The following is a 72,089-nucleotide window of genomic DNA, read 5'->3' as shown; positions in this document are numbered from 1 at the left end:
AGTCATTCCATCAATCTCCCTTTACAAGCTCACAGGTGCTCTGCAAAAATAATTTCTTCTGCTTTTCCAGGATCTTTAACATGTCCCTATCAGACCCAAACTTCACTGGGCATTTACTCTTGTTTTCTAAACTGCCTCAACCAAGTTTATGCTACCACTAAAATGGAATGAAGTAGCATGTTCATTATTGATATGTCAACTGCTTTTCTGTTCCTCTCCTGTCTACTTTTAGGAGAAAACCAGCACACTCTGCACAATGTTTCCCACTGCTCCTGCAAGAGGAATTTATCATTTATGGTGTGCTGCAAAACTTTTAGGAATTGCAATCTACCTGCTAGTAAGTTCACTTCTGTCAGGGGCCATGAAGAAAAGCAAAGCAAAGCAAGGCAGCAGCAGCAACATTAATTTTTCGGGAATGGAAAAAGAAATTGTGGCATGAGTGAATAACTGCTTCATTTGTTGTTATCATGTGTTTGTACTGAGAAAGAATCTTGCAGCAAGTTTTTAAAAGACAATCTGACCCAAATTAGCTGATATTAATAGGAATGGGGAGGAGAATGGCTCTCAGATGCTCCCATGCTGTGGATGCTGCACACTGACTAAGGAGCCCAATGCAATTCTCAAACAAGAGTTATGAACCTCCTTAACATGCAATAGTAAAATTACCAGATGCTATACTTGCATATATGTATAAATCATTGCTAAACACATAAATAAATGAAGCAATTTACAACACTAGATGAAGAATTTATGGACTTAATTTTTTTATGAGATTGCAGAGAAAAGAAATGAATATTATGAACAAAAGATGTGGCTAAGCAGTAAAAGCTATAATACTAATATGTACAAGGAACCAGCCAATCTAAATAATTTACTAAACTAATGAGAATCATCCATATCTTATGTAAAATTTCCAACCACTTTCCCAGCAATTTTATCACAATTAATAGGTCCAAAAACCGTGTCTTCAACAGTGTTCATAGTACATTATATATGTATTATGACATAGTATGTTAATTCAATTGCTCCAAAGTTAAATTAAAAGCTTTTGTTTTTGTTTTTTTTTACTTTCTAACAGAATATTTTACTGGGCAATATTTTATTATTATTAAACAAAAATACATGATTGTCAGGTTTTATGTTTTTGTTGTATGTGTAGTACTGTAGCTACAATATGCTAAGTAGAAAGCTATGGCTAAAAATGAATTTTCTGCATATATGGAACTCTGCTTAGAAAAATAAAAAGCAATTGCAAGTGTCAGAAATTTATGCACTGTGTAATTACAAGGTGCTAGAAGTACAATTATAGACTTGCTAATAAGCTTTTCATTTCCTTCCCTTTTATTTTAAATATTGCTTCATCTTAGATGATTTATTTCTTTCTTTCATAAGAGAAGGTTTTCCAAAATGAGGATTTTTTATAGAATTTCTCTATTTGTTTTGCAAGGGAATAAGTTTCCAGAAACTGTTTATATTCAGCAATAAGCTCTTACATAACAACTTTATGTTAAATAAAGTAAGTTTATGAAAATCTAGAGCACCTCGGTTCAATGAAAATTAAATCAGAGATGTTCAGTATATTCAACTGTTTCAAATCAAATGTAGTTTGGATGGGAAGAAAATCACAACTAAACAAAATAACCCCCCAGGTCTTTGAAATTATACATGCAAACCTCGGCAATATTTATCTGTAAGCAGCTTCTTCACCACAGCCAGAATAAGGATGATTGCTCTTTCCATCACTAACCTTAAGATCAGGGGGAAAAAAATCAACTCTTCAGAGAAACAGAGAGCAATAGGAAAGTTTGCTGTAGGAAGGATGATGAGCATAGGCAAAAAGCAAGGACAAAACCCAAAACAGTAGTCCTTGGTTCTGTCCTTTCATGCTCACTTTGTACCTTTCAGTGAACAAATGATGCATTGTTTAGAAAGTCTTAACTGCAGGGAGAGGCGTGCAGTTGAGGGGCTCTTTGCATTCTCATTCAGTTACCTGTCCAAAGGCTGCCTAATTCTACCTCTGTGCCAGTTTAAAGCAGAGGGGGTCTGCAGCAGGGAAGTGCTAAAAAAAATCCTCCCTGAGCATCCTCAGCACCAAAGATTGTGTTTGTGTACCACAAAACTAATGATTTCCTGGGTTGCATATGGATGTTTTCCAATCTAACCAGAGTTTGATCTGTATCCAGGACCTTCCTTATTTTCACTGCAGCTGCCATATCTGAATGCAGAAACCCATTCTCAACAAATCTGCACTTTTTAGGAAGTTCTTTAACAAAAGTATTTCCAACTGCCTCTGACAAGGACTTTGTAAAAGTAACTTAATTTATTCTGATTGTTTGCCTACATGGTAACAGAGATAAAAGAGCCATGTAGCACATCATACCTCATGTATTGTTTGCTAATACCTCTTAATTAACATGAGCACGACAGGCAGCACCTGGTCTGAGCAACAAGCTTGAACCACTAATGGATACAAGGACACATTGCAGGGACGGAATAATTTCTTTGTGGAAAAATACAAGAATGAGCACGTTATTTTCTCTACTTTGCAAATGCTCTCATGAAATAACAGCAGAAGCCAGGTCTTTTCAGAAGTCATATGGTAATCAAGGGCAACATAGGCTTTGAAAAAGATTTACCTTAGTAAACTCCTGAGACTGCAACACTCTCAGGTCAGCTCATGCTGGGATCACACAAATATTCCTTTCCTCTTCAAGAGTATATATATTTAACAACTTACTGAGACATCTGTATCCAAAATAAACAAATTGTAATAAACAGGAATTTTCATAAAAGTGAGGCATGTGTTGGTATTGTGTAGATATATATACACACACACACACATTTCTGCTTCTGTCTCCAAAGCAATGTCTGCTCAAAAGCCCTTTCAGGATGCAATAATGTGGCGCAGCTGGGAACACCTTAATAACTTTCTGCAAAGAGCAGCTGAACTCTCTATAGTAAAAAAACCTTCTCCATCTGAACCTGTCTTACACACCTTTCCATTTTCCATTAAAATCCTAGTCAAACAGTGAAGGATTTTTTTTTCCTTCTGCACAGATCAGGAACTTTTAAAATATGTTAAACTGGAGAAATAACACAAACAAAAAATAATTCTGAGCATGTGATCTAAGAAGTCATTTTTATTATCCCTCTCCTCCTATGAGAGATACCTACTCAAAATTCATTGAGGTCAGAATGGAGACATGCATGCCAAAAATCAAATGCAGAATATGTTGTAAAATTATAAGTACTGTTAAGTATATTTCAAACCAGAAGTGTTGTTCAGGGTTGGCAAAGTGGGAATCAATAAATAGAAAAGGTCTGCTAACATGCATTGATTGAGGTCTGTCCAAATTTTGAGGTTGCTTTTGCTGTCCTCTGTGAACCAGCTCCTTAAGGGGGAATTCTGCCTAACTGAAAATACAATGACCAGATTCTGGCAACCTGCTTTATCTGAGCTGAAGATGGAAATATCTTTAACTGTACTTTCTTGAAGTACAAGCTGAGGTGCCATCTAGTTATCAAAACCCCTAAGAAGGAAAAATAATCTTTGCACTGAAAGGCATTTCAGGTCACCTTATGACTGCTACAGTCAGATAAATCACAATTTATATCAAGATGTTCACCCTCAAGAAGAAATATTTTCTCATTGAAATTTCCAAGAGACAGAATTTTATCCAAGCAGATGGGTTCTGGAAAGAGTTTGTCTTTAGGAAAAAATGAATTCTACCTTATTCAAAGTAAATACTATTGACACTCTAATAATGATATGTAGGATACAGGCATTACATATATTTCATTTCAGCCAGGTATGCCATCTCAGTTATGCAGGCCTATAAATTACACCAGTAATCCTATCAATAGTTCTGTAATAGCACAGTATCTCAGTGAAATAGAGGATACTATCTAAACACAAAAAATAATGCCCTTATTTTAAATGGAAATAGTTTGCCAGGAGTCAAACCATCATATCTATTACATTGATCTATAACTTCAGCTAATGAATTTCACATGTCCACTCTGACATTTCACATGTACACTCTCATATTCTTAAAAGAAAAAAAAACTTCCTTTGAGCTGCTCTTCTACCTTTTAGAATTTTCATCTTTTTGTCCTACCTCAGTCCTTTGCAATATCTCAGTTAGAAGAAGTGTAAAATAATCTCTCCATGCAGGTACATCAGTATGAGGCTCTGAGACAAAATTTGTTCAACTGTGAATAGAAACACTGAAGAGTTAATGGGGAATGCCATTTACTCAGTTCCTCAATAGTGTTAAGTTCACAGCAGTTTCAAGAGGACAGTATAATTTTTAAAGGATTTTTTATGACTTGAGATTCAGGCCATACATTTATCTAGTCACAGATCCTCAAATCCATTTTACTCCACAAAAGCTGATTCTAACTTTTTCTTGTAGCACAGGCAGTGCCACTGATGAGTTTTAAGACTGTGATATAATGATTAGTCTCTAGTTAAAACTTTTAACATCAACAAGGGTGCAGGCTACTTTATATTTTGTTGCCTACCCTGAAACATCAGTCTGGCAAACAAGGCAAATGGATAAAGACACAGTCACTGTCTCCACTCACATGAGTATTTCCAACTTGTCTATTGCACTGAGCAGATCATGTTCTGCAAGATACGGATATAACATTCCAAAGCTCATTTCTTTTTTTTTGAAAAGTACTAGGTGATGATCAGCAACAGCTTCTTCATGGCATAAAGAAATTGCTATTTCTCAAATTACCCCCAGGGAGGATTTTTTTCTTTTTCTCTAGTTTGGTTTTCCAAGTTAGAAAATCTCCCACTTTTGAAAGTTTCAGTACTGAATTTGCTTGGCAGTTTCCACCTAAAAACAAAAATTAAAATCCATCATATTTCAGTTCAAAATGAACAGTATTGAAACCCAGCTAGTATGAGCAGGAGGGAAAAAAAGCCTTCTTAATTAAATTTTATAGAGAGAGGAAAGCCTGTGTATCAGAACTGCCAGGTGATCACTGTTTGGAACCAGTGCTCTTTCCTAAAAAAGGATGGGAACTTCAGCAGGTGATAAGTTATTTAGTTAGCATGGCGGTGTTGTCTCCTCTTCTTTAGGGGACCATGTTTTTGAACTCCGGCTTTTAACATGTACTTTTTTCTTCAGTGACTAATCAGTATGGATAAAGTCAGACCAAAGAATTAAAATCATCTTGTTATCTGGCAAATATTTTCTGCCATCTTGCTTGTGTACACTTGCACTTGTGTACACTTGCACTCGTGCACACTTCTCAAACCTTGCCCTTCTTTCCCCTCCACTGTGCCGTTCACTCCTCCCTTTACCCAGCTTGTTATTAAGTACAGATGAACCCCCAAATATTGGTGCTTTGGTGCCAGCAGCTGCCAAATTATTTGGACACGCTGGTGGCTGGAGTTCCACCTCTTGAAAGCTTTCAGAGCTTGTTCAGGAATGGGACAGGAAGGGGCACCAGCACTCCCTGGTGACAGTGGAGTGTCCACAGCCTAACCCAAGTGACAATGATACAGGACTAAGACATTTTCATGCACTACAGACTAGAGGGAAAAGGGAAGAATTAGGAGTCTGAGGACAGTCAGCAGTATTCCCCTTGCTGTATTTCAGGTGATGGAGATGACCAAAACAGTGAAAAAATGTGGAAAAATAAAAAGTACAAGCCACATCACCTTTCTGCCTTCTCCCTCCTGCAGGCAGTGCACCTCCTTCCAAATTCTAGACAAGTTGCTATGGAAACTATCAGCATGGCTACAAAAATAGGGAGGAATTATAGATCTCATCCATATATACATTATTTAATTTCATCAAAGAAAGATAAATAGTACGAGTCTGCCTTGTTAGTAAGACAGTTTCACCCTGAGGAAGGAAGGACCTTCTGCAGAAGGGATTTTAGCTGACAATCAGCCCTTTGGCCCAGGTCACCCAGAGGAGAAGAACATCAGCACACTCTGCCCCTCTTCAGCTGAGAACAGCTAGTGGAAGATGCCCATCAACAACTTTAATTTGTTTGTTTTGTTGAACTTGTGTAATCTGACAATAGAAGAGCCACATCACTCCTTTCCTCCTGTTTTGCACCTTGACATAGCATTAGAAATTTATTCCCATGTGCAAACAAAGATATTTGGGGACCATTTCAAGCTCTCTAAGAAGGCACTGGGCATAGATTTCTCTGCCTCAAACTTAGCTATTTGGAAAGAAACAATGCAGAAAAGGAAATTAGAGAGGAAATATAGCAACAAGGGGGCTTATCCAGCCTTTACATTTCTCCCATCCCTCTGAGAGTTCAAAATATTCCTAAATTTGAAGAAAATCAAATATAATACTGTTTATATAAGGAAGGCTGTAAAAGGAAGAAAATACGAAGTAAGGGACTCTATTAATTGTTCCTTGTTATCTTACTTTCTTAAAACTAAAATACACTTAACACTTGATGAACAACTGCTTCAGAAATCCTTTGGAACTCAAAGATTTTAATGGCAGTGTACAGATGGATGAACTGGAAGACTCAAGATGTGTTACACTGCAGTTGTCCAAGTTGGATGAACAGTCCAATACAGGGATGTTGGCAGAATCTGACCAGAACCTATGACTTCTTCTTTGTCTTCTTTTCCCCTTCAAACTGATAAAAATGTTTTCTAACCAACAAAAAGGATATGTTTTTTGTAATTATTTTACCTTCCTCTTAATTCTCTCTGCCATGCTAGTTCTTTTACCACTCTCACTGTCCTGCTTCACTGAAAAGAAAAAAGAAGAAATTACAAGGTAAATTACATTTCATGACAAAACTTTCACAGCTATAAAAACTAGGGAAGCATTGTAAGTTTAGGACTGGAAAAAGAAAGACTTGTCTTCTTAGGCCCCAAACCACTAAACAGTCATAAGCACATGAGTAATTTAAGTGATCTCTTGGATTTAAGCCAATAGATAAATGTTAAATATGTGCCTGTCCCAGCCAATGCACACAATCTGGTTTTAAATGTGACATTTACATATGTATACATATAGATAGATATATCTTTTGCAGTTGGGGAGATTAGAAAAGCTGTTTATAAACCAGAACATAAGGCTAAAATCGTAATTAAAATTGTCCTGAAAGTCTCTCTGGTGATATTGTGAAGCATTGTATCATTTTGTTTATAAAAGCTTGAAAAAAAACAAATTTTAATGCAATTTACATTTAGTTCACTTTCCACTAAATAAGACATGTAGACAAGCTATGAAGAGTAAAACAGATTCTATGCATAATAAAAAATTTAAAAACAACTAAAATCCATGAGGAGTATTTGAGTGTTACCTATTTCAGTGGCACTGAAAGACAGCTGTGAGTTAAAATTACAGTTTAATTTGCATTAATGCATTTACACAAAAATCACAGAAAGAGGAGAGCATCTCATCTTTTTTTAACTGAAATTCAAGGGAGGGATAAAAGAGGATGTTTTACTCTGCAAGAAAAATAATTGTTCGAGTTTGACAGGCAAATTGAACTAACTGCATTGAAGATGAGTGAATTTAATGTTTCCAGACTCAAAGTTTTTACAGGCTTAACTGTCAGATAATAAAATACCTTTTAGCTTTTTGTGGCTTAGATAACATATTCATATTTTCATTAGTATGTTTTCTGAAATCCAGGCAAAGATAGAGATTAATAAACAGAGATGCTTCAGTGTTGCCACAGCATTAAAAGAGAATCAACTAATCCTGCATCCTTTGCATATACCAATTACCTGATCTTGTGATAAATTTTTCTCAGTGGGACTTAGTTGTTCCACCACACTCATAAATTTGAAGAGGCTCCTCAATAGCTTTTTAGCAAATCTTACCGATGTCTTTTCAGAGAACTTGAGCAGACCTTAAACTGGGTCTTTAAGGGACTTTATTATTGCTTCAGTTGGCCCTTACCTATCTCATCCTACAGGAAGTCTGCTGACACATTCACCATCAGATCAGGCAACACAAAGGAGTGGGATGGGGGATGCTGGCATAAGCCTTTGAGAAGGGAATGCTTAATCTGTCCCACTGGTAGGGAGCTTCCACCCTTTACAGCACACAAATCAGCAATCTCTGCTAATGCTACCTACATCTTTCATATTTTTCAAAATCAGCGTGGAGGCAGATGCTTTCTTCCAAAGATGACTGTGACACCCATTTGCCCCCAGTCCAGCAGCCTATTGGAAAGAGTTTAAGGAGGAAGCAGATGAAGTGCAACCAGTCAAGTTCAATGATCAAATGCTCCAGGATTCTCTTGTCATCACAACAGTGTTACAAGTCTGAGAACTTCATGAAACACATGACCAATGCATAGGTGCTAAATGTTACATGAAAGATTTTCCAGTTTATGTTTCCAGCATGCAGTGCAATTAATTCAAGGTGCAAGCTGGGACATCATATTTCTTCATCTTTGTGGGACATTAAGATACTCTCACAAGATCAAAAAAAAAAAAGAGATAATGGAGCCAGAAGAGTAAGAGTATGTGCTGCAAGCACTACTTGGGAGTTGTCCAAAAGACTGCCACACACACATGGCCTACAAAAATGGTGTGCAGGACTGGAGCTGAGGACAGAAAGGATCACAGATCACAAGCTCAGGCAGAAGGTCTGCCATGTTCACATGTTGGCTGGGTGAAGGTTAGCTCTTGTGGGTGGGAATTGTTGCACAGACTTGAGGAATACCTTGCTTGTGTAGTAAAATGGACAAGATTGGGTCATGCCTTGCACTGCATAAGTGAAGTTGGGATCAACTTTGCCTGTGAGTTGTAGGAGTCTACAATTTCAGCAGAGCACAAGACAGGTGGAGATCCACTTCACCAGTGGTCAGGAGGTGTGCAGCAGGGCATCTGCTAGAATATTTGCTCAGTTTGGAGCTAAAAGAGTCATGGTTTCTCCTAAAAACACTAAGGTCTCTGCAAAAGACTGGAATCTAAGAGGTACCTCTGGGGAAACTCCTCAAATCAAAGAATATGCCAGTCACATCACTTCCCTGTGGAGTGATAAAAGATGGCACTTTCCAGGATGTTCCATGTGAGACTGCCAGCCCTAGCCAAATGAACAACCTGTTAGTTCAGCTCAGTGAGAAATAACAACCTAAGTTCCCAACAAAGGAGGCACATGGTTGTGACAAAATAGGGCAGGCTAGGCAAAGGACAAACCTGTATGTGACTCATCAAAGGCCTGCACAGGTCACACCTTCACTAATTACACTTCCAGCAGCACAGAGGGCATGGAACATCCAGGTAAGTCAAGATCCAAACCAAGCACCCGCACGGAATCCATGAAACACCTGTTATCCATCTTGGCATGTTTCTTCCCTAGTAAAAGGACTAGTGGCAGAAAGCTCCTCTATGTTGGGTGGAAAAGGCCACAAATCAGGAAAACTATTTTTAGAGACACTCCATCACAGAAATTCCTACGTCTGATCTGAGAGAATTATGTTCCCAGTGTTAGTGTTCAGAAACACACATAATCACGGGATATGATTATATGCAGGTTCTTTTATTAAGAGCTCTGGGAATCAGGGGTACAGACCCAAATCTGACTCTGACATGGCTTTCGAGTTGAGCATATTTTATATTCTATAGTTATATAACTTACATATTAATTATTAAACTTATATTTTTCTATTGTATACATTGACTTTATTCAAGCATGAGTTTCTCGTGATCTTTTTTAGGCCCCTGACCAGAGTTTCTCATGATTACTCTTACGATTAAACAGTAATTATATTTAATTACTAAACAATCATCACATCTAACAATTATATAATTTATCATGTACTAGCTATACAGGTTCAGTTCTAGCAAGGTACAAAACCTACATGTACCCAGGGTATTTTTTTCAGGGCCTACTAAGCTTAATTTTCCTTATAATCCTAAATCCCCATGACTTTAAAACCCTTTTACTATCACCAGCACATACACATTCTTCAGCAGGATGCCATTTCCTGCAATATTATAATTTCCTCTGAGGATCAATATTGAGTGCCAATTCATCAGTTTGGGAAAATTTCTCTCCTTTAATGAAAGAATGTCCTCCTGCAGAAGAGCGGAAGAACTAATTAAAACAGCATCAGAGTCCAGGGCCCACACATGTCAGAATTCACAGTAAAATTGCATAATCAGCTTGTCAATGCCCTAGGGCTTTTTATTAGGTATTTAGCAAACAAGCCTCAAATAAATATAGGAGTTCAATTGTCTTAATTCTTCATACTGACCATTTTAAAACTATATAAAATCTACCAAGGACTACGATGAATGAAATATAAAAAGATGGGGTACACATGACCTCCAGATCTCTAGAAGTACTGCTGTCTTTTCCTGGGCACAGGTGATATTTTTCTTTGCAGTTCTCTTTTACTTCCAGGCATTGGATGCATGTCATTGCTCATAAGACACATATCCCAATAAATATGGACATGCAGCTGGACAAAGGCACCCCAAGCTTGATGCACTTCCAGAGTCTAGACCTCATGCTACTTCTGATATTTGCTGCATGAATTGCCAGGGAAGACTAGAGAGGTACCTCTGAGAGAGATACCCTAATACCACATCTCACCATTGGGTGATCCTGTACATAGTCATTCCAAAAGGATCTATTCCCTGTGTTTTTTCTCCATATCCTTCCCTCTTTGTTCTAGGGCAAAAGCAAACCTTCCCTCACACAGGAAAAAAAAAAAAAAAACTCCCAGAAAATCACTATAAAGCCCAAAATCTTGATATCATCCTTGCTGGAAAGCTAGTAGGTCAGTCTCACTGTAGAGTAGGGAGAGACACTTGTCAGAGACAGGAGGTTGGAGAATTTTTGATTGCTTATTTTCAAGCCTCCATTTCATGAAAGATGGTTTTAGAATTGCTGGATATTGCCAGTGCAATCCCTTTCTATGACAGATATATGTAAATTCATTGTTATACATGAGCACATGTGTCATTCAAAGTCAAGCTTCTCCTCTAACATCCATTTGCACAACTCTTTTCTGAAGGAGCAAAGAAATGAGACACATGTTGTCAGATTAAAATGGGTTCTAGGAAAATGTTTCTCCCTCTAGTTTTTCACACATTTCCAAAACAAGAAGCCCCCCAGCTGCCAGGAACTCCACATTTTCCCAGGTTCCTCCTAGGAACGCCACACACATTGAAACCATTCTGCTGTGGAGTTAGATAGCATCATGTTAGCTCCAAAAAAACCCCCAATATTTGCTCACCTTAAGGTTTTGTTCTGCACAAGTTACCCACGGGAGTCTTTATGCCATTCTGTAGACAACCTGTGTCCCACACTGTGGCCCCTTATACCCTGGATGTGCTCCATATATGCTGGCAACTTTCATCCCAGCTCATACAAGTTCTGAGTTCTCCAGCTGTGAGAAAAGGGAGAAAAGGTGAAAACATTTACAATGATTATTGATGACTGCTTTGATATTGATTCCAAGCTGTTCAGCTGGAAAGCTGCTGTCCCCCTTTATAGTGTAGATGGCCACTCCTGAGCTTCATGTCCATTAGTGGGATACACGGTATGATGCACAGTTCAGCTGTATGTTAGATTTATCCCTTTCTGAAAGTCTAAGACTGGTAGTGCCACCACATCAGGGTGTATGTCCTGGAAGCTTGATTCCACACCTCCTCATCACCAGGGAAATCCATAAGGCTGGCCTCAACTGCCTTCTGTGGCAAGCAGCAAGGACTTCTGTCACAATGTGCAATGCAAGAACTGTGAACCTGATATGAGAGCAACCAGGAATTCTGCCTTCACAGGAGTGCCTCATAGACTACCAAGAATTACGATGTGAAGTGTTGGAAATTTAATACTTTAAAGCTAATTTAATTCTTTAAAGCTTCACATTTTAAATCTTTCTCTGCAAGCACCTCAAAGTCACCTCTCTTTTAATCCCAAATAAAAACTCATTTGCTGCATTGATACCACAAAGTATAATCACAGAAGCAATACGACAGAGTTACAGACAGCTAGCATTTCTACTCACTGATCTGTTTTCAAGTATGAACTACCTATAGGCATCAGTAAAGATAAAAAATTAAATTTAACAGAGAAAAATATGTAACTGTAAGGCCTTTTTCACAGCAACAAAGTTTGTCAGCAACATGAGACAGCAGAAGTAATAGATTATCATATGGTGAACTGCTACACTCTTTTGGAAAAATATCCCTGACATTGCCAAGAAAAAAAACACCTAACCACAAAACCTCCACAATTTTGCATGCTTGCTGAAATTTCACAATAAATATAAGTGCTTCTATTGGTCACCTGTACAGAAAATTCAGGATCAAAAGTCTCATCCATGACTTACAAGTTTCACTGAGCTTTAAAGGAAATTTTCCACAGCTTCAGCATTTTTTGCAAGTTTATGGCAATGAACAACAGATTTTCTGTGACTAAAATAGCAAAGCTATCCACTACTGTATATTCAGTTTATGACATGTCATAAAAACTTGACAGGTTTCAACACTGCCCACAGTACTCAACAAGTGAGTCTTTTGCCTACAAATTCTGAGCACCCTTCCATGAGATTTTCAATTTCAGCTGGGGGTTTGTCCAAAGGACTGCAGAATTTGAACTATAAAGAAACATTAGGCATATGAAGGCTTCCTTCCCTGCATAAAGGTTTAATTAATCATTAATGAATAATTTTTGTTCTCTCTCTAATTTTTGTTCCAAATCTATGTAACTTTTATAACTTCTTAAATCGAATAACAGGTTGGGCTCCCAAAATTTCATTTTACCTCAGTATATTTAATATACTGTGAATCCATGTATTTACAAGTAGTCCCCTCTGGAAAAGGTCTTTTCTCTGCATAATTAGTGGCCAAACACTTCAAAACCCATCAGGCATCATGAGTGCCTTTGAGATATTTTCTCATGCCAAAGGGAGAACTACACACCTGTTTTCATGTAGGTGACATGAGAATTTTGCACCTGAAATAGCAACCAGATGGACCAGACCTCCCAGTCTGGGGATTGAAAGTTGTTCTTGACAAAGCTTTTGGTTTTATTTTGATTTAATAATAGGACTTAGCCATACACTTCAGGAATGCCTAAAATAGTTAAAAATTTAATTCAAATTGTTTCAAGTTTTTGTAGTTTGTTTTTTAACCAGGAAAACATTTGTCTGTCAACTCCTTATAAGAGAAGGAATAATTGTTCCCTTTCACAAAGAATGAACACGTTATGAAAGTACAAGTGATCTTGTCTTGAAGAAGTGAACATGATCTTGTCTCATGTTGTTTTTACACATATTTTTCTTCTTTGTACGGCAGTAATAGGAAAGTGGATCCCAAATAAAGCAGATGCCATGCAAAAGTCTATTCCCTCATGAGTGACTGGGAAGAGAGTTCTTGGTAGTGAAAGCAACATTTACCAGCTGGTGCAGTCTAAAACAAATTGCATCATTTTACATCTAATCCTCAAAGCACAGTGAAAAATATCTCAGGGTAAATCGTTCCTCATTTGGCCAATAACAAACTTAATGCAATTAATAGCTATAGACAGGAGTAAAAGAAAATTGTTAAGGCTTGTTAAGGTTGTGGTATGGGAGAGGAAGATGGGAAAAGGAAGAAGGAATAAAGTTTATTTCCCCACCATATGCATATTTCTACCTGGTTAGCCCCTATGGCCCTGATCATGCAACTGTACCTAGACCAAAAAGAAATAGGCCTTCCAGCATACTAGAAAGATACTTGATGAATTTTTAAGTAAAGCTTAGTAAAAACCCCTAAATCATTAATGAGCTCCAAGATTAGACATAAAACCAGGAGCAGAAGTTCTTTCTTCTATTTACTGTCTTCTAATTTAAGGAAGAGTCTTGAAAAGTATTGTCTAATGTAATCTAATTTTTGATTTAGAAACAATATAGTTACCTCAACAAAAACACTAAATTTATTTGCTTCCTATTAAGAGTGTTAATATTCAGATTAATTTAATTTCAATAAATATTGATTTAATTAAAACTGAAGTTCACTGCAATTTTACCCATATTTCAATTACATCATTGTTTTACAGTGTCCTAATGTAAAATTAATTCTATTAATGTAGATGAAAATACAGCTTTCATCTCTTCTGGAGAAAAAATATCATTAAAATCAGTCTAAATCCTTTTGGGATAAAATTCTCAGTAATCCACATAGTGGATACCATAATCTCTCCATTCAAAACTCAGTTATACTTTATCTCCTAGACAGATATTTGTCAGTAGTTAATGTTAGCACTCAGAGTTTATGAGGAGATGTCCTGAACAGACTGTATTTCCTGGCTCAATGCTGATAGATTGATATGTTCCTATCTATATAAAAGCCCATCAGTGCTTCTTTAATTCTACTTGTTTTCTCACTCAACTTTTTGAACTCCACTTCAGTGAAAAAAAAGTTTTAGAAACTCATCTTTCTATATAATTCTTCACATATTCTGGCCTACTGTTAAAGCATCTGTTGAAAGTGCTGGCCAATGGTAAAACACACTTTTTTCTTTCATCTCTGCCACAGCTTTATTCCAAAATTGACTATAATTTGGCAGAAAAACTCTTATTCCCTGTTCTTGGGCAAGAGCATCTCTTCTTTCCCCATGCCTAGAAACTCCTGCTACCTGTGAAATCCCTGCTTTGGAGCAGTAGCTGGCTCTGCCATGCGACAGCAGGGACTCAGAGAAGCATCACTGGTGACTGAAGGAAGGTGCAATGACAATTTTATCCTTCTGTGCTCTCTTGCCTCTGCTGCACGTTGTTTCTCTCCAACCTTCTCAGCATTCACACACTTTTCCTACTGAGTTTTTCAATGTTCATATTTTCCATGCTGTGAGGGCATAGCTTGTACTTTTAAGCCAGGATATGTCACACACCTCTATATCTATGTTGAGAATCTGCAGTACACTGTGGTAAGTTCACATCTCAGGTTTTCTCCATTGATTTTTTTTTGTTTGTTTGTTTAACTCTATCAGGAACACACAGAATTGTTCAGGTTTTTCCATCCTCCTTCTCCAGCTGAAAAATTACATTTGAAAAACTACTCTGTCAAATTACTTTTGCACTGTTTTTGAGGATATTCAACCCTTCTGGTAACAGACAGTTTCAATTTTCCTTTAACATTTTATATAATGGGTATTTTACTGGTATAAAATTATTGCTAAGAAAAAACAATCACCAACAGTATTTATTCTAATTACTAGAAATTATAAAAAATTCACTCTGCCTTAATCAAAGAAATTCAGAGAATTTTTAATGAAGGAGAGGACTTCTAAGATCACCAAGTCCAACCCTCAAACCAACATCACCACCATGCTCACCACTAAACCCTGCCCTCAAGTGCTGTATCCACATATTATTTGAACATTTCCAGGGACAGTGGCTCCACCACCCCTCTGGTCAGCTCAAAAACCCTTTCATGAAGAATTTTTTTTTAATGTTTTTTTACAGCTATGGCTAGATTAAATTCCATCTGGGCTTTGACCTTTCTCATTTTCTCCCTGCAGGAGGATCTCACAACATCCTTGTAGCCCTCCTAAGTTATCTGACTATTTTTCTAAAGATAAAAATCTCTCTTTTTCTCCCTGACTTCCAGACAAAGCTCTCTGTTCAGTCAGGCTGCCCTTCAAGCCCACCAGCTCATCTTTTGGCACATGGTGACAATCTGTTTCTGTGCCTTTAAGATTTCCCTTCTTAAAGGGCATCCAGCATTCCTGGACTATTTTGGTCTTCAAGACTGCCTCATAAGGGACTTTCTCAGCCAGTCTCCTAAAATTTCAGCTGATAGAAAACAGAAAAAATATCTAAATTCCAAAGAGTGTTGACATAAACATAAATACCAACAGGGTTTTTTTAAAACTGTCAGCATCTATTCAATCAGAATTTAATCATAGTATTTATTTTAATTTAGGGCAATATATTTAGCCCATTTATTTTTTCTCCTCTTCAACTATGAAATACCACAAAATTTGACATTTTTATATAATTCCAATCAGAAAATATTTTATAAGGGAAATAAAAAAGCAAAAAAATCATTGGGATCACCAGATAAATCAGCTTGTTAACAAATAAGCTATATTCTCCCTTTTCTGTTATTTTTCTAAGAAGAATCATTGTTAGGGGTGATAATAAACTATAACTCAACTGAAATTATTACATTCACAATTCACAGTTCATTGCAGACTGAATTCAGTTTTTGACAATATGAATCTTGAATAACACTGTTGGCTTTTCCCTGCTTTAAATAAATAATCCTTTGTGATGCTTCCTTTCCACTAATTTTTACTTTTAAGCTGATTCATTATCTCAAACTGATAGGTTTAGAAGACAAAAATTTAACAATTATTTTAACTTATTTAGATGGAAGAAGCTCTCTCCTTTAACAAAACCCTATCTTCCTTCTCAGAGGAAGATGCTGTTTTTACCTGAGTGCGAGAAAAATGGTTTTTGGGGCTAGTGACAAGGCATGGCCACACCTGCTAACTGGCAGAGAAGCCTAAAGGCCTTAATTTAACTTCTCCCCAGGTAAATCCATCCATTCCTCTTATTTTTCTTTTGAGGCTGGAGACTGCTGAAGTCTATTAGCAAAACTGCTGGAATCATTTCTTCTTATTATTGAATCAGGAACCACTGCAAAACTGAGCCCTTGGGTAATTTTTTTTTTCTATTTTAAACTACACGACAGAAACAAGCAGCCTTGCTGTGGCTTGGGACTTTCTGTTCTCTGACCTCTGCCATCATTACCATTCCTGCATAAATGCAGCCTGAGCGTGTTGCTGCCCTGCCTTCTCACTGTTGCTTGTTCACAGAGAGTTAGGGAGAAACAAGGCAAGGACTTTGATCTTTTGGAAAGGTTTATTTATTCAGTGAATAGCGGTTTCTAATTGGAAGCCACTGACTCAGCCACCCCTGCTGATGTTTCAAAGTCCCTCATCATAAATAGATGCTCATAACAGTAATCTGAAGTGCATTAAAATTCCTTACTTCTTCCACCTTGGCAGCAGAAGCTGCAAATATCCCTTACAGAGCAGTTCTGTTACCTGGGTGATATTGCCAGGGGGGAAAGCAAGACCAGCACAAGGTACCTTGCTGGCAGGGAAGGTGAGACAGCTCCTGAGCCATGGCCACTGCAGGAAGTGGAGACCCTCCACAAGCACAGGAGCTCAGGGCAGGTGACAGACTTCAGCTCAGTTACTACATCAGCCAGATGCTCCAACCCAGTAACACACACAGATAGCTTGTGCCATTTTAGCTTTTTATTTTGAGGTACTACTTTGAAATTGGCTCTACCAGATCTTTTAAATCTTAGAGACTGGGTATTTCCCTGTGTCAGTATTCTATTTTTTTGCTCTCAAAAAATACTATTTCACATGAACTGTTGAAGTTACTCAACCTAATATTAATCATAACAAAGTTATTTTCATTTAGAACATTCAGTTTCCCTTAATACCTACTTGACATGACTCAATTTCATGTCCTGTCCTTTCTGTAAGCCATATATCACCCATTTTTAAAATGTTTCCTTGGCAGAAGTAATGAAGGAAAAGAGAACAAAGTCTTTAGAAACTCCAATCACTCAGGATTACTGTCCTTTCTGTAAGCCATATATCGCCCATTTTTAAAATGTTTCCTTGGCAGAAGTAATGAAGGAAAAGAGAACAAAGTCTTTAGAAACCCCAGTCACTCAGGATTACTGTGTTTTGCACAGTGATGAAAACAATCACTTGAAGTTAATAGAAGCAATATTTCCACAGCTGGGAAAATTTGGCATAGCACCTGGAAGTCCTTATTTACAATTTCTTTATAAGTGCTTACTGTAATAAAAGCTGGGTCTTTTCTTGTGCACCAGGTTGTTTTCCACAAAATGAAAATAAATTCCATTACTTTGCTACAAAGATTAAAAGGATCTGTGCTAAAAAAGAGAATACAAATGTTACACATCCCTTTCCAAGTGAATTTAAATGAGAATTAGATTCATAACACCTCCCACAAATCCAGATGTAAGTTACTGCATCCCTGTATTACTGATCCTAACCAGTATCACCTATATGAACTTCCAACAAATTGTAGCTGCTCTTCTATGACATTTTCAATCTTCAGTATCCATTGCCACCTTCTGTTCACCATAATTTTTTATTTTACCTTCATCTTAACAACAATAATAAAAAAGCCATAATACTTTTGTATTTGCTACATAAGGTCTGTTTTTTGCCTGTATATTTTTAACACTGTCTTTTTTTGCACAAATAGAAAAAGCTTATTTTTACACTATCATGCACTGGTCCTTCTTTTTTCTTAAAATAAGTATCCTGAGCAGAAAATATTATTTTCCTTCTTGTTCTTAGCTAGTAAGGAAGACCTTGTTACAGACAGTCTGAAACTGGATGGATATCAACCCTCCCAGAAGATATCAACACATCTTCTCAAACATTCACCATCTTCTTAAAACAACTATGACCTCCAAAAGTGTCAAAAAATTAATAACTGTTTGACAGATGCTCATAAAGATTGAAATTAGTGGTTTAACTGTTTTTAGGCATTTAGTTCTTTTCTTTTTCTTCCTGCCCACAAGGTGTTACTGCAAAATTAACCAAGAGGGTCAGAACAGCTTTCCCTTCAGGGAGCTGAATGAATATCAAAATATTTACATTAAAAAGGTTTAATCTCTTTAATCTTTCTCTACCTTTATTTAAAAAGCTTATAAAGAAAGGAGCTTTGGTAGAATAGGTGAACTATACTAAGGGTAAGGGGTAAGAGCAGTGGCTTAAAGGAAAATAAAGGCATTATTATGCAATAGCAGGAAAAGGAGAATAAGAAGGAGGGAGGAGACTATCAGGAAAATTAATTTCAGTAGTTGAACTAATATGGTCAATAAGGCTCCAAAGTTGATTGAGGATGTCTTAATACAGAGCTGAAATCTACCTCTTCATAAATAAGCCCCCTAGACTACATCTAATTTAGAAGGTTGCATAGAAATTAAGCAAAATATTTATTTTAAAATATTTACTTTAAAACTGTGTACAACTAAATTTTTCTGCAAATAAATTGAAATATGGAACATTATAGCCAAATGCATTTCAGATCTTCCACTGGCGTTGCAAAATTACACTGAAGACCTATATGGGCGAATAATGTGATTTAAATAATTATTTCTCAACTCCTGGTAAATTATATAATCATAACTACTTCCTCACAAAAAAAAAAAAAAATTCTCTCTGATAAGCAATGACTTTCCAGATTTCAACAAATTAAACAAATTATATATTCTACTTGATTCTTTTGAAATTAATAGCATATTGCAGTGTGTCATCTCAGTGTGCCAAAAGCTAGGTTAATGAACTGTGATCCTGAAATTTCTGAATGGATTTTTATACTAGCAATACTAGGAAAATCTATCTCCTATATAATCTGTACTACCTTCAGTTTATCTTAGCTGCCCTTGCAATAAAAATGTAGAAGAGAACACATTATGATTTTTTAAAAATGGAAGTACTATTCCAAATCAGAGGAACACAGGTTTTAAAATAACTGTCTGTTAGGAACAGACATTCTGTCGGCATTTGAACAAAATTTTGTTTTGCTTTTTTGAAGAGATCTGCAGTACATTTATATTCCTCCACTCCTTACTCAGCAGTTTTTAGTCAGTCGTGGAAAGTTTTCATTGCAGCAAATGTCTTTCTGTGTAAGAATCTGGGATTACAACATGGAAGGGGGTTAGATAGTGACAAGTTTTAATTACCCAAAAGAGTAGCAACTCGTCTTCCTTACCTGAGACCTGGAGAGCAATAAGTTATAAGTGAAAGAATACTCAAACACTCACGGGACATGGAGGTCCTGAAAGGAAGAGAGACAGATTATGCTCAGGAGGAGATATTCCTTTTGGGAAAGTAAAGCTTGCTATTAATGTCAACTGAACCACCTACCCGATGAGAGAGAGACCAGTAAAAGTCAAAATGCTTTGAGAAAAAATATAAGAGAGAGCAAAGAAAAGGAACTTCTAAAAGAGAAACGAGGTAGACAGGTTTAAAACACAGTAGGAGTTGAATTTTTTTCTAAAGTGAAAAGTAGGACAGAATAAGAATTAATGGAATATAAGGCAAATGGTTCCTCTACCTCTTGCAGTGATATAATTTTATCCTAGAAGGCTCCCAGGAACTTCAGCAAAACATTTCCTACAATTGTAGAAGATGAACCTTTGACAGAATTTGCTGACTGCTTCCAGGCACAAAAACCTGCTGGATTTTGAGATGGAAAACCAAAAGATCTTAAATATTAAGGATGTTTCTACAGATTAATATTTTTGATTCAAAGTCAATAAGTTGTATGTAACATTCTTTACAATGGAATGGAAGAAAATAAAGAATTTCTACTTAATAACATAATACAATGAAGGAAGAAATGCAGAAGAATTCAACCAGTATGAATCATAAATATTGCATTTATTAATAAATTTCCACTAATAATTTAAGGGCCCATTGGGTATCCCTTCACTATCAGTAAAATTCATTTAATAATTTCCCATGCAGAGAATTAAGGATTCTCTTCTAAGTGTTTTCCTTCTGTGATTCATGCAAAAATATGTTTTCATATGTCAGTAAAAAGATATCTCAATGTCATGTAATGGTGTCACAGCTGTTTGGCTTTTTTTTTTTCATTTTAGCAGTATTTAATTTATATTTGTAAAACATACAAAGACATTCCTCTTCTGCTCATAATTTTTTTTTTTTCCTGGCAATGCTATTTTAAAATTTCAGTTTGTGTTTGTTTGGTTTTTGAGGGTTTTTTCCCCCCACAGCTTTCAGGGCAACCATTAAGTCATCTCTCCCAGTAAACTCCCAGTCTCTTTTGAAAAGCAGATAAATAATAAGTGAGAAATTAAAATATTTCACTCTGCCCAAGCCTAAGGCAGATTTATTGTTTTGATTTCAGTATATTTGTCATGCCTCAGAGTCTAAAAACATGATGTTTTATCTATTTTGTTGGTGAGATGAGTTTGTGAATGGAAATCTAATTAGAGAAAACAAAATCATGTTACCAGTATAGAAACAATAACACTTTACTAATATCAGCAACTTAAAGGACAGCAAGAAAAATTACAAGACAGACCATATCAACAGGTATAATTTTCTCATTACAGATAAGCAGCTTGTTCCTGTTAAATCCAGGATTACTCAGAGAGATTCTTATGGTTCAGTCACCTTTCAGTCAGACTACCACAAATAATCACAAAAAAAAAAAAAAAAAAAAAAAAGGTAAAAAACCAAACCCTGAAGCTAACACAATGTTTGTCCTCAAAGAGAAGAGATTAAGACCTGTTGTGGGTACACACCACCCAGCTTTGGCAAGATTGTTCTATTCTTCTGTCCTCATTCCATATTGTCACAGCTTTAACTTGGAAATTGACTTTAATCTACAAATTGAGATCTGTTAACTGTTGGATTACATAAACTGCAGGACAATTATAATTATATATATTATAATTCACAGAAAAATATGCTTTAGTGAGACCTCTTTAAATCATTGGAAACAGAAGGTGTGCAAAAATAGGATCACACATTGCAGAATTGATTTGCCTAAAGAAAAATAAGACATCTGTGGAGAAATTTTATTTTCATTTGAGGTACTTGGTAGAATATCAAATCAACTACATCACTTCATATTGCTAGGACAACTTGCTGTGCAAACCTTGTCATTCCAAGTGAATTCTATATTGTTTTCCCTTACAGAAAATGATCACCTGCAACCAATTTTATTTATAAAATTAACTCGGTTCATGTTTAACTCTGGATAGTTTCATTTTTTTTAAAATAATATCACTGAAAAAATGAAAGGAAGTAGCATCTTATCTTATTTTATCTTCATGTCCTTTTGATGCAGATCATTTTGCAGCAGGAAGGACATTTTTTCTTGGCTATATTTTCTGCTACATGCTGAAATACTTCTTTCAGTCTCATTCCAAAAAAAAGAGCTTGACACCTTTGAATGGGTTTTTGAAAAACATTTGTCTCTGCTTCTTCATCACTTTTGGGTTCACCTCAGACAATAAAACACAACAGCTATGGGGGCTTGAGACTAAATTATTCACTTACCTCAGAGCTCAGTTAACTGTTTGATATCTTTGGAGTTTTAGAACCTCTAGAGATCTCACTCCAAAATAGAGGTTATAGAAATAAATTCTTTCTGAACTGGTTTTGGAGGTTTTTTTGGTTTGTTTTTTTTTTTGTTGTTGTTGTTGTTTTGTTTGTTTGTTTGTTTTGTTGGTTTTGGTGGCTTTTTTGTTGTTTTTGGTGGCTTTTTTTGTTGTTGTTGTTTTATTCAGTATGACTTATGAAAGGATATAGTCTAAATTTGATTTCTAAGCATGATTTCACCAAGCTGGCATTAAATGAAAAGGATGTCACTGATTTTTAACAGTCTGTTTCATCCAAATGATTAAATGCTACAGTTTCCAACCTCCTCAGATGCTCAGCTGATACTCAACTGCATTTTGAGGCTGGCTTAAGCCTGAAAACTTGGAAAATCATGATTTTTATGAAACACCTCAGAAATTCAGTTTTTCATTCCCAATCCATGACAGCTTACATATCAGGACTCCATTTATTAGTGGTTGTGAGATTCACAGGTATAAAACTTGCCCCATCTTTTTTGCTTTCCATGAGACTCTTTTATTTATTGACATTAGACTACAGTATTACATGTCTCATTGTTCCTCCAGTAATTCAGTCACTTGGAGAGAGTACACAAAATCTGTTTCTCACACTGTGTGACAAGCCCTGTCTCTTTGTCATGCCTGGTGTCTATATTTAATTGTAGCCAGCGATGTGTGGGTAGGCCCAAACAGCTCCGAGTAGGAAGGAAGAAATGGCAGTGACAAAACCTGTGGGATCAATACTGAGCCACAAAGTTGCCTCTGGGCTTCTTTGCCCTCTTTACCTCTTTTATCTCCTGGAGCTGATGTGACCGTGATCATCTGCTCCTCACTCCAACCCCAAGAGAGACCAAGAGCCAGCTGTAGTAGCTTTCTGCTGATCAAGTGTATCCTGACATGAGCACTGTGCTTTGTTCATGATGATATTAAACTGTGAAGAAAACAAAAATCAAAATATGGCCATAAAGCAAGATCTGTTTCTTTGTGAAAATGTAATAAGCATACTTTAGAAGATGGGGCTTTAGCAAATATTTTAATGCCTTTAAAGCCCGAAAGATCTGGGCCATGCTTCCAGGGACCTGCCACGTTTATTCCCACCACCACAAGTAGCACAAGTGCATGTTGGTGTCCACACAATCCCCAACCTCAGCTACTCTTCCATCAGCTTGTTTTAAGGAAAGGATCTTGAAGCCAACTAGATTGCATAATAGAAAGCACATAATGTAAAGGTGGTGACTCAGGTTTTAGCTTTTATAATTTTCAGATTCTGTACTGCTTTAGTGTGTACTTCTGAGCTTCATATCAGGGGATAGTAGGCTCTCTTTACAGAGTAGGTAGACAAAAAATTTCGTTCTTTAGGTGGGGTGTGGGACCCAGATTCAGTCAAAGAAAGAAACTGAGAGTTTCTAGCCAGGCAGACACCTGGGAAAGAGCTGGATAAGAATGTAAATAATTCTTTATCTCTCTTGTTTTTCACATTGTTTATAGTTAAGTTCTATCACTGTACGTCAAGCACTTTGCACCAATGCTGTGGGTTTTTTTCACTTCAGAACCAGTGGATTTGGTCCTCACAAAGCTCTGTATAAAAGAGTGGTGTATTTTGAATAAATCTGAGTCTTACTTTCACAGCCTTATAAGTCTATTCATTCCTGTCCTGCCTCGACAGTGACAGTGGGGACCAAGAACAACTGATCCAAATTTCAGAGCCAAGAGGATAAACAACAGTGGAATGAGGAGAAAAAAAACAAGAAGGATGGGACTTCATAAGATAAAGCTATAATTAGGCTATTAACTCAAATATGCTAATGGACCAGAACTTATAAATATGTGAGGGTCAGTGACTGGTGGTTCATTTTGTGACCATTTGGGGTTCATCTTGGGTGTAGCCTTGGCTGGGCTCTTGTGCTGGGCTCAAGGTGTATCCATTAAAGCCTTTTAATAAATACCTACTTTATTCTTTAGCTCTGTCTAGTCTCTGTTCTAAGGCAGCCTTCACAAGGTATCAAAGGTCTATGCAAAACTGTGGTAAGCTGGAAAGGGTATTGTCCTCCAGTGTATAGCTTAGACATTCATCCATTTGAATGATGAATTTTATTTCTGATTAGGATAGTGCAATCTTTATGTACCAATCAGAACAGTACACATTCATAACAGTAAATAACAACTGAAACAACCATTAAGATTATTTTAATTAAGTTTTGTGTAACAGAGTAACAATCTCCTTCAACATAAAATCATCAATTTTTTTACATTTCTCTTTTGTGTGCACTTCCCTAAATGACAGCATAATTTGCTAACAGCTTTGAAAAAGTTCTTGATAATCATGTTCTGTCCTTTTTTATGCAAACTGAGAAGTAGTTACAGACAAATAACCCATTTCAGCAGGAGTTATCTATATAAAATTGTGATTTTTTTAAAAAATCACAGCAGAAATACAACTGTTTTTTTGAGTGAGACCAAACCTTAGAAACTTGCAAGGTGATTATTTTTATTAATTTAAGAGCTCCATGGTTTTAGTTATTAACTGTAATTTTGTCTATTCATTAATGTAGAAGCAACTATTTTCTTCCTGCCTGGAGCCTTTCTCATTGCTATTAAATCAATTCTTAAGTGAAGACATTTTCCAAACAAAAGATATGAGGCCAAGGTCAGAATGCAGCTGAAATAATTTTTTCCAGATCTGAAGTCATTCTTTTGTGCTTGTATTAAGAGAGGAACATTACTTTTTTATTACTGTCACGCATCGCTCATTTCAGTCCTGCATTATCCTTTGTCTATAGACTTATCCTACTGCCTTCTCCCCTTCAATAGCTGCCAATCATCCTATTTTATATGGAGCCTAGATGGTCTTAAATGCCATAATTAATACAACTAGTCACTGAGTACCTCAACTGAAAGATCCAAGTGCATTTAGCTGAAATATCTTAATTTTTTTTTTTTTTGTAAGAAAAACACTGAATCTGAAAAAAGCTGCATTTAACGGTCATGCATGTCTTTATGTCTTTGCAAAGCACCTTCCATATTTACAAAGGCTTTCTAATGTCAGCTTTGTGCCTGCTGTTGAAAGACTTTTGGTAACTTTGCACAACTCTATGGCATGCCATGATTCATTTGTTACAAGAGAGGCCAAGGGAAACAGGAAAAGGGATGAAATTCTTGTGTATGTACATATGCCTTTGAATGTCATTTCTGCATAGTAGCTCTTAAACCTGCTGATCAAATATCTAAAGATTATTATGACCATTGTCTTCAAAGAGAGTAGAAATGCCTGTTTTCACACAAAATAACTCCTTTCCCACAATTTTTCTTCAATACCTTCTGATCAGAGACCTCAAAGATGCACTTGGACTTCTCACCCTAAAAGAAATAAAATCTTTTAAATGTCAGTCAGGAAGAGCATGTAAGAATAAAAGAATAGCAGCATGACTATTGTCAGTGATTAGGCAGCTCTCATGGGAAAAGGCATGCCCCATTTTCTATCCTTTCAAAGTCTGTTTCTGGCCTTGTGTCATTCAGTCATTAGCTAATATGCAGTCCTTGGAGTAACAACACACCTAAAGCATCTCCAGTGAATAGTTTACTGCTTCTTGCCTTGGACTTGAGAGTTTCAGACCTCTCAGGCAATGGCAAAACAAAAAAAATTGCGTATCCCACATTCTGTGTAGAAAAGGGATAAAAATATTTCAAGTTTTTCCTTAAAATGAATTGATGTGAACTTTTACCAAAGGTTTTCTGAAGGACGATGCAACTCCATGGTGCCAAGGTTCATCTACTTATTCCCAACATCAAAGGATTTTCTCAGGGCTGGTTTTTCCTACTTTCCACATCCAACATAATGTGTAAGTACTCTCAGGATTTTGAGAAGCCTGTGATGCCTTTTCCTAAGAATGAACAAAGGTCTCACACAGTAACTCTGATTAAAGAACCTTGTCCTAGAAAGACTTAGAAAATATGTGCTAAACCTTTCCTGATGTCAGTTTTACAGGTGAGACAATGATTTAGGCTTGCTGAGGTGGACTTTCATGCTATTGCAAAGGTGCTGAATGACTTCGATACAGAATATAGCTTAATGAAGAGTCATAATGAGCACTGACAAGACAATGTTTTAATTTAGTATATCAAATTATGTGACATTAGATATCAAGAGAGTAGACAATGGATGCAAATGCACACAGAAATAGAAATATATCCTTCTTTGGGACCAATGTCTAAAATCTGCTCATAGCAGCTCTCAAGGGTTTTCAATTCAATTTTTCAACACACTACAATTAAGCCTGTATCATCTGAGGAAAAAAAAATATCATGGTCAATTTTTTAAGATCTCAGCTTCTGTTCCAGTATTAAAGAAAGAACAGCACTTGTGAATGACAGCGAGCTTTTAACACTGTTGAGAACACAGTGTACTAAACACTAGATGTAAAGAAGAGAACTTGGAGGGTTTTTTGGTTCTTTTTTTTTTTTGTTCTTTTAATAAGAATTGTTCATAATGGGTTTTTATAGCACCAATGCACTTACAGGTTTTCAGGCAATGTTGATGAAACCTGGATGCCCCAGCTGACAGTCAGCAGCGGCCTCTCCACCTCAGTACCCTGTCTGCCTCAGAACCAGTGCTGCAGGGCCAATGCTGGGTTTTTACAACCAAAAGTAACTCCCAAAAGTCCCTGAGTCTGAGTTTCCCTCTTCAAATCCCACAGAAACTATTAATGATGATCACAGAGCTTGAAGCAAAAATACACTTTGTTTTTCAAAAAGATCCTCCAGGAGGGAAATGCAAAATGTTTTTTCACTTGGACTTTCAATGTGTGTTTTCCTTAGGAAGAAAGCAGTAAAGAAATACTTGTTTCTTATCACAGGTCCAGTGTTCAACAAATCCTATAAAATCTACAACCTTCTGACAGCTTTAATAACTAAGTAGGAAGAAATCACACTGTACAGCAAACATCAATATGTGCATACAGTAACTGCAGGTCTCTAATGAAATGTTACAATCTTAACAACAACAAAAAAAAAAAAAAAAAAAAGAAAAGAAGACATAAATCTGTATACTGAGTCACAGTAGAGTACAATTATCCACATCAATTTTTTGACATGTTACTTCACTCCTGTCTTTGGCAAGCCTTTTTATAATTTTCATGCATTACTCTATTATACCCCTGCTCCATTTAGCATCTTTACCCATCCACAAGCCCTTCCACAAACCCTCATTCTCTCCACTAATGAAGTTGATCTGCAAAAGTCACTAGCATATTTCTTGTTTCCCATCTTGTTCTCCCAGCTCAGTATTGTACTTTTGTTTTGTACTTCACAGTTATCTTTAACTGAGGGAATGATCAAGCCTAATTTTGTATGATAACAAATCATTTCAGATTGTAGTGAAAAACTGCATATATGTCTGTAAATGCAGATAGTCAGGACTGACCAACCAGCTTCCATATTTTGATTTTTTGTTCCAGAGATACACTTGGAAAATCAATATGGATTTGAATAAGGGATCAACAAGGAGTCTGATATGAAACCCACTAAACCTATGGGAAGACTCTTACTGATTTTAAAAGTTTTGAAATATAGTCCTTCACATGCTGTCCAGCTAATTTTTAAAGTATATTCTGAGGAAATTGCCATTTTGCTATTGCAGAAACCTAAAATTTCTCTGTATAAAGTAAGCTAAAATTCATAAATAATTTTAAAAACTTCAGAAACTTTACTCAGCAGGAGAAAGGCTAGGAAAAATGGAAAAGAACAAATCTGTGCTTGCTAATTCATGCTTCTTTGAGGGCCGATGATAAAAATTAAAAGAAGTAACTTGTACCAAGGGAAGGTAGAAAATTAATCAATTTGAATTAAATTTAATTAATACAAGGACGATGCTAAAAATCACTAAAAGTAATTTTTTACAAGAAGCCCACAGTCCCAAACTATAGTCATAACACAGCATGACAAATCAACAAATCAACTGAACATCACCCAGATCTTTAAGAACTTGGTAGCCAAGAGACATGACAGATGGTTGAATAGCAAACACACAGGCATCTTTCTTCTTTTGTGAAGCAGTTTTTTCCAAAATTGTGCAAAGTGTAGTGGTTTAATTTGCTGAATTAGTTTACCTCCTACATTTGGAATGTTCATAGCAAAGTAGAAAGGAAAGTTTGCCAATTTCAGTGCATTCAGATTTTTAAAGTGAGATCTAGAGTCTCTAAGAGTTTTTATTCTAGTTCTGCAAATGGAGAAGCTGAGGAACAGATGGATTGAGAGGGCTTCTTGTGCACTGAGAAACTCCCCTTGAAACCAGTCACTGGTGAACACAGAGGTGGTGAAAACAAGATTTCACAGTAAAGCTGACTCCTGGAATTAGAAATGAGATCTAACAGTTCCCTCATTCTCATGCTTCACAATATAGGTAAAATCAAATCTCTTTTCTCAGAATGAGAATCTGATATATTTTCAGTCCATTCTCTGTTAATCATTGCATGAAGTTTTACATCCCAGAAAAACACACACCTACCTGTTTCTTAAAACTAACAATTTTATCACTTGTCTTTGTCATAGAAATGTGAGAGGGACACAATTTTGAAAAGAAGGGCTAATGAATTGCACTTTACAGAGATTTATATGCAATAATATGTGGTTTATTGGAGGACAGCTGGTGGTTGCTGGCATCTTTGGAAGGACTTTCACAGACCTGCACAGCCCTTCTCAGCTGCTCAACTTTCCTGTGATTTTTTTATTTTCAGCAACAGTGTCAAGAATAAAGAAATCTGTATATCTGGAACCATAACTACAGTGTCTTAACTCCTCATGCAGCCAGCACTGTGGAATGTCAAACACATAAATCAACCATGCTATTTAGGTACTTTAAAATACATTGACTGAATTTCTATTTACATTTAAAATTGTCCAAATAAAATGTTTTATGTTGGGTTTGGTTAAGGATTTTTCTGTATGAGAGTCTGGGGTCTTTTTTATATATGTTAGAAATAGCAACTAAGTCTTAGACTATTTTTTTAACCATATAAAAGATATATTGCTTTCAGAAATTGATGCTTGAGTAAGTGACTTATCCTACAGTTCTCAGAACTGGTTACAGGCTAGAATAAATACCTCCCTAAAGGTCTACTCCACTGTTTACTGAAGAATCTTAGAAGTACCATCTGAATTTGGAAAGTTATATTTAAATATGTACAACCAGGAGGTGCATATTTAATAATAAAAAGCTGTTTTATTCCCAAATTTATTTTATTTTTAAAATTTTGAAATTAAATATGGAAATAATTTCATAACTCACAAAGAAAGAAGTGTCAATTTTTCAATGAGAACAATTATTTTCCATAAACAGTTTTAAACTAAACTAAGTGGCATTTTGGAACTAAATTTTCATGCTTTAGTATATGCATATCTTGGATTTGACTCTAACTTAATCAAGCAATTTATAGTCATGCCAGATCTAGCATTAACAAAAATGTAAATTATATGAGAATTTAATAGCTCTGCTACAGAAGAAAGCTTTCAACCCTTCTAGACTCCCACTTAGCATTATAATCTTTTCGTATACTCACAACAAATAATTTTTTCTACCCTGAAAACTGTATTTTTCTGAGTTAATGTTATTATTCTTTAAAATGTCTGTACTGAATGAGCTTATAAATGAATGTCACAAATAGTGTAATACTTTTTTAGCTCAGTATGGAGTACAGAGAGCATATCACTGAGCCTCTCTGTTCTGCTCTACTTAATGGGAGATGTGATAGAGGGAGAGCATAAGGTCTGTTTCCTTCAGCCCCTTCCATCACCTTGAAGTGGTGAGTGCAATCCTGAAGGAAACCTTTCTGCCCAGGGCAGGCAGGGAGACCTGAGTGCCAAGTTGTAGAGATGCCAGAATGATCTGAAAATACTGAAGACTTCTGGGGATCATGGAGGAAAAGAAACTGGTGATATTTAGGACAAGCTCATGTGCAAGCACTGAAGTTTGTCTGTAATTTGTAAATATAAACAAAGGTGAACTCAAGAATTAATAACAATTCTGATAGAGCTGTTCCAGTGCAAACCTGTTCCCTTTACATCTGTACCAATGTAAACATAAATTGTGAGTTTGCAGGCCCCAAGTTGGGCAGCTCCCTGAGGGCTGCCATGGCAAGGGAAGACCCTCCTGGAGCAGTTCTGTGTCAGGAACAAGAGACACATTGGCCTTTTTCAGTCTTCAGCTTTTGTTCATTGTTATATTATTAAAACTTCAGCACACTGTCTGCACCAGACTCTGCGTGCAGGAAAAACAGCACAAAAATGGTTAACAATCTCTTGTTACAAGGCCTTCTAAGTTTAATCAAACACCAAAACTAAGCTACCCAATTAAGAAGTGACACCTAAATTATTTTCCTTTCTAACCCAATAACTGACTCTTAAAGACCCACAATGAGGATTTTTCTACCCAATTACAAGATACCACCTAAACCCAAGAAGAAGAAACAAGAAAGAAGAAAGGAACTTGAGACAACACCCTGTACCCTCCATCTTGTATCCAGCTATAACATACTAGAAATCCTAAAACCTAAATTTCTCACCGATGTGACATACTACACTACTCTCTACAATCTCTACAATCTATTTCACACTTTCGTGGTTTCTGGTTTACCTTGAGGCTTTGGAAGTTTTCTCCATGAATGAGGGTCAAAGTCAGTGCTCCCCTGGGGGTCAGGACACCCCGGAGCAGACAGAAATATTCCCAGTGCCCTGAGTTTCCACAATAAATAACTCAGGCTGGAAGTTACACTGATCTTAATCAGATTATGCAGGGGCATTTTGGAGTTATGAAGCCTATAGATGGATTGGAATTGACATGGTATAGGGCACAAAATAAAGGTAGAGATCTAAATGAATGATATTCTGCTTATCTCAAGACAAAACAATAAGCATCAGGAAAAAAAGTGCCTGCAGGAGTTAACAATGAAGGTAGCTGAAATAAGTGTATAGAAGACCTACAGGCTGTAGAATTGGATGCATTTTGATTTTGCTACAAGTCATTGCCTCTACGGAGGAGGTTAAGGACTACAGAAAATGCTTTGTTATACTTTATAACATAAAGTTAACATAATATATTGGCATTAAAGTTCATATTCCACATTCATGTCAAGACTAATTACATTCATAGTAGGGAAAAGGACGAAAGCTGACAAAGTGCAGTTTGCAAATATCACAGTATGTGTCAGACGTAAAAAAGCATTTCCAAAGTTATCAAAGAACTTCTATGAATAAGCATTTTACATAGTAATTTCAGCAGAAACTAATGCTGACTTTCCACAACCAGCTTTAAAAAAGAACTGAACTACATATTACTAGTAAGGAAATTTATTTTGAATCAGATAAATTAGCTACAAGTTTTAATACATTTATTAAACAGAATTAAGTCCCTAATGGTTCAGTTTCATTCAAAATTAAAGTGACATCAATATGGTATGACATAATTTTCAAAGTCAGTTAAGAAAATCCAAATTAAAACTGTCTTAGCTCTAAGAAAAAGAAATGCCTGTAGGTATTCACTCTAATCTAAACAGTCATTTTCACACATTCCTTTCTTATTATTATGTAATTTATTCTCTGGGCTTCTTTGAATTAACCCAGAAAGAATTTTAATAATGTATGAAAAATCTCAAGTCAGATCCAATATTCTTTATACAGGGCAAACTCCCAGAAACTTAATAAAGCAAAAGGAATATTTGACTTATATGTTTTCCAGAGGATAACAAATTACCAACAACTACACCTCAGACTAACAAATAAAAGAAAGATTATTAACTAACAAAGAAAAGTACTGAGTTAAAAACAGAAGTTTTAAGTTTATGCGGCCGTTCTGGCAAATATCTGTTTATACATTCTCAATTAAAAGCAGGTGGGACACACCCATTTTTTTCTATTATGATATGTCCTACTGATCTTTCATCTGAATTTTCTCTATGCTATTATTTTCTCTATGCTATTATGCTTTTCTTTTTCTTCAATATCAGCTACACATTTTTTTTGTTGCAATTCCTTGTAATAAAAACGGATTAACTTCTTTCCCTTCCTTTTATTTACTGCTTTCTTTCAATTAGAGAACATTAATAGGTTCGTCCAATACACAAAACTATCCAACTGACCTCTTTAAGGAAGGTCCATTTTTACTTCTCTTACATTATTGCACAACTAAAATGCTTGTTTATAGCACTTTATGTGCGATCAGAATGACTTGTAAATAAAGAAGCAGTGCTGTTGCAAGTCAAAAGGTTTGAATGAAAACAAACCTACAAATGTGTCTCTCAAATGGGAGTTGAGAGAACTTTCCAACTTAACTTCTAGACAAATTTATAAGTTACATTTCCTTTGTGTGTCATAAATAAGTAGTGAACAGAGAAGAGCGCATCACTGCCAAACATTGCAAATTCATGATCTAGTCTAGTCTCACACTGCTTAATCAATATCCTATCAAAAATAGTTACATTAAATAATAATTCATATTTTTAAAGCAAAATTCCTTAGGTAATTTCCTCATGGAATTCTTTACAACTCTAATGTACATCCATTTTTAAAAGCTACGGATACTTGCAGCCCTTCAGTAAATTCAATATGCAGAGAAATAGTTTAAAAACTCCACCATGTCCCCCTCAGGCATCCCACAGCAGCTTCTAAACTCCCTTTACAGTTATAAAATTCACATACAATTTTGCATTTTCTCTTTGAAGTACACTCACACAAATAATGACTTCTGAACTTCTCAATGTTTCTTCTCTAATGTAGGGAAACCAAATTAATTCAATATATTTATTTTGCAAAACTTCTGCTTATAAATATTCCCTGGATTTTTTCACATTACTCAGTGAAATGGAGTGAGTGTTTTGTTGTAGCTCTAGAATTTTCTTCAGTTAAATTGCTTAAGGAATTGTTTTCCATTTTGCATTTCATTAATCATGTGGTTTTGTATATAGAAAATGTTTATGTATGTAAGTGTTTCATTTTGGTACACAAGCTCAAAAAAAAATCTGTTTAAAGTATGTCCTTTTTTTCTTAATTAAAGTCTCTTCATATTTTAATATTTTATGAATAATATTGCAATGGTTCTGAAAATGAAACTTTTTTTTGCAGGCAAAATATGAGCTTATTTATATCCTCACTGTCACAGGAAAAGTCAGGACCATAGAATCATAAAATCATAGAATAGTTTGGGTTAAAAAGGATCTTCAAGACCATCTAGTTCCAACCTCTTTGTCACAGGCAGCTGACTTCCACTACAGGTTCTGAGTCCCATCTAATCTGGTCTTGAGCACTTCCAGGGAGGCATCCATAGCTTCTCTGGCAACCTGTTCCAGTGCCTCACCACTCCCATAGTGTAGAATTCCTTCCTAATATCTAACCTAAACCTACTTTCTTTGCGTTTAAAGCCATTCCCTACTGTTATAGGCTAGAATACCCTCATCAAAAGCCCCTTCCCAGCTTTCATGTAAGACCCCTTCTGAGCTCTCCCAGAAGGCTTCTCTCCTCCAAGTTGAAAAACCCCAACTCTCAGCCTGTCTTCATAGGTGACAATTGTAAAATTGAAAAATTAAATATTTCCTCCCAGCAAAATATACTGCATTCACTCTATCACAAGGAGTGAAGCAGTACTTCAGCAATTCAGTCACAGTAACATCGATATCATCTTTGCTGATATGAGAGGGATCAAAAAGTCATTAACATCTCTGTTAAAGGCCTTTTAATCATATCCCTCTCTTGACATATCTGCAGTACCATGTGTCAGCCTTAGAAGTTAAACCATGGTATTTTTACAACCTGGCAGCTGGAAGTTTTCAGAATTATTTGGTACTCAGGTCTGCCTTATCTTAAGAACAGGAAGCTTTTCCCCTTGTTACATTCTCTTCTTACAAAGTTCTTCATTGCAAAACCCACAAAAACATATTGCTAAATAATTTGGCTGAAAAAGGTGCACTCAGATTTTTCCCTCTCATGTTTATTTTTTTCATAACATCCTATTTTTACTTAGACCTTCATAAATGCACGTTTTCTCACCCATGATTTCATGCTATTAATAAAAGGAACCACATAATTTAAACTGAAACATTTTATTGCATTGAAGTGCCAGCTGTTCTTACATATGTAATAATTGCAAATTGCCTAGGCAACCTGCATAACTATGCAAGATGTGAGAAGTTCTCTGGCTCTGCCAGCTTGCACATAATCACTTCTTTAGGCATGAGCAGCAGAGATCCTTGCATCCCTGTGGTACCCTGCTTCAGCTTCAGTACACAAGGCTGGTATTGGCCTTAGGAGCTGTGGCCCTTTAGGCTGCTCTCGCAGGCAGAGGTGGGATATGCAAGCCTCCCACGGATAGGTGAGAGTGCCTCTGCCTCTGTTTCCCCCTGAGGAAACCTGAGCCAGTGATCCCAAACAGAATGAATATGCCCCAGCTTCCACTCCAACAAATTACGACGAGCCCACCGTATGTGTCTCTTACTTCAATGGCTTGTTCAGTATGGGGAAAGCATTTGGGAGTTTTCCTTTCCAGATTAAGCCCTTCCCCAGGTCCGTTCTGAGGGAAACTGCTGGTAAGAAAACCATCAGATTAGTTTGTTTGTATAACCTTAAATTACATATTTCTTTCTGAAAATTGACATTACCATGATGCAATATTTTTCATATTGATTAGTTACTTGACAAGTTATACTCCTCTGATTTTTAGCCCTATATGTAAGCACAAATAAATCAACTTGTTTTGTTTTCATCTAATTCTTAACAAAATTTTAAATTCTACTCCAAAAGTTAATCTACCTGAAAATCATGTGGCTGACAAAAACAAATAGCCACCCAAGTGAAGCTGAGTCAAGTTGAATTAAAGGCCACACATGTGTGGTCAGGTAGAGGTAGATTTGAGCAGTGGCTGGTTTACCACACCCTGGTACCAATTTTAATGACAAAACACCTTGGTCTTCAGTGTGGCCTTGATTTAAAAGTCTTTTTAGTTGCACAGTCATAACCTTTTTTCAGTAGGAATGTAGTGCATTTGGATATTTAGAATTTTTCCAGAAGAAAAAGTAGCATCCTAATATTTTAAGTGTGATATTAAAAACACCAAGAGATAAGTATGGAAAAAGAAACTCCAGTATAAGTAGTTATGTTTGTCTTTAGTATTCATTGCCAATAGTCAAGAAAAATTCAACATAAGTCAAAATTAGCAACTTACAGTACTGAATTAGAGAAATCTAAGATGAACTACTCAGTAGAACAGAGATTAAATTCAACTATACTTGAGAAATCATAAATTCATCTAGATTCCATATTCTACTTAGAAAAAAAAAATCAGCAAAGTTTTCAAATCCTGAAGAAACATTTTAGAGGTTGAATTATATTGGAAATGTTCTCACAAGTCTGTGAATTTGTTTTCTTTTCAGCCCAGGACTTCAAAATATGTCAATCATAGTGCTCTCTCATATTCCACTCTCTTTGCCTATTTGGAGTCCTCATTTTGGCTTTGGTGAGGTTTTACATTTGTCCTTGAGTAGAGTAGGAAATTTATAATTAAAAAGCATGAAAGGGTTAAGAGAAGCTTAACTATTGCTTCCATGAAACCAATAACTCAAGAACACTGATGGTGTGGATCATGGATGGAAGTGCTCAAGTAAGGAGCAAGGAACAGGCAGAAAAGGTTGTAGCTAACAGTGCCAAGCCTTAGCAGAAAAAAATCCTACATCAAAGTATAAATAAATGTTTGAGCAAGAAATACTTGTCAGGAGATAGAAATTATCATAATGGATAAAAATTAAAAAAAAAACATTCTAGCATAGAAGCTGAATAAAGATATGAGTCAATGTCATTACAGTTATAATACCTATAATTCAGCATGAAATATAATTTGAAAGATATAAGCCAGGGGAAAAAAAAAACAGGATAATTTTTTTTCTAGTGTTCTGGATAAGTTATTGGCAAATGTAAAATCTGGGTGGCAAAACTGAAACAATAAACAGCCATTTTGTCACTATCTTGAGGTCACTTTTGAGGTACCTTTAATTTTGTTACATCTCAGGCATACATAAAAACCAGCACCAAAAAAAATCAAGAAAGTTAAAAGTGGTTTTGAATTAGTTTATTGACATGTCATATACTACTTTAACATAGTTTCATGACTGGAGATTCATGATGGTTTAAGTGGGTACAGAAAAAATTGAAGACCCTCAGTCTCAATATCTCTGTTCTGGTACTGAACCCCAGGTTTGTGTTTAAGATGTTTCTCAGCAGCTGTTTCTTACTAGCTCTTGTTTTGCTATGTTGAGCTCCTGAGACTTTGTCAGTCATTCTTTGATAATCTTTTGGTTCCCTGATCAGGTAAATTTTTAAGATCAAATAATCATAGAATCATAGAATATACTGAGTTGAAAGAGACCCAACAGGATCATTGACTCCAGCTCCCTGCCCTGCCCAGGACATCCCCAAGAATTACACCACGTGCCTGAGAGCATTGTCCAAATGCTTCTTGAACTCTGTTCAGTTTGGTGCTGTGACCACTTCCCTGGGGAGCCTGTTCCCAGCCACCCTCAGGGTGAAAATCCTTTCCCAGATATCCAGCCTAAACCTCTCCTTACTCAGCTTCACACCATTTCCCTGAGTCCTGTCACTGGTCACAAGAGCGAAGAGATCAATGTAAAAGATGGCAGAATAGTTTCTGCATGAGATACTTTGAACTGCTCATTATAAACCTCAGTATTTTCAATATAGTCTCAGTATCCTTGTTTAAAAAGCATTCATCCCTATCCTCTTAAAGTTCAATAAAGATCAATAAAGTTCTATAGAGCCTACAGAGAATATTCTTCTAAAGGAAAGAATATTTATATTCAACTGCAAATACAGGTGTTTCTGTGATTTTCAATAATCTACAATACATCAAAACTATGATTTCCATCAGCTTACCTATATCCTTGTCTCCACATTTGCATCTGCCCATCTGACAGTGAGGTAAGGAATAAAGATGTGTTTTAAGTCCTGCATTCCTAAGGAAGATTTCTCAACAAAAATGTCCAATTTCTAATGGCTGCCTTCTAATTCTTCCCCCAGAATTCTCATATACTGGATGAAGTGTAAGCCACATGGGAGAGATGATATTAAACTAAAAAATGAAGGTCTACAGCCTGCCAACAGAAGACTTCAGGGTTGCCCAACATATTTCTCCAGACACCTCAATGCTCAGAAAGGTCAAAGCTCACACATATGGCCCTTCTAAACTGTTGCATGCACCTGCAATGTATGGCAGAAATGCCTGCAGAGGAGCCAAAAATCTCAACAAAATTATGCAGTTTTGAAGGTCTTTAAGAAAAAAGGAGTATGGCAAAGTAAATAACTCATCAGCATTTGGAAGCATAAACACCAGAAGGAGCCCTGAAGGAGATGTGTCTTATTGCATTTTAAACAAATATCAAGGTAGGTAACTTGCATGAGAAACACACTGCAATTTGATTTCAGAAATTTATTAAATTAACAAAACCATATTTGTTTATCTCAATTACCAAAATTGCATAAGATGTCGTGTTATTTTCAAACACCATTTCAGTCTCAAACATGAATTATGGAAGTGAATTTCAGTTGTTTTTTTCAAATTTTTTTGTATCACAGTCCAACACAGAAATATATGCTCCATAAGATTTCTGAGCAGAATTAAGGTTATGTAAACACATCATTCACCATATTTTCTCCCATCATATGATAGATATATCCTTACACTCACTTCTAGCACTAACAAAAGTAATTACTTGGATTGCTTGCAAAAGAACCATCAGACTTTAAATCATCAGATCTGTGTTCTAGGAGCCCACTTACCTGCACCCCATCACTGCAGTACCTAAGTCACACACAATTGTCATGTGTAGAAAGGAGCTTTATCACACTTTTTCTCTACATCTCTCTCATATTAGGTCCTGGTTCTGTTACTGGCTCCAACCTGCTCAGACCTGCCAGACTAAGGCAGCCTCTTCAGCCACAACTACAGCTGTGAAATTACTTTAGTCCTATAGACCCTCTCTGTAAAGGCATCTGAAGAAGCAGATATGTCTTCAGTGCTGCTTTTAAAACATACCAGCACCCAACTCCTTCAGGGAGTCAGCTGCCTTAGCATTTCCACATTAATCTTGCTTGAAACTACCTTGCAAATTTTGCCCACCTGATCTCTTTGATCTCAAAACAAATACTTGGGATACTTTCTGCAAGCAAGCTCCAGTTTTCCAAATGCTTATTCAGGGTACCTGCAGGACCATCTTTACTCTTAGAGCTGTTAATTGAAGATTTATACTGTAAACTCTGTCAGGGAGCAGAAGCTTACCAGATTTTTATTCTTTTCACATCCAGTTTCCACCAATGCAGTTTCCCATGGATACTATTCATCTTCACTTAAATTTGTTAAATCAAATTAACAGTATGGTATGGAACAGAGCTAGCATCTGCACATTCACTTATGCCTAACACCCTGAGGTTTGTCATATGATATGTTGAAACATGAACTCTTACACCAAGCCTCAGATCAATCAAACTATTGCCTACATGAACTCTTATTAACAAAACAGAGCGTAAGGAAATTAAGAACTGCAAAAAGAGGATAGCTCTTTTCAACCGAGAGCAGTTGCTCGCTACCTGAAAAACAATAATTCAATTTGTAACAACAAAACCAAGACCACTTGAAAATGTTCAGGGAGGTAAGGAAAAATCTTCAAATGTAAACTTGAAAAGCTTCCCATGCTTGGAGAGACACTCATCCAGCTGGTTCCCTACTTGAGTTCCTCCTCCAGCAGAGTTGTAGCACACTTTTTGGCAGGGCTGTCATGGCCCCTCTCCTGCTTTGTACCATTTGTCCCTAGGTTTTGGATCTAACACAGCAGCTCTGATGCTGCCAGGGCACGGCCCATTTTTTGAGGAACCCAGCTAAGGTTGGGTTTCTCAGAGGTTGTCCTGCCTTCACAGACTCTTGCAATAGCATATTTGCCTCAAGCTCTACATGCAGATCATCTCTACCATGGCATGAGCCATTCCTGGGTCTCACATCTATCTAGAGGTGAGGTCTGTACAACTGAAAAGTGAGTGCCAAAATGTTTTGTTTCGACTAGAGATGAAGCCGCTATCTAGAACATGGGAGACCCACATTACGCTCTGTGAACACCCCTTTTCAGCCATACTAAACTCTCTCTCCTCCTCCTCTTTCTGTGGTAAGCACCCACACTGCAGCCCTTTTGGAGGTTGTTGTGTTTGTTTCCACTAAAAATCCACCCTGAGGAAGCTCCCTTTGGAAAAGTTTTATTAAAGCAAAGTCATTGAAGAAGAATTTCAGTTTTGACAAAACAATACTTCCCAGTCATGAGTACAACTCTCACAGTGGCATCCTAGGGCATCATTATATCCTAGTTACTGGAACGTGGTGAGCTGTTTGCTGTTTACAAAAATAAAAACACAGGCAGGAGCTTTTTTCTGTCAGCTGTCAAAATTAGCAGTAAGCTAGTTTTCAGTGAAGAAAGTTTCTGTCAAGCTGTCAACCAGAAAATTGAAAATCAGAAAGAGAACATTTATCAGATGTGAAAAACAAGTGTAACATTTAAGCACATGCTTAATGGAAGGATTTGTTTCACTGCATTGAGCTCTTCTATGTAAAGTGGATGCAAACAGAAACTAGGATCTGCTTGGGAGAAAAGGAAGAGATTAGCTGACAAGGAGGAAGTGCTGAGGGAATTTGCAGAAGGTCTAAATTGTTTAAATTGTTTATTAAGTTGGGAAATTCTGGATATAGATCCCAGTCAAAGCCCTTTTTTTATCTGCCTTTTTTTGCATATCTACAAGGAAATTCATCTTACACTTGCTACACCAGTGTATTTTTCTCCACTGAGGGCAATGTAGAATGTTGAGCTGGAAAAGATTTAATCAAAACCCACAAAAGTTTGTAGTATTCATCATGTCAAATTGGAGTGTTGCTCTAGCAAAATCAATGTCTTTCTACCACAGAGTCAGTGACTGCAGAAGATCACCACACTTCTGAGCCCGTCATGCATCTCAAACAGCACATTTAACCTCCTAACTTCTTACTGACCTTAAACACCAGGTGCATTTTGAAGCATGACATCAGATAATAGCTTACTATCTCTGGTAACTAGCAGGAACACATACTGAGGAAAACAGATATAAAGAGCCTTCACACTGAAATCGTAGGACATGTTATGAATATATGCAAGGTTTACAAATGACAATCCAGATTAAAGGAATCTAGGACCACTTAAGGAGAAATTATTTTATTTCCATATGAATCCTTTAATTTTATAGAAACACAGTATCTTAGAATGATCAGGGTTGGAAGGAACCTTAAGAGATCATCTAGGTTCAACTCTTCTGCCATGGGCAAGGACACCTTCTACTAGACCAGGTTGCTCAGAGCCCCATCCAACCTGGCCTTGAACACTTCCAGGGATGGGGCATCCACAGTTTCTCTAAACAACGTGTTCCAATGCCTCACCACCCCCACAGAGAACTTCTTCCCAATACCTAATATAAACCAACTCCCTTTCAGTAGCCATTCCCCGCGTCCTTGTAAGAAATCCCTCCTCAGCTTTCTAGTAGGCTCACTTTAGGTACTGGAAAGCTGCCCCAGAGACTTTTCCCCAGGCTGAACAGTCCCAGCTCTCTCAGCTTTTCCTCATAGGAAAGGTGTTACAGCCCTTCATCAGAGTCATGACTCTCTTCTGGAGTAGCTCCATCAGGTCCATATCCTTCTTATGCTGGGGATCCTAGAGCAGGATGCAGCACTCCAAATGGGGAAGAGGGGTTAGAACCACTCTCCAGAGAGGGAGAGTCACCTCCCTCAACCTGCTGACCTCTCTCCTTCTGATGCAGCCCTGGGTACATCTGGCTTTCTGGGCTGTAAATGCAGCCAGAAAGTAAGGAAGGAACCATCTGGCAAATTCATGCCAGACTAACACCATAAAGCAGGAATGTCCTAAGTAGTGCATTCAGTTTGCAGTTTGGATGCAATCTGTGGAAAACACCAACAGGGAAAAGACTGGTTATCTTACCCTACTAATATATGAGCTCTTCTCTGTCCTTGCAAAAAAATATTGTGATTCCTCAGAGGCTAGATTGAATGGTTTTCAGATATATCTTTTAAGAGACAGATAATATTGAGGTTTCCGAAGCCACATCAAGGATCCTCATCTCAGAGGCTGACTGCCAGTATGTCAGGCCACCAGCAAAATGCCATTTTCCTCCAAAAAATAAGAGAAAAAGACTGTTTTCTTATCCTCTTTTTTTCCACTCCATCCATCATAATGTTTTTCTGGAAGGAAATCCACATTCAGATCAGCTCTATTAATAAACAGGACAAGTTTCCCCAGCTATCTACTCCTTCACAGTTAAGCAGCAAATTTCCATTCCTTTCTTCCATTTGTTAAAGCAATTACTCAGAGGGTTCTTGCAAGGCTGAAACATCCAGGATGTGTGAAATGTTCATATCAAATCAAGACACAAGACAGCTCACTAATTCATAACAAGCTGCTAATATCATAGTAATCCATAAATACTTTTGTCTCTGACAGATTTTGACCCATGCTTCTATATGTAGGGAAGAGGAAATTAATTCCACAGTGCTCATCTCATGAAGACCTCTTTCCCCAAGCAATCCCTTAAAAAAATTACACTCCAGGCCTTGCCTGGGGTTTTTCCAAGCCTTTAAGAGCAATAAAAGTAGGTCGTAGAGCTAAAATAAAACATATTTTGTGTTTTCTTCTAAAAAAAAAAAAAAAAAACAGTCTAGCATATAGTGGATATGCATCAACAGAAGAGATATGCAAAGTCAGTGTCCTATTCCAAACTTTCTTATAGCATCTTCTGGCATGGCATGTGCTCCCAAACAAGAGCAAACAGCCGAATCTCCCATGGTGGGTTGACCCTGGCAGGACACCAGGTGTCCACCAAAGCTACTCTATCATTCTCACCTACTGGGCAGGGCAGACAAAATATAACAAAAGGCTTGTGGGTCAAGATAAGGACAGGGAAAAAACACTCAGCAATTATTGACATGGACAAAACAGATTTGACTCAGGGGAATTAATTATATTACCAATCAAATCTGAGTAAGATAATGAGAAATATTTGCTACAGAACAACATAATGCTTGTCCATTTTTTTTTAAGCAACATAGATGAGAAATATCACGCTATAAAACCATACTACATTTTCCTATACAAATTAAGAAACAAAAAATAGTGTTATACAGTGCTTGTATGAAGGAACCTACTCTGGTACATTACATATATATCCTAGGTAGGATTCCAAATTTGTTTGCTCTGTCCAGAACTGATATGAAGAGTTAAGCAGGTGAGGTCATGAAAAGAGCTCTGTATTACTCATCTGATGCTAATGGGATTTGAGTTGCAGCTGTGTTCTTCATGGGGCTGTCATTAGGCCTATGTGACTTAACTGTATTTTATTCTCTGTTTAAAATCCATCTATCAGAGTGAAATCAGAAATGTGGTTTCTGTCATATATAGAACAATTACCCTTAGTACAAAGCCTGTGGAGAGAAAGGTCTGCTTTCTTTAAAGAATAGGTAGAATTTAACAAAAGCTTTTATAGCAGTAGCACACTTTCTGTGTTTTGCCCAGGTGACATTCAGTACTACAGAAACCTATAGGCTTATACATTCCCAAATTGGTTGCCTTTTTTTTATGCCAAGCTTGTGCCAAACCCAAACAACTCCTTGCTTAGGTCATTCTTTTGCCTGAGAGTTGTGGTCTGGAAACCTCTCCCATAAGTTTCTTGGGCTTCAACATCAAGCCAGTTGCTGCTGTTATCATTTGGTGTTCAAGCAGATGAAAATAGCATTGGAGTAAAAGCATTAACTTGGGTACACAGTACACATACACCATGCTCAAATCCTGAGTGGAGTCCTACAACATAAATCTCAAATTTGTATCAAATGCTCAGCTGAAAATACTGTGAAAATGCACATGGAAAATTCTCTGTATTGCAGTAGGTTTTTTCAATATGGAATTTGCAGTTTCAAATGGAAAGGCTTTTGTTTTTCACTGTATAAAACCAAAAAAAGCCCATGGCTGTAACTGAAGTGTTCTCCTGGGATGAGAATTCTTCTGTCCTCCCCATGATCCCAGAGACAGTACATGCTTTTATTTTCATTAAGTGAATGAAATGACACAAAGGTCTTATTTTGTGAAGAAAATAATTATTATCATTATAATTACTTCTCACTTTTATGGCTGCCACTCTGAGGAACCAATTTGTATGTACATCTGGGTTATGGCACTATCAGCAACAAAGCACTTTTAAAATGCACAACACAATTAAGAACTAACTGCAAAGTGCAGTACAGTGGCTAAATGTCACTTTGCCCTGTCAGACAAGAAAAGAAAAACTCCATACCATGGAGTACTGTATATGCATACTTACATATGGGGCAGAATTGTAACACCTGACAGCTCCCACAAGGCAAAACCACCATATTTTAATGTGATTCGTATAGCTGGAGGTAATCTCTGAATTGTAGGCATATATAGGAGTTAATAAAATGGAAGGAAAAAAAAAACTGTCCACAAAACAGAGGTAAGAAACATCAGATTGAGGAAAAAATAGCTCCAAGAGCATAAAATACCAGCTTACCTGCAACAAATGGTATATTAATGCTAGTTTTCTGCTGAATTTTTCAATCAGGGCAGTTTTGGCCATAAAAAATTCTTGTTCAAGGAAGACAGAAGAAGGTACATATCCCTAAAGTGCATTCCCAGGGCTAATTAACAGTGGTTTTGCCAAGTAAATTACAACTTCACAGTATAAGAGTATTTTCACTGATCAATCAAATATTTTTCCAACAGATGCAGACTTTCAAAGCTGTCTTTCAGATATCTGGAAAAAAGACAAATATAGTCAACTGATTTTTTTGCCCATACCAAGCATTTATTGAAGTGAAAGATTTAGTTGCAGGTCTATCATTAGACTGCCTTCATGACTGCTTCCTGGTGCTGCTATCTGAAAAGCTTCTTGTACAGGAAAGTATTTTAAAAATGATAGTGGCTGTTTTGGAAACTGACAGCTAAGTATTTACTTTAATGAGAGACAGTTTGGGAAGAAATGCATCAGCATTAATAAGTACTTTTCTTCAGGACATGATGGCCTCTACCAAGAGAGTCTGCAGTATTTCACAGTAGTTTCCATACTCTCCTTTTACCTTACATCATTCTCCCACTCTGCCAAATATTTTGTACTTCAGTACCAGGGTTGACTACTTTATATATCAAGATTTTCTAAATCTTGTTTGTGTTTTCAAAGCCTTTAGAACACATTTCAGCCAATTTTACAATAAATTGATTGCTTTATAATATATAGAATTATAAATATATAACATTTTAGAGTTTACTAATTAAATTTAGTAAATTCGAGTTTACTAATTAAAAGCAAAAAGAGCTCTTGTACACCCATACATAGGTACATAAGTGCTCACAACCTCTATTTTTCATGTCCCCTAGCTTCTATACACTTTTCCTAAGCAACTGCTCTCACTGTCAATACAATTTTCTCATACTATGTACCCACTATTAAGCCTTCACACCATTAAATAATTAATGGACAATAACACCTCCAGGAGGTTTACTAGAGAGTTTGCTGCACATTTGGAGTGGAGTACAAAGCTGTAGTTATTTTTGGTATTCCTTTTAACAGGAAAGTACAGCCCTGTTCCAGGGCTTGTTTACTGATGAAGGAGATGTGTATTTCCCTTCTGTAGATCCCTAAGCCTATCTGAGATGTTGCCATTTGGATTAACAGATTTGGAAACTGAATAAGAGAACTTGTATTTGCTGCCAACTAAAAATCAACACTGGAGGGAAAGCAGACTGAACAGGCTGGTAACGTCCATAATTATTTTCCAGAAATGCTTGTCCTGATTTCAGCTGGGTTATTGTTAATTTTCTTCCGAGCAGCAGGTACTGTGTTTTGGATTTAGTAAGAGAATATGTTGATAACACACTGATGATTTAGTTAAAAAAGCAGGGCTTACCCTGAGTCAAGAACTTTCCATTTTCCCATGCTCTGCTGGTAAGCAGGTGCACAAGAGGACAGGAGGGAACACAGTCAGAACAGCTGACCCAATCTTGCCAAAAGAGAATTCCATGCCACAGGATTTCATGTTCAGTGTATAAAATGGGAGGAGCTGGACAAAAGGAGCCAGGCACTGTGTGGGATGGGCTGGGCATTGGCCAGTGGATGCTGAGTGATTGGATTGGGCTTTTTAGGTGTCTGTCTTGGGTTTTATTTTTCTGTCTTCTTTTTATTACTAATAGTATTAGCATTAGTATTAATATTAGTATATTTTACTTTGTTTCTATTATTAAACTGTTTTTACCCTAACCCACAAGCTTTTTGGAGGGGCAGAGAGAAAGCAACTCCATTGCTCTTTGTTGCCAGCTGGGGTTAAATCACAGTGAGGTAACCTAAAGCTGAGCAGCCCTTGCACGGTGTGAGACAGGTTTTGCCCAACACAGCAAGAAAAGCAGATCCTGCTCTCAGCTGATTCCCTCCAGCAAGCAGCTCCCAGTGCTTTCACACTCTCTTGCATTAGCCACACAGCTGGACATAAAAACACTTTTAACTAAGTGATCAAAATCTGCAGACTGAGATCATTCCACCTTGCATGTCAGGGTTTTATGCATCAACAGTTCCCAAGCCATATGCAATCCAGCAAAAAGAAAAACCCAACCTAAAATACTTTGATTCAGTCAGATTAAATATCTTTCAGTCTATCATTCTAGCATTGAATAGATGTACTCACTATATTGTATTGCACACCTGTAAGATACAGCTAAAAATTATCCAGGCACAATTCATTTTTTTATCTGACAGATCACATAAGTTATCACAAACTCAATCAATTTTGCTGAATCCACATTTTTTTCTGAAGAAAAAACTTAAGTGGGAAGAAAACAGCCATATTTACTATTATTATGTTTGATTAAGAATTGATAAGCAATTAAGGAAAAAAAACCTCAGCACAAACTCTCTCTCTTCTTTGCAAAGACTATATTAATTTAGCAGAACCAAGAGGAATTCTGTCTCAGAATGGTGTTTTCCCTTTGCTTTTCACAGGACAAAAATTTCATTTTCAGTTTTCCTCTGAATTTCTCATCATGTTGAGGTATTGCTTATTAACTAAACTTGGGGTTTCTCAGCATCTGAGCATAATTTCTCTGCCATGTGTTGGTCTGCCCTGAACCAGAACACCAAGTATATTTTCCAAATAAAATCTCTTACAGTTAAAAGCAGAAACACAGAAAGCGACATATTAGCTATCTACACTTAATTGATTGGAATTTAGCCCCACAAGCAGGTCCGTGACCATGCTTTTGCAGTATTGAATTTTCAGAACCTCCAAAAAGAAAGGCAAGTAAGAGTGGTTGCAGCAAGTACAACCAATTCCCAGGCTGCCTGCCTGTGTCTGCCCCACGTTGCCATGCTCCAGGGCCCATGGGACAGCACAGCCTGTCCCTGCTGCCCCATTCTCCATCCAGACCTACTCCTGGGCCAGGCAGCCCCTACCCTGCCTTCACCTCTTGCTGCCTCCTGGAGCCAGCACAAGAGAGAGGGCAAGTCATTGCCTGGAGCTACAAAGAAAGTGAAGCGCTTTGCAATGGGAATTCAGTCTTCTAGAAGCAGATTCTGTGAGCATAGTATCATTTTTAATGTACTTTCTCATGTGTTAAAGATATCTTGGCCAGTTTTCTGCTGTTTTTCAGTGAAGTGTAGCAAGCTGCTCAATTTGACAAGAAAACTTCCGAGACACCTTTCTACTGCATTCAGACTAATTTGGCTGTTAATGTTCCATGATAGAAAAAAACCTTTAGGACACATTCTTATAACATTTTGCAAGATTAATTGTTAGGAAGTTATAATTTCCTCCCACTGTGATGGGAATGATGATCATCTTCTGAAAAACATAAACCTCAAAAGTATTATTAGAAGCCTCCTTTTTGCAAATTAAAAACATTGATTTTTCATTACAAAGCAAAGCTTTTCACATAATGTGTAGAACAAAAACCCTATTCAAGTACAGACTTACATATGCAAATGGTAAGTCATGAACAGGAACATAGGTTATTTTGAATTAAATTAGTTCATTAGATTCTAGTTCTTTCCTATTTCACTTGCTCCTAACTTGAAAAATACATTGGATTTTCAACTTTTGCCTTAAGCATTCTCTTTTTATGGCCATTTAAAGGTCAGAACTTAATTTTGAAAGATGGATGAATGTTAAAAAAACGAATGAATGACAGAATGGGAGGTGAGATTCAGCAGTTGTGTGAGCAACTTAAATTCACTTCCCCAGGTAAAGCAAGAATCCTGAGGTCAGATAATCATTCTTCATGTAGAAACAATCAGAAAGTGCTAGACTTGTCAAGAAAGAGTTATCTTGAATATTGCAGCAACAGCATTTATCAACATGGTATAAAAAATATTTGACATACATGACTGTATTAATAATAAAGCATATGGAAGTCCTGCAAAAGGATGACTTTCTACATCACTTCCACAGGAACTGGACTGCCAGCTAGTCCAAGAAAAAAACTCATTCTTTATACTGGTGTGCATTTTTGGTCTCATAGGACCAAATCAGATTGTGTTTCTGAGAAAATTTTCCATGAAATGAAGGCACCCAGGTAATTCTTTTGTATAAAAGAACAAAATTAACAAGAAGATATATGGTGTATGCATTCAGGGTGAAGATAATGAGAGCATTCCTCCAAATTTCAGCAACAGCAGTAGTGGGAGTCGTAATATATAACATCAGGAAGACAAAAGTCTACAAACTGAAAGTTAGGCTCCGTTTTACCATAAACTTATCTTCAGCAAGCTAGTGACTTATTTATCTGTGCCTTGACACCTCTGTCTTCACAGGAAAACAGAGAAAATTACTGAAGTCATAAGACTGTATCAAAGAAAATATATCAGCCTCAATAAACCAGAAATTTTTTCCATCAGATGCCATTAAAGCATCCATTATTTAATTTCCATTGTATCAATCCAGTTAGTTCATGTGCTACTTCCCTTGATTCTAACTTGTCAAATATTTATTTCAGTCTGATTACATATTGTCCAGGAAAACAAGTTACACATGAGAGTGTTTCCTCCATGTAATGAATGTAACATGACTTTTCATCAATTTTGTAGCAAGTGAAGCATTTGAAGTTGTCTAGCCTCTTGTTCAATATACACTCTGAAAATGCATACTATATTATTCAGACTCAATAAAGAAACAACCATCTTGGAAAATCACACATACAAAACATTACACATAGATGATGAAACATGTGATAAGAATTCCCATTAAATTCCAGTATTTTTGAATGCCAAAAGGCTTTACTATATATAGACACAATAAAATCACTTTGGTGTGTAGGCAGATCATGCTTAAATTGGTTTTTCACAGCACAAACAAGGGTTACAGATTTATTAATTGAGGATAATATTGATTATAGCTCTGGAATTGTTCACAGAAATCTAACACTCTTGACTTTTAAGAGGATCAAGTTGTCAAAGTCCTTACTTTAGAATCAATCACTGTTGGGGTAGAAGTTTATGGCACAGCTCAGTTTTATGACCAAATGTTGCCTTTTACAATGTTACATATTGTAAAGAGAAGAGTCTGCTTATCTGCTTATCCGGAATCGCCTGGTGCCACACTACCTCTTTGCTCTGCAAAAGTGTGTTTTAGTGCTGGCTCGAGTACAGCAGATATGGTGCCAAAACCTGACCATCATCCAGGTCCTTTTCATTTGAGCCGATTTTCAGGAGATTCTTGTTTATCAATAATAAACTTGCTTTAGTTCAAACTGCCAGGATTCCTGAAATATTCCAGAAATGTCTGTCTGGGTGAATCAATTTCAAACTGCAGTCGTAATCTGTGTAAGTCCTAGGTCATTGGACTCCTCTCTCTCCTGAGGACAGTAAGATGACATTTCCACGACTAGTCATACAGGTTTGTTTGCCCCACCTGCTTCCCTCATGTAAGCTGGGTCTTGCACAGTGTTTCTGACTCTGCTGGTGCTTTGCCTGTCCATCCTCATCTTGAAGGGGAAGCAGAAGTCTTTGAAGCATCTCTTGAAGTTTTCATCCAAAAAGGCATAAAGGATTGGGTTGAGGCTGCTGTTGGTGTAACCCAAAGCAATGCAGAAGTAATAGCTGGATATGGCAGCAGTGCTGTGGGACACGTCCCCTAAGGCCTCAACCAAAACAAAAATGTGAATAGGAGTCCAGCAGATGATAAAAACTGCCACAACCACAAGCACCAACCTGGTGATGCGACGCAGGTTTCGATCTTTTTCTCGAGACCCGGAGAGAAGCCGTACGCTTTTCAGGCGCAGAATCATCAGAGTATAGCAAACAATTATAATGAGAACCGGAATAACAAACGCAAAGACAAAGACACAGATTTTCATGAAGATGTCCCACCACACATAATCTCTGTCTGGAAACTGCAAGGAGCATTCAGTGCTAGCAGTATCTAAAAATGAAAGAAGCAAGAAGAAAATTGCTTTGTTATTAGATATTCTAAACAATGTCATTATCATAGCGTAACCTAGGAAAAGTGATTAGCATGTACTGCGATATTAATAAATGGAGTTATCATTAAATCACTCCAAGGAAGTTTTCAGTTAGCACTGAAACTGGTTTTATACAGCTGTGTCTAGAAATTACTGAGTTTGGAGCTTTTTTAAATGCAAAATATTGCATGAAATTTCTTTCCCATGGGAGGATCTAAAAAAGTAGAGCACAAAAACAAAATTTGCCAAGTTGTTTCTATTTGAATATCACTGAGATTTAAAACCAGATTGAATACTATGTTCAGCAAAGTAGAAATCTCATCATTATAATCTAACTATATATGTTTTTGTCTGTGGGTAGAGAAAGATTTTTGATAACATGTATGGTAGAAGCTGAAGGTGGTTTTGATACTAAGAAAATTTTGCCAATATATGATAATTGTGTAATAATCTTTTCCCATATGCCTTTTACAGCACAAACAGAGTACACACAAATGCTTACATTCAGAAAAACCCCTGGAAACATCTTCTTTTCACTCTCATGTTAAATAGAAGCAAATTAAATACATGTGTACATGGAATCAAATGGAAGCTACTCTTTTTGCAGATCATGCCATTGAAAATGCAGCCTGTGCAGTGACTGCAGGATCTGGGGCACAGAGATCTGCCCACTCCCTTTCCCATCACCCATGCCAGAATTCAGAGCCACAGGCTGTCACTTCAATGTATTTAGCAGAAATATATCTGACAGGAGGCAGCTAAGGAATGAAATACTTGAGGTTTCATTTGCTGACCTCATTAGAGCCTTCTAGAATATAAAACACATGGAAAAATAAGCAATAAGATAAATGATAAGGCAAGAGAAGAGGTAAATTTACAATTCCTGTCAGTAGTTCAGCTCTGCTGAAGATAAGTCAGAGTAACACAGGGATTTTTGACTCTGAATTGTAGCTTAGATTTTATCCTATAAAGTTCTATGGATTTTTTATCATTTTCCCTACTGAGTTGTCAGTCGTCTACAAGTTATTATGTATTGTTTTTCATTGATTCAGATCTAAGACTGGAATGATTCAGTATACTCCTGCACATCATTTTTCATATCTGTCTCCATCAGGACACATCAGAAAAAAAAAAATCAGGCCATATTTCCCTGCTGTAAAAATGCTTCCCAAATAAAAAAGATATTGCAGAGAATTTGTTTTGAAAAACAATTAAGGGAGAAAATTATAATTTAGTCCATACACACATTTCCATGGTTAGATATCAGAAAGCTGTTATGGGGCAATATTGAATATGGAAACATTTTAATAGAAAATATTTACAGAAAAAAAGCTAAATATTTTGAGGTTTTGTTTTAAATAATATGTTAGATTCTGAAAGCTGAAAATAGAAAAGGCATATTTTTCTAGGCTGATGCAGGATAGTCACATGACAGCACAAGTGTGACTTGACACTCAGTGAACTCATCTAAATCCTTTGTGATGGAGGTTTTAATAAACATACTTGCTTTCATTTAATTTCAATCTATAAATGCCAATAATCATCTTCAAAGTTTTCCTGTCAATTATTACTGTTGTTCGTAGTAGATCATAGCTTAGCAGCCATGACATAAAATCAAGATGCAACTGTATTATCTAAATTAGTAAAGCTGCTTCCAGACGTGTGGGATGAAAATGAAGTGTGATCAGGGATGGTTGCTCCAGACTATATCCAGCTACTCAATGAAAACCACTCCCAGAAGAAATGGCCTCTTCAGAGCTTCTGACATAATTTCACATATTTATCAAAATTATTAGGTCATCCTCCCTGTATTTTGCTATAATTTGTGGTTGGCAATGTTATTTTAGAATTCCAAATTATCGAATACAAACTTAATTATTATCTTGCATCTCATTGCAGTTTACTTTCTATGGAAAATCTTATTCTAAAATCATTAATATTAATGTATTGCATTTGATACATGTAATGCCATATCATAGTACTTTATGGAATCCATTTACATTTACAAGTAGAAAACAGTTAGTAGAAAATCTAATCATAATGCACAACACTATAATAATTTTCTGGAACTTTGGAAGTGGAGCATAATAAAATCCAATTTATATTCTATTTTTACTGCCTGAAAAGTTGAAGAACCTATGAATAGTGTCATAATCTTCAGATTTTGTACTGACATTTTCCACTTTGAAAGCCAAATATTCCAAATACATTGATATATTTAAGGCAAAACACTGAGTTCTATATGGTATTTGGTGTAAATATATTTTAAAATGTGCTTGATAAACTACCATTTAAGATTAATCTTAATATTGATCTAGGAAACATACATATTATATATATAATATTGATTGTGTCACTTTCATACCCTTCATCATATCCTTACTGGTAATATGAATAGTTAATTTTATACCTTTTTTTTTTTTTTTTTTTTGGTAGCTGAACAAATCTTCAGCAAGAAAAGCTCCATTAAGGCCAGAGCAAGAAAATTTACACAGATGTAAAATTTATTCTGCTGGAAAAATGTATCTAAAAGGACACACCTGGGAGCAATTCTGAACTGGATAACAAAATGGATTAACTGAGCACAGTGAGGGAACCTCAAGTATAATCACTTTCCATTTGCTCTTCAGTTGTTGCTTAAATGTGAATCCAACAGAGGCCCTGAAGCTTATAAACAGCAACTGTTTTAACCAACATAACATAAAGTTTCAGGCCTGAGCTCCAGCTGTCAGGCAAGGGGAGCATCCTCACCTTTCCACTTCAGCAGTTATCAGTGCAATTCATGAGCCCACCAGACAAGGTAATTGACACTAAATGCTCAAGAGAAACTTTAGATCAGACAAGCAGGGAGGAACAGTAGCAGCTGACAAGCAGCTGCCAATATTTCCAACCTCATTTAGCCCAGCTGTGTTTTGTATTACCAGTCTCTGTTTCATAATTTATAAAAAGGGCTGCATTCTATATGATGTGGAAAAGACATATAATCATTGCTGGCCTCAGAGGATCCCCTTGATCTAAACGTGCTGCTGACACTGAATGACAGGAATATTCCATTAGTTGAGCATGCTCCAACAAAACACCTGCCTGAGCCAGTGTCCCATGGCCTTCAAGATTTCGTATGTAGCAAGACATTCTTCCAAATATGCCTGAAGTTAATGTTTCCCCAGGTAGACCTTGTTTTATAGAGCCTGTCAAAACTTTACTGGGGAGAAGAGCTACAGCACAGCAGACCAAGACATGTGATCCCCCCAAAACACTGAAAGAAGAGCTTCCAGAGGACTTCACTGTCACCTGCATAACAGAAGACTAACAGCAAGAACAAAATCTACATATCTTCAGCCAAATCTATCAACCCTTGAGCAGCTGTTACGGAAATGATTTTTCACATTGGTCTATGTCAAACAGCTTAACTTACTGCATTTATTGTCTGCCAGATGAAACAGTGCCCTTAGGTAAACATTTGTCTCTGGAGAGAAACCTTTCTAAATAGAAAACATTGATAGTGCAGGAATTTATGAATACATTTTCCCAAGGTTGTTTACATCTCAAACAAGACTCCTACCAAATAAATGTCTTGTATTTTATCCAGCCATCTAGTAATGGGATGAACCCAACCCAAGGACACTATTAGAAGTCTCCAGCTTTTTGAAGACACCAAGATGCCCCTGCACTGCACTTACACCTGTGAGTATGAAACACGTGTGAGAAAATGCTTCTCCCTCTTCCTTCTCAAGGAGGATCTCAAAATCAGATTAAACCCATAGCAGGGTAATGAGTCAGGGGCTATGGGGGCTAAATCCACAGTCCATGGAACAGACATTTCGAGCAAAGCCTATACATGGCCTGCATACAGTTTTCATTGACTTTGTGTTCTTGTAGCTTTTTCCCAGCCATAGCCTGAATTTCCATTTCCTGTGACAATCCTTGTTCTCAGCTTTTCCAGGTTTCCATATAGATTCCCATTCTTTTTAAAATATGATCTTGAGATATTATCATATATAATTTACCTTAATTTTCTCTCTTCAGCTACTGATTTTTCCTTTCTTCACCATGCCTTCAAGTTCTTTGAAATGGCTGATGACAATAAACTTCCAAGAATTCTAGTTTCTGCTCTTGGGACTTCATTGGAATTACTCTCACAACGCCTACAAAAAGAACCTTAAACCCATATTTCAAGTTTCAACCTAAACTGATTCTAGATTTGTCCATTGTGATTAAACTCCTCATAATTTCCCCCTGCTGTCTGCTTGTAGTTTTTGATGGTCTCATTCTAGCACAGGCAGTGCTCCAAAGTATATTTTGTTTTTTTTTGGTATGGGCATGTGGCCTATAATGATTTATATGTTGTACTGCAATGCTCCATTATATATTTCAAAATATCAGGAATTTGAATGTAATTTTCAAGAAGGAATAAATAAGGTTTGATCAATATTTGAACCTACAATCTATTGTTAGTTGAGAAATAAAAAGGCTGACTTTTTAATGCTCATACTCACCTTCCCTGACTTTGGTGCCTCCAAGAACTATTGCTGATATACCAACAGATGAGGACAGCAGCCAGATACAGATGTTGATTATCTTCGCTTTGAGAGGTGTACGAAAGTCCAGAGCCTTCACAGGGTGGCACACAGCAATGTATCGATCAACACTCATCATGGTGAGTGTGAAAATGCTGGTAAACATGTTATAATAGTCAATAGAAATAACTATTTTACACAGCACATCACCAAAGGGCCAGGAGTTCATCAGGTACTCAGTGCTTTGGAAAGGCATGGTTGTGGTAACAAGGGCATCTGCCATAGCCAGGTTGAAGATGTAGATGTTGGTCGCTGTCTTCATCTTTGTGTACCTGCAGAACAAAAAAGTAAGGCTTTATTACTACAAGATATGATTATATCCATGCAGATAAGTAACAGTTCATCAGTCAGGCTTTTCCATGGTTGGGGTTTTTAATGTCTTTTCTCGTCTGTGATAGAAATGCACAAAAATGCAAGACCCTTGGGCTAAAAGTTAACATAGTTTATTCAATCTCTCAGCCCCTATGTTAGCAGTTAGAGCTATTTCCCACAGGCAAAACAGGTATATGAATACATTTAATCCAGTTAAACAAATTTTAATTCTATTTTCTCAAATCCCGCTACAAGAAAATATCACTCTTAAATTTGGAACTGATCAGCATGGTTTTTGTTTCCTTTTTTTATAGCTCTGTCAGTGATTGTGGTATTTCTGGGTTAGGTTTGTGGAATAAACTCTTATCCCATTCTTCAGTAAGAAAATGAGTTAATTGCTATGTCTACTGAGCCAGACTGCTTCATATATGATAGTTTGTCTTCCTTGAAGTCACTACAGTGCCAGCTGACACAGTTGTAGTCATTTACCTGCCTTGCCAATTTCTTCTCCTTTCTTGCCATCAATTTTTCCCAGTACTCTCTTTTATGACTGATAATGTAAAAGATCACAATTGTTTAAGTAGCATACCACAGTGGGGGAAAAAACTGTCATAGCAGTATTTTTTCCTGCATTCTTTAATTTCATCAAAAGTAAGCCCTTTTTTTGTCCAGCTAGTAGGAACCTCAGCCTACATAGAAAAATAGGATCTGTTTTTTGAGGTGACATCCTGCTTTGTTCAACCCCAATGACAGTTTTGGAAGACAGCCTGTGGAGGACTGCCTCCCTCTTTGTGATGGACACAAAGGATGTTGGAGAGCCTGCTGACATGGGAATTTACTTATCACTCCTTTCTGAGATGCTTCACCTCAATACTTGTGTTTGTTCATTGCTCTTAATTTATCATTGGATTTAATGAGATTCTCTTTCTCAAAACTGCTTCAGTCCCATATTTTGAGTGCATTTCCAAACTAGAATGTGTACATGTAACACACATAGAAACACACATAGCTACATTTTGCTATATGTTGCTAATAATTTACAGTGGAAATATAAGATTCAACCACTTTAGTCAATGAACATATAGCACAATGTGTGTATTGCCTTCAAAACTTTGATGTGTAGAATAAAAAAATATTTAAAAAAGAAATTAAGCGGTGCTCTCAAGTTGCACCTAATATGTAAACTAGCTATTAAAAAAAAAGTGGGCAGGAATTTCATTTTATGACCAATATGAAATGTTAAAAATAGCTTTTTTTTTTTAAAACATTCTAATCAAGACTTATCAAGGAAATAAAGCCAAATGGTGGTTTGAAGCAATGAGAAAAAAACTGCAAAGGAAGAGAGAATACATCCTTCTCCCCCACATACTGAACCACAAGTCAGAGATGGGCTTCTGTCCCCCACTAGATCAATCTCCTCAACAGAACCTTCAGGAGAGGAGGCATTTTGTCCTGTACGTCATAATATAGCCCTTAAGACACTGTTTAAGCACAAATATGAGTCCTTACAGCTAGGAAAAAAGCAAATATAGGACATATTAACAGACAAAAATTCCCCTCTTGGTTAAAAAAAATAAAATAAAAAATACCATCTTCAAGTGTATCTCAGCTGTAAGACCAAACAAAAGTTCACTAAACACTCAAAACTCTCTACTAAAATGGACTATTTTCCATTAAATTACATAGAATAGTAGAAGAACAAATCTACAGACATCACTGATGGTATTTGGAATTGCTGTCATGTTCATATTGCAATAAAAAGACTGTGGAAAGTTGGAATGGTTGCATGAAAAGCACTAAAAATAAAAGAAGGGACTGGAGAAAATTCTTTGACTAAATTAAAGAGCTGAGCACATTTAGTTTATCAACAAGAACACCAAGAGGTGACTTGATTACAGTGTCTTAAGACCTTCACAGGGAGAAAATAGCAGGTACTGAAGAGTTCTTTCAGACTACACAGAAAAGCATAGCAAAAACAAATACATAAAACTCTTGAGACAAATTCATCTTAGAAACAATGACAGCTGTTTCTTAACAGCTAAGGTGATTATTATAGGGAAAAAGAAAGGAGTAATTTTTCTATCCACTGGTGCCTGCAAATCAAGATCTGTTGCTTTACAAAGGGTTTGCTTCAGTCAAATACAAGTTAGTAGACTTAACACAGAAACATTCAGAAGAAATGCAATGACCTTTGATAAGCAGAGGTGACACAAGTAATCATTCTCCTGAATCCTTATATCTGTAGATCTTTAAAAGCTTCACCAAGGGTTTGGATAAGGAAAGTTTGCTTTCAAAGTAAAATACAAAAGTATTAGCTTGACCTTTTTTTCCTTTAAGAAAATCAGAAAACTGGGAAAAAATATCTAAGAAGATTTTATTAGCCTTGAAAAAGCAAATATCCAAAAGTCTTTATATCTCACATTTCCCATTCCTTGCAACCTTAATTCTATTCTTTAATATGTGTACCATTACAACTCTATATGCCATATTTTCCCAGCACCACTTTCCCTTTTCTCCTTCCTAGCCTTACAGTGGAAGAGTAGCAAACAAATGCTGTAAAGCAGGGCTCATAAACAGCTTGATTACTTTTGCCTGGAAACATTGGCCTGTGTATAAATGTGGTATTGGCCCTTAAAGTTATCAGGCAGTATAGATAAAGTCATACATTTAGAAGTTTATAAAATTCAGAAATGCCTTTGAGAATCTGGACTCAATCTTCCAAACTGCTTTGAATATTTTAAATTAAATACCTAAAAATTATTAAATGCCTACATGCTTCTGAAGACATGTGCTTTCAGATTCAATCAAAAGTCCAGATAATGTAACAGAGTGACTGCTGTTGCTCTCAGACCCTTTCAAGTGGACCTGATAAAGTCCACAAGATGAGGGATTTGCCTGCTTTCCTACAACTCATTCTATTGCACCAAAACATAGAAGGAAATATGTTTTTGTGGTCTGGGGTTTTCTCACCATGCTCTCCACTCACTTGAACAAGGTCAAAACAGTGATTGTCTAATGGAATCTTGTCTTCCTTTGCAAAGTTAAAATTCTTGATCAAATATCTGAATTCATTTAAGTTAAAAAAAATTCTATCTGCTTTAATTAGTTTAGCAGGACAGATAATGTAAACCTGGACATAATTGCAGCATAGGTGGCACAGTAGCAATTAGTGACATTTTCTTAGTGTCTGAAGTACAAGTTTCAAAGACTATTATAATATTTATAACCTATGGCTGTATAAAGTGCTCATGGGAAATCCCATGTCTAAAAAATGACTTGTTAAATACAGGGACTTCTTAAGAGAACGGGAACATTTCTGATACTACATGGGAATGGAAAATCTCTCTTTTAAACCAAGTGCTAGAATCTAATTTCAAGCAGCAGTAAAAACTCTAATCACTTCAGCTGGTGGATCTCAAGACTGTAAAGTTATAAGCAGGCCTCAAGCCTCTGTAAACTAAAAACTAGAAGATATATCAAAACTGCAGAAAAACAGTCAAGATGAAACACAACACTTTCATATGGATGCTATTTTTTTTTTTTTTTGATGGGTATGTGATGAAATTTTTAAGGAGCAAGTTTTAAATTATGTCTATTTACGTGTCAAAAGTAAAATTCTGAAAATATTAGGCATTGTTCACTTTCCAAAAAATGGAAAGTTCTTTGAGGTTGACATTAGACTGACTGCTAGAAATTTTCTTCCTTTCAGTTGACTCATCATTACTGTTCTTTTCCCTCTGGAGCAGAACATGCTTTTAAGACAAGCTTTTAAGACAGTAAATAAGAAGCAATCACACCTCCAGCCCATGCTATCAATGAAATTGTGGTAACAGAAGAAGGAAGCATGCTACTAAGATTCTGGTGTGCTTTCAGAAAAAAATCGGCAAGTAATGCCCCTTATAGTTATTATCTCAAACAGAGGAGAGGATTGTGATTCTAAAGTACACTGTAACATTAAAAAAGATGATAAAAGGTGAGAAAGCGGCTCTGGTCAAACTTTTTTCATGTAACTGTAATAGGATGAAGTAATGAAATGTTCCCTGAAGTGTGAAATGAGGGATGGAGAAGAGAGCAAAACTAACAAATATACTACAACATTCTCCAGTTGCAGAGGGAAAGTACAAAGGCATAAAATACAATGAGAAATAGCAAACAGAGGTTTTTCACAGATACCTGGGTAAGTGAATGAAAATTAAAGCTAAAGCACATCTAAAGCAAATTGCAAAAATACCTATCAGCAGGATGCAGGCTCTGTTCCACTAGGTTCCTCTAAATGATGTATATGGAGATCAAGCAGCTGGAAAGCTTAGTCAGGAAAGCTCTAAATCTCAAGGCTATATTCTGAGTACACTCACTATAATACTGCGTCAGAACAGGAAGAAAAAAAAAACAAAAAAAAAAACAGTCCAGGAGGATCTATTTCAAACCCCTACCATGTCTAAAGGATGGCTCAGCTCTCTCTTGGATATTTGTAATCCAACATAAAATCTTATGCCAATATGAAACTAAGTCTAAGGTAATTTAAAGAATATGAAAATGAATATGCTGTAGTTTTTATGTTTGTATTGGGTTATATGACAATTTCATATTTTAAATTGCCACATTTTAGCAATAGAGAACCTCAGATGGCACATTAAATAAAGGAAAACCTTGTAACTGCACATATTTAATGGTTACCTGTCTTAATCATCAAATCTTTTAAGACATGACAAAAAATTGTTGTCTACAAAACTATATCATAAAGTGGAATTCTCTTTACTAATAAGCATCTAAAGACACCAATTTTAAAGCAGCTCAAAAATGAAAAGCATAAATTTGTCTTTTATTCTTCCCCCAGAGAGCATAATCTATGTGAATGTCAGAAGGTATAGTTAAAATCCTTACCATTTTCCACTACCATTTCTTCTCTGCACTAGCCATAAACTGAATGTGAACAAGATCTTGTGGATTTAGATTGGTTTTTTCTTAGCTAAATAACCAGGCTCTGAATTATTTCAAGTCTATAGTGGTCAATATAGAAGAAAATTCACTCAACAAAAATGAACTAATCTTTCTCCTTCTATGATAAAGGCTTTTAATATTTTTATGTGAGCTCAAGAGTCTCTCTTGCAAGAAACTGTAAAATGGTAGAAAAAAAAATACTGTGAAATTTTTGCTTCCATGACTTTGATAGGAGAGGTCAGAGGTCAAGGTGCTGTGAATCACTGAGGCTTAAAAAGAATCCATGAGAGTGCAAAATTTCACAAAACTGGTACTTTATCTAAAACCATTATGTTTAATAATATTATGAAAGAGCCCGGACAATGAGCTTAGACTATGTACCTGATTTTTTTGCTCTCTATTTGTCAGTAGAGATGAATACTGACCTTGTCAAGCAACTTATTGCTTGACAATAAGTTGATTGTCAACTTATTGTTGACAAACTTATTGATTATTATCCCTTGAAAAACTTCATGCTGCTGCAGATGTTTCCCAGTCACCAGCCATGCCATGGGGAGCTCCCAGGGTGTTATACAGAACGTTCTAATCCTTTTTACTTGTCACAAGTACATTGCTGTAGTGAACATTGAATCTCTGTCTCTGGTAACATCCACCTTTCCTGTTACTCTTTTTTCTTGGAAGAATTTTTTTTTTAATAAAGGGCATGAGCTCCTTTATGCTTCCTTTATGCAAAGTGCTTCCCATGGGTTTATGGGAGAGGGAATCGAGTAGAACAGAGGTTGTCTGGCAAGGAGAACAAACCTCATTGCTAAAGGTAACAGGGATAATAGCCCCAGGAAAAGATTTCTGTGTTTTTCTTTCCTTGTTGGAAGCAGACAACAGTTATTGAATGTTTGCTTCCCCTAGATGTTTCTGCAGGACAGAAAAAAGGAAAGAGCTCAGAAACCATTCAGTCGGGGCTCTTGGGGTATGGATATCACTCCACTTCCCAAAACAATGCACCTGGTGTCCATCTTGCCACAGGGATGAATAACAACTGACACAGCTGGGAGTGTTTTATAGGACAACTACACACTCAGATGTGTGGAGACCCAAATTTCTGGTCAACACTCCCATAATAAAGTTCAATGGGAGACAAGGGACTTGTCTCTATAACAAGTATAGCATTATGTGGTAAGGCAGCAAATGCACATATCAGTAGTGAGCCAGCTCAGGGAAAAGTCATCAGTCCCTTTTAGGAGGCAGCTGAGAGGCTTTCTCTGGACTCCTCCCATTTATCTGTTTTCCTCACCTGCCTTAGGGAAGCCCACAGCACTGACCAGCTGAACACATACATTCCCAAAGGAGATGATTCAAGTGAAATGCACAAAACTTTAAGTCACCGTCAACAGAAGAGCACAGCTTGTATCTTCCATGGTGAAAATATTCTTCTCCTGCCCACTTTGACAAAGCAGTCATTCTGAAAGGTGAGTCTAACAGTAAGTCCTGATGAAGTCCATCATCCAGAGGCATGGTAAAACAAAACTTTTCTGAGTGTGAACATTAAATGAACATTGAGCAGATTGTCTGAACTAATCCTACCATGCAGCTTCTCATCTGTCACTACTCAAGGAGGCTTTTGCCAGTTGCCCAACAATAGCCACAGTGGCTGGACTACCAACAATGCAGTGGGAAGTGCATTTAGCAAACATAAAATCCTCTGTGTTCCACATGCAGCACAGATAAATTTAGGAACTCTAGACATGCACTTTTAATGTGTTTCTGACTTCTGGAGCAGAGATGAGCAGCTGCATGTTACAAAGGTGGATTGGTATAAGAAATTAAGAAAACACGAAAGTTCTTCTCACTTTCTTACCATGAATTTGCAGAATTCATGGTTAGAATTCTGCAATTCATAGGCTGAAGAAAATTGTCTTCTCATACTCATGAAAATAACACAGAGGTTTCATTGAAAATAATGTATCAGAATTGAAAACAGGAAACTGCCTAAAATTAATTTTTACTTCCATGATGATTAGAAGGTGAATCTAATGAGCTGAACCCTCTGGATTAGGGAGAAATAAATATTTCAAAGGTAATTCAAGCCTGGCATGACAATTTCCCAATAGAACCATGCCAATTTAAAGCAAATAAACAGGTAATATTTTGATGTTATCAAAATCTAGTATTAAGTTCAACCAACATCTTAAATCAATTCATTTTTGTGTACTTTTTTTTAAAAAAGTGCTTTGCACTTTTACATATTCTTTGTTTATATAATTTTTACATTTTGTGGAATGCCAGCATGATCAGACATCCCTCTTCCAATATTCTTTTTGTACTGTACACACCCTTTCCCTACAACTAATCCAGTTTGTGCACTCATGCCTGTCTGTAGACAAAATTATATTCCTGCTGCCTTTTCCTCATATCTCTCTAAATTCACAAAAGAAGATATCAATAAGCAAATCACAAAGTCCACAAAGTCTTCCTTAAGGAGAAGAGCACAGATTCCTCACTTGGAGAGAATTATCTGATATTTAGAGATGAGGGGACCAAAATGGAGACCTGAAGTATACTTCCTGGAAGTTAAGTGTAGCTGCTTTTTCTTCAGAAATGAATATACCTGGAATCATTACTCATCTTGGAAAACCATCTGCTTCAGAGAATTTAACTTTAAGGGACAAATTAATCACAGCTTAGATAGTGAGAGTGGGTAAGACAGGAAAATTATCTTCCCTTGTCCTTAATATGTCTCCGGAATCCAAATCACCCAGTTAAAAATTTTCTGTTACAATACTCTTTTAGAAAATTCAAAATCCTCTCTCAGAAAAAAAACTAACTGAAAGGTCCCCGCTCTTCCCTCATTTCTTCTTCTTTACCAGAGGGGCTTAGCCAGTCTGTGGCCCCAGCACCACCTCTTCACTGTGCACCCTCCTCCTTGTGCTTCCTCTAGGATCAGGAGCTGCCTACCCATCACTCTCCCATCTGACACAGGAAAGTTATCTAAAGCTTTCTGCCTTGTCAGCAGCCAAACTTGAAAATTCTTCTAAGTTTTCACTTTCTTGCAGTTCAAAAAGGTTCTCTGTAATTCATCTTGCTTCCAGACACTGATTCCAGTTATGCCTTTCTCTGAACTAAATGATTACCTGGCTGTTAGCCCAGCGGAAATGTCTGGATGGATACCAAATTACTTTTCAGAAGCCAAACACATTATTCACTACAAGCTATAGCTTCTCTTTAATACTGTCTGTGGTAAATATTCCTTTCAAGCCTTTCCTCTGCTCTCCCTGCCTATTTTCATTATCAGACCTTGTTATTGCAGCATGACCATGAATTTGGTTTCTTGTCAGCTTATAAATCCCAGGTCTCACTTAGTCACTGTCTAGCTGGGTTTTAAAAGTATTAGAAATAGTAACATTTTGTTTAAATGGTCTGTGTTTTCAAAACTATCGATACTCTTCTATAAGCCTGTGCTCTTTCATGTTTCCTGTTGCTTTGTTCTCTGTGCCATCTGCAAAAGCTTTTGGTAATGATCACTCTTCAAAGTTATGATGGATATGTCATGTTTGAACTAACACTGCAGAACTGATCAAAATTCCCCCCATTCAGTGGGGTAAGGCTAAATGCTCTTTGAAATCTGTGATGAATTGCTATCAATTCATTTGATGTCTCTCTGCTGGTAGTAGTAAGCTGTCAGATTTTTGATTAGCAAAGGAAAGGTTAAAAGTCCTAAACTTCACAAAATATAGTGCAGTTCACCCTTTGCCGTTAGCAGCCAAAGCCTTGATTTCATAAAAGAAAGAAATCATTCAAACTGCCAGCAAGAGGGAGCAGGTAATTCAGTTAGGTTGACTCTTCTGGAGCTTAAGTTTTCATTTCAGAACAATATTTTTTCCAAATATAATTTAATAAAATTCGGACAATAATTTAAAGCAATTTAACAAGTGATCTTTTGATGGTATCAAAATCTATTATTAGTTTAAACCAATGGATTTAATCAATTTCATTGTTATGTACTTTATAAAAAATATATTTTCATTTTGTTTGGAATGAATGATGAAGAAATTTTAACAATAATCTGGAAAGGAGTCAATTTTATATGGCATTTCTTAATACACTCTTCCCATTATGTAAAATGCTGTTCAGTTCAATTAATATAAGAACAAAAATGTATCAGTGGTAAAACATTTTCTTCAACATTAGACTAAGCAGAGAATTATAAGGTTTCTCTTTCCCCTTAGGAATCAATCTACATATCTGTAACACAACGTCTTCTTAAAAATTCTTGAATGTAGAAAATTATTCAGTTCACTGAAAGCTTGAAAGATAATTTTGAAAGAAATACAGGATTGGCTTTTTGGGATCCTGCTGATATCAGCTGGTCTCAGTAAATTACTTCAGGAACAATGGCAGTAAGACAAATACATGCAAAAAGTGCATCTTGAGGGGGTAAGAGAGAGCATCTCCCAGAGGTTTGTCAGAGTATGTTTATGGTTTTGATAGGTGCAAATCCTAGTTAAAGCTGTAATTTTAGTCAGGAGATATTCTCCCCTGCAGCTGTTACAAGAAACTACCATCTTGCTTACAGCCAGCACTACATTTGAAAGAAAAAAGTCATGAGGTGAGAGGAATGGAGAAAAAAGCCTTTTTACTTCCAAGGATAAACAGGGGTTTTTATCCCCTTCAGCCAACTATTTTACCTCCAGAAATATCTTATGATACCTCCAAGGTAAAGATAGTCTCACAAGAAAAATTTTGGGGTTGAGGTAGATTCTGGTAATGACAAGAACCACACAACTGTAGGGCTTTCCTCAGGTGAGGCCAGACAACTTGAGCAGGTATCTGCAAACCCATTTCATGTTTCCCCTCCTCCTCCGTAGGGGAGGACTGCTCTTCCCGCACAGTGCCTGTATTTCCCACCACTACAACAGGCAATGTGAACCTTTTTTTCCTCTTCTTTTTCTCTTACTGTCTCCCCAGGACAGGCAGCAGCCACGGGCCAGCATTACAGCCCAGGTGCCATGGCTTGGCAGGGAGTGTCCCTCCTCCCAGCTGACAGCAGAGCCCCTCGGGATGGGGCACGTGCTGCACAGCTGATCCAAACTCGGGGAGATTTCCTGCAAACCACCCACACTGGGACAGCCAAGTGCCATGGGCAGGAATAGACTGCCAGTCCACTGTCTACTTAACACAGAGCTTTTTCTGCACATTAAAAAGGATCACTCAAGTGTGTCTGAGGAGCCCAGGGTGTTTACAATAGACCTGGTCCTGCTCTGTTGTAAGCTTTAGTGGTTAGACTTGGCTTTTAAATCTAGCTTTTGCTGTGTGTTTAAAGACAGAGAATGCCAGCATCTCTATTTCACATGTGAGAAAACCATAAAGTGACCTCATCAGGACAGGAAAAAATGTTGAATCTTGATAGTGAAACCAAGAGAAGAATCCGGCTCTACTGATAAATGGTTTAAGAAGCCATGCTGTCAACACTGTACTAAAGGACCATTCCCAGTCAGACTTCAGCACAAATCTCTCCTCACAGGAGCTGTATCAAACTCAGATACTGAGTCATGAGTTGTACATGTGATTGAAGTGGCATTCTCTTGTTATTTTTTTCCTCTGAGGAAACTCTGAGTTTTCCCTCTCAGCAGAAAAACACCCCACCAGACGTGTAAGAGATTTCATTCACCCAGCACTCCATGCACAAGCTGCTGAGCTGCTGACTTACTGGTGTCCATGAGCTTCTTTAGCAGCCCTTATGCAGAAGTGGCAAAACCAGTCCTGTAGTGGTATTAAAGCAAAGAATTGGCCAAGGCCTGCTGATACTACAGGCTATGGCTGAATTTGAGCCTGTCTCTGAGGCATTTCAATATTCTCAAGTCTCCTAAATCTACCACAGTATTGACATTTCAACACTTTGATTGAAAGTCTTAGAACACAGGGGAGTCCTTTTTCTTTTGTGACCCAAAAATTGACCCAAAATGACCAAAAGGATATGGAGTCATGCCTGCCTTGCCTGCCTGTCCAGAGGGGGTTAGGAGGAGGAGAGCAGATCTGGAATTCTGAGTTGAGAAGCAGCAGCAAAGGGCCTCAGACAAAGCCTGTACTCAGCTGGAAGGTAAAAAAGAGCCTCAGTATAACCCCATCCCACTTAGAGTTGTGGCACATGAAGGGAGGGTATTGTGGGATGGCTGGGGGACAGGATCTTCCCCTCCCTTACCATCTTCTTTCACAAACCTCCCATGGACCTTGTCTTTCCTCACAAAAGGACATCACTGCAGGGTGCATTGTTCATGCATTGTGTCCTGAGACACAATCATGCAGAGAGTATATGTGAAGAAAAAGTTAAGGGACATGAAAGGTTTGGAAAGAATGAAGAAAATAAATCTCTTGCACAAACATTTGAAATATTTCAAGACCATAAGAAAATTTAAAACTGTTGGCTTGTGCATGTCTGCACTTCAGCTAATGATTCTATCAGTGTTTAAAGCATTTGCCACACAGAAAACCTAGGAGAGAAATAAAAGGAAAAAAAATAAAATACCAATGGGTGATTTGTCATATTTATTTATTTTTTTACCATGTAATCAAGAGATGGGCCAAGAGAAAATTCAAGGAAAGGCTAATGTAGGAACTAGAAGGAAAGTGAGCAATAGCTATCTAAAGGCTTACAAAAATAGTCTTAGGAGGGTAGCAGAAGGAGAGAAAAAAGCAAATATATATGCACCAGTATAATCCATACATGCTAACTTCTAGGGCTAAGTTTGGATTTATTTCCACTGCCCAGGCCAGTTAATCAGCTGTCTTTGTTACTGATTGATGGCTTAGAAAATCTCTGCCTTTGCAGCTGTGTGACTGTCAAGTATGTAGTCTCTTTTTTTGAAAGAGAAATACAAAAAGAAATTAAATCTCTACCCTGAATGAAGGACAAAAGGGCATGTAGGGGTATAAAAATCACAACATTACAAAACTGGAGCCAACCACTTTTTCTAAACTGACTACAGTCATCTCTTTTTTATTGCACTGAATAGTAATTTTACTTTCATTATTCAAGAGTATTCACCTGATTATAACTCAAATTTTTGAAATACCTCATCAACAGCTTCAGTAGTTCTCATAATTTCCCCTCGTAACAAGTCTGACAGTTACTTCATCATTCTGCAATTGCTTGACCCTTATGATGCATCCCTTACAAAAGAGAATTCCTTCCAATACCTCCATTCTTTTCCACGTGCAAGCTGATTTCATTGGAGCAATGAATACTCCATAGTTCTGGGATTTTTGTTTTCCCAGAAACTTTATCAGAATTCAAATAGGCTGTGGAGAAATAGTCCAAAAAGTTGCATGATTTCAGTGCCCTGGATTGTTCATTATTACCCTGCTAAACAGCACTGTCCAAGCATGCTTACAGATTGCAGATGAAAATAACAAAGAGAGAGAGGAAGCACAATGCAAACTAAAATATTCACCAATACACAAGTGTAAGTGCAAGCATAAGTATCAGTGCATTTCACCAAGTGGTTTAGTTTGAAACCTTCACTAACACAGACACAGAGCTTTCTCCTCTTTCCTGAAAAACAGTGGAAAAGATATTTCAGCACTTTCTTAACTTTTTTTCAATTCAACACCAACAACTGGAGTTAAACACTGCTAAACAGAGAAAAAGCATCCCTTGCTTTACATTAAGCTGTTCTTTATAATTTCCTGGCTTTCCCTCCTCTCTTGTTAAAGAAAACATTAGGTGCCCAGGCAGAGATGTATCAGTGTCCACATGACACATCTCTGTCCCTCGGGGTCTCCTTACAATAGAAATAAAAGCTGCCTTGTAGAAGTTTCCTTCTTTCACTCGAGCTGTTTTCCCTCGGATGCCAGCAGCGTCTCATCCCTAGAGGGCAGCCAATGAACACAGCTCCAGGCACAAGCGCTTTCTCTCAGGCTGCAGGATTTATCACATTTAACCAGCTTGTCCCTTCTGTCTCTAACACAGCTGCAGGAAAACCACTGTGACTGACAAACTTTGGGTCATTTCAGTTGCTTTTTTCCAGCTCCTCACGGTAGGGGTATGGAAGCATAATCCACCCCCTCCCCCACCCCACCAAACTTAGGGACAGTCTTTTGCACCTCTTCCAACCGGTACCCAAAACCTCTTACCTTATGATGACAAACATGACCAGGGAGTTTCCCACCAAGCCGACAACGAAGACCACCGAGTAGACAGCAGTGATGATGATGGGAATGGCGGGGGAGATGCTGGTGTGGTTGTGCTGGCCATCCCCAAAGACCCCAGTGGCATTGCTGTCATAGTCTGCCCAGCCCGGGAGCCAGCTGCTGCTGGTGCTGGGCGGCCGGCAGGGCCCTGGGGAGCAGGTGGAGTCTGGCTCCTCACGGAAAATCTGTATGGGGGCATCCATAGGGGTACAGTCCCCAGGAGGGAGGGAGGGAGACCAGGAGGGGTGCACACAGCAGGAGGCAAGTATGCTGGAAAGAGGGAAGAGAGAGAAAGAAAGTATTTTTACAGACACAGAACATTAAGACCTCTGAAACTTTTATGTGTTAAGGGGAGCTCTGCTATGATGGGGACTGTAATTTGCCAAGCAGAGTTTTAAATAAATCACATTCATATTAAATGATTTCAAGTTTTACATCTTGCTATGTAATGCTGCTTCTCCAAGTGCACAAGGAAAGTTTTCCTCTACTTTCAAAGGTTGCATAGAGAAACAAACCAGATGGGAACAGCTCAGATCCACTCCCACACTTTAACCCTGTCTTTCCCATCTTCCATATTTTAAGTCAAACTCTATCCTAACAAGGGCTCCTCATTGCCTAAGCTCTGCTATAAAGGGGAAGGAGACAGAGAAACCACAACCTCTGTGCATCTGCTTTATCATCCTGCCCTGAGTTATTTTTCCCTGATCCCATACCTGCTTTCATAGAAAAGACACATTAATGACAAAAAATACCTTTCAGTCCAGGAAAAGAAGCGGAGTCCTCAAACAGGTGCTCTTTTGCGGGAAAGGAAAAGAATAAAGCCGCTGCGCTTGGCTCCTGGGAGTGCCACTGACCACCTAGGACTTTGAGTGTGAGGCAGCTGCGCCCTCAGAGAGGCGTGCTGGCAGCAGAGCCGGCTCCAGGCTGGAGCCGCACCGTGCAGCGGCAGCTGCTGCTGTTCCAGCTCCCACCACTTCGCCTTTTCTCTCTCAGGCTCCCTCTGCCTCCCTCTCGCTCTGCCAGGGCTCCGGCAGCACTCTGCACTGATGCACACGTTCTCCACTGTCTCTGTCCCCGCAGCTCAGACGCTCACATGACTTCTTTCTAAACACTGAGATGCAGATAAATTTTTTAAAAAGCAAGAAATAAGTTCTGTTATGAACGAATGCTTATTTTAATACACTTCTCCAAGTTTTCTTTCCTCAATTCTCCTACACTCCCAGGCCTCAAGAAATAATCTGCTTTGCTTTATTGAATCCCACAGAATTTCAGACTAGTAGACACTGAATAAAAGAGGAATTTTAAGTTTAGATATCTTGCCTGGTCCATCAGCTCTTTCATACCTTGACTCCACAACTGTGTGTCCAAAATATTTCTCACTGGGTAGCTGTGCCCCTGTTCCTTTGCACCTGCAACTCCGAAGTCAGAAGCTGGCTACCAAAGAAAAGAGGGGCACCCTAATTACTGTACAGATTTTTTCAATCTGTCCCAGACCATGTGAGAAGCCCAGAATTCCCTGTAGCACTTCATTCTCCCAGCTGCAGCCAGAAATGGGGAAGCGGTGTGTACAGAAATCACATCCCTCAGAGCTTATCCCTAATATACTCTCTCAAGCAGGAGCTGTCAAGGCACCAATATGTGTGTTCTTTAACTTACACACAGACCTTGAAATCCCCACCAGAACTCTCTATAAATGGCAAATTGGAAGAGAAGAAGCAAGACCCTGAGTTATTTCTAGTTCTTTGGAAGAGGCTGGGAACAGCCAGACTGGCTGCATCTCAAAGTGTGCAGCAGAAAAACCAGTCTCTGGAGAAAGACAGAAGCTGTGGGTTTCCTTCAAGCTTTTCAGTCTTGAAACTTTACTTCACACTCCTTCTTGTTGAGTGTCTGTGATAGATTGAGTTTTCTATTCTAAACCAATTTTCTTTCTAAACCTATAATCAAGAGACTAAATTATGTCAGCTGAGTGAGAAATCATGTAGGAGGCTTAAAAGGTACAGAACCCCCCCTCTCTTAGAGGAAAAGGCTTGTTCAAATGTGATAATGGCTTTGACTCTGGTCACTGTTTTCTCTAGAACTTCAGTAACTTCTCATGATCATGTGTATAGAGCTGTCTAAAAGTTTCACTTTTAATGGCAATGAATAAAAATGCAAAATAACTAATGCGTGACAGAAATGTCCCTGCAACAGGGACACAAATCTAAGAAGTAATCATTTTTTTGAAGATGAAGTAGATGCTAACATAAAATGTACTCCAATTCTGGCTTTATCCTCTGCAATCCATGGTCTCCTGCCCATGTACTGAAGGAAGCTACTGTTGCTGTGTCATCTCATAAATAATTTTACTGTCGATTTTCAACTTCTTATTAGCATCTTCCCCAGAATTTTCCACATTCTGCAATTAAAATATACAGGACAGATTTAAAATAGCAATGTTTCAGCACACATTGATAATTTAGCTCTTATGAGCAATCATTTTGTCACTCTGCAATTGCTACAGGTGGATCCAAAACTTCTATATGGGGAAGGAAACTTATTATTGCTCTGAGTAAATCTACAGCACAGATAATACAAAAAAGTAAGATAAATAGCAAACTCTCAGCTTTTTGAAGCACCAATGATTGGACAGTAATCTGCTCATTCTCTAAGTAAATTCTGTGCTGAAACTCTCCATGGATCTTAGAGTTAGCACCAAAAAAAGATGTGCTTACAGTTATAGTCACTGGCCCTTCATGGAGTTTGCCATGTAACTACATGGGACTGGAAGGAGGTGGAGTTTGACCACAACACTACAAATCACAGGTTGAGACAGAGGCAATGTTTAACTTGCTGTATGCTTTTTGTTTATGTGTGTTCCATGTTGGAGACCCAGTTTTGGCTCCTGGTTGCTGTAGGACCTTGTGAAACAGTAGAAAGAAAGTACTTAGCTAAGTTGTTGGGTTGTCTTCTGAAAGTCAAATCAAAATCATATGCACTGTTAAAAAATAATATTTTCCTTTCTTGCGTTGGCTTTGCAAATGAAAACCTGAATATCAGGATTATCAGCAACAACTGGTGTCGCTGCAGGTACCAGGAACAACCGCCACGATATAGAAAGGAAAATTAAAGGCAGAGGGGGAACAAGTGTGCATCCTCCTCTCCTTCAACACCTGCCTGCACAGTGCCTCTGCACCCTTCCCAGCAGTCCTGTGGAAAAGGGCAGAGTCTCCCGGAGTCCTGGGCAGAGAAAGGCAGGGTGACCTAACCCAGACTGCCCACACACCAATGCCAGAAACCCCTGTTCCCTCTAAGGGCTTACATCAGACAAAAGGCCCTCCTTTCAAAGGAAAGTAAGGAAATATTTAGAGAAGAAAGACAGCATAAAAAAACCCATTGTCTCACTGCTCAGCTGCCATTTTCCTCCAGTAATGTTCTCACAAACACGTGGCTTGCATGCTCCCCAACTTTTTGCTGTAATACTTTAGACCCGATAGTGTTCACCTTACTGGACTTTGGGAAACACAACAGAAACCACTTGGACTTTTTAAATTAAGAATATAAAGCTATATATCAAAATCCATAATTATAGAAAATTATTTAAGTTATAAATTCCAGCTCTCAAAGTGAAAAAAATATCACATTCAGTTGCCTGATACCTAGGAACTACAACATGTGCATTTACACAAATTTTTACTTTCTCCAGGCTCTCTACCTCAATCAAAAATCAGCTACACAATATTGCTTAATGTAAGTGGAAGGGAAAACATAAACTGGGAATTTTGTATTCTTTTACCATCCTAGTGAAATTATTTGAATGAATAAGAAACCTGGGGGGAGGGAAATATGTGATATTTAACAATAGCAAGTAGGAAGAGCTTCAGCACTGTCTTTTTTCTTACCAAAAGCTAAAAGGCTGCCCCCATCAGCACAGTGTTTTAAAACCTTAAAGATGTGGTGGGACATTAATTCAGCCCTGACTCAGAGGTAAGAATGAACCACCTTGAATCACAGGCATGACTCTATGCAGCACTGTGCCATCTGCTCAGTGTGCTGCAGCACAGACCCAGCTCCATCACCTCAGCACACTCAGGCTTTGAGTGAAAGCTGTTAAGTTCCTGACATTGTTTTCTAGAAAACCATGACACTTTATGGGTTTCAGTCAAATGCACAGGTAGGGCAGACCTCAAGGTTCAGCCATGAACTGTAATGCTGGACACTTTGGAACAGATCATTTCCAGAGATCATCTGCTATTTTAGAGGCTGGAGAAGAGAACACATGAGTTAAGTGGAGCACACTATCAAGATGCTTCTTCAGCTAATATTTGTTTTTACTACACGATTAACCAAAGGTTACAATGCTAGTGAGCCTGTGTAAAGGTAGGAGATGCTGGAAACACTTTCTGGTGG

At 37.3% G+C, this 72,089-nt stretch overlaps 1 protein-coding gene across 1 annotated transcript; it reads right to left on the bottom strand.

Annotated features, from left to right (window-relative positions):
• Window positions 1-46,276: 46,276 nt before the first annotated feature.
• OPRK1 (opioid receptor kappa 1) lies at window positions 46,277-68,788 on the bottom strand. Its single transcript, XM_021555698.3, has 4 exons — window positions 68,456-68,788; window positions 67,647-67,973; window positions 54,186-54,538; window positions 46,277-49,649 (listed from the first exon to the last, which is right to left on the bottom strand). Exons 2-4 carry the CDS (start codon window positions 67,904-67,906, stop codon window positions 49,117-49,119), a joined length of 1,146 nt encoding a protein of 381 aa, XP_021411373.1. The 5' UTR covers window positions 67,907-67,973; window positions 68,456-68,788; the 3' UTR covers window positions 46,277-49,116.
• Window positions 68,789-72,089: the final 3,301 nt, after the last annotated feature.

This window comes from Lonchura striata, chromosome 1 (genome assembly GCF_046129695.1).
Source record: "Lonchura striata isolate bLonStr1 chromosome 1, bLonStr1.mat, whole genome shotgun sequence".
In the NCBI taxonomy this organism is placed as follows: Eukaryota; Metazoa; Chordata; class Aves; order Passeriformes; family Estrildidae; genus Lonchura; species Lonchura striata.
The sequence above is the reverse complement of the archived record's forward strand: the minus strand, read 5'-3'. Positions and strand labels throughout refer to the sequence as shown.

Coding starts and splice junctions, on each gene's coding strand:
- OPRK1 (XM_021555698.3), bottom strand. CDS start 67,906: ATGGATGCCCCCATACAGATTTTCCGTGAGGAGCCAGACTCCACCTGC. Junction 54,539..67,646: donor GTCATGTTTGTCATCATAAG/GTAAGAGGTTTT, acceptor TTTGTTCTGCAG/GTACACAAAGATGAAGACAG. Junction 49,650..54,185: donor AGGCACCAAAGTCAGGGAAG/GTGAGTATGAGC, acceptor TTTCATTTTTAG/ATACTGCTAGCACTGAATGC.